General features: G+C 43.7%; 1 protein-coding gene across 1 annotated transcript; it reads right to left on the bottom strand.

Moving 5' to 3' along the window:
- Positions 1-41,423: 41,423 nt before the first annotated feature.
- Positions 41,424-64,383, bottom strand: AQP8 (aquaporin 8). The gene is made up of 7 exons (XM_018561052.1): positions 64,345-64,383; positions 64,101-64,260; positions 50,832-51,084; positions 45,613-45,739; positions 44,351-44,565; positions 43,465-43,599; positions 41,424-41,466 (listed from the first exon to the last, which is right to left on the bottom strand). Exons 1-7 carry the CDS (start codon positions 64,381-64,383, stop codon positions 41,424-41,426), a joined length of 972 nt encoding a protein of 323 aa, XP_018416554.1.
- Between the last annotated feature and the right edge of the window lie 7,706 nt (positions 64,384-72,089).

The raw sequence follows: 72,089 nt of genomic DNA, 5'->3' as shown, positions 1-72,089 counted from the left end.
AGAGTTTCTGTCTGGCCCAGCCAGTGCCTCATCTTATGTGAAACACCCGGTACCGGGTGTTCGCATTGGACGGGTCTTTTCTGCCCGTGCGTGCCCGCTAGGGGGCACGCGCGAGCAGAAAAAAAATGCCGTCTAGCGACGGCAACCCGCCAATGCAGCAGTGCCGTCCGTCCGTTTTTCTACTACGGGCGGACGGCAAGAAGTTAATGAGCAGCACTAGGTAGTCTGAGAGTCAGTTGGAAGTGGGCTGGAGAGTGGATAGGCCAGCAGCAGTAAGGCCCTGGTTCACACCTAGGAGTTTTTGAGCAGTTCGAAAAACGCTTTTAACTGCCCAACACAAGAAATCCCATGATTTTCAATGGCCCTGGTTCACACCTGAACAGAAAGACGCCAGCAGAAAAAAGGCCAAACACCCAAAGAGATACAGGAGCTTCTTTGGGCAGTTAAAAGCGCTTTTCTAACCCATAGACTTAATTGGAAATGCCCAAAAATGTGCAACAGAAGCATGCTGTACATTTTCGTGAGTGTTTTTACGCGTTTATGCTTATTTTTGACTGTTGTGCCAGACCTATTAATGAAAAGGCAAATAACATAATTTTGAACAATATTGCATCATTGTGTGGTGTTTCCAACTGTGAAGACTGTGTGGTCAAAGATCCCAGGTCACAACCTTCATGGAGGTAAGACATCGGGAATGATGTGTTGAGATTAAGAATTAATATCTTCATTGTATTTATGACTTTGATTTTTTTAATGTTTTGCCAGGCCCCCAGGATATGTTTTAGTATTTTAGTTTTGCTAATTGGGGTGCCTTCAGATTTTTGCTAAAGAGGTGGTTCTCATGTGAAAAGGGGACTCTGATGTGAAAGGAGGGTGACTCTGATGTGAAAGGAGAGTGACTCTGATGTGAAAGGAGAGTGACTCTGATGTGAAAGGAGAGTGACTCTGATGTGAAAGGAGGGTGACTCTGATGTGAAAGGAGGGTGACTCTGATGTGAAAGGAGGGTGACTCTGATGTGAAAGGAGGGAGACTCTGATGTGAAAGGAGGGAGACTCTGATGTGAAAGGAGGGAAACTCTGATGTGAAAGGAGGGAGACTCTGATGTGAAAGGAGGGTGACTCTGATGTGAAAGGAGAGTGACTCTGATGTGAAAGGAGAGTGACTCTGATGTGAAAGGAGAGTGACTCTGATGTGAAAGGAGAGTGACTCTGATGTGAAAGGAGGGTGACTCTGATGTGAAAGGAGGGTGACTCTGATGTGAAAGGAGGGTGACTCTGATGTGAAAGGAGGGTGACTCTGATGTGAAAGGAGGGTGACTCTGATGTGAAGGTGGAAACTCCACATCATACATTACTTTGTTTCTTTGCCTGAGGTCTCCCCTTAAAACCAATACTTAGACCCCCTGTCTAGGATAAGGGTCTGGTATAGATTTTGGGGAGGGACTACAAGTCACTTTTTATTCTTTACATTTACATGTTTTACATTTTAAACTGGGGTGCCTTGAGGGTTTGCATACTTTAAAAAGGTGCCGCAACTGAAAAAAATGTGAGAAACGCTGGGTTAGGGTACCTCAATCAATTTAATTGACTTATTCACATTCAGATACATATGCCGGACTTTCATGGTACCGCACTACTACATCGTAACTTTATTTTACACATAAATTGAAACTATATTAGACTTAGTAATACTACATAATCTCTTCTTTCGATTCCCTCTCTGAGGGGTATCCTCCAAGCTAACACTGAACCAGCTAGAGCTAGTGGTGTATACAAAAATCACCCTGTTAAAGATATACATTACAATCCTTTAGTTATATCGATTGCTGTCGGGTTCAGCGATCCGAGGACTTCTCAACGCGTTTCCCTGCTTCCTCAGGTGAACATAGAAAGGTATAAAAACTCATAGTAAAGGAAGGTGTCCTGAGCGAGGACCAAAAAAAGAACATGTGTAGGGTGAAGGGGGGGAAATTATACTCTAGAAAGGGGTGGTCCTGTGGGTGTCTGGGGGCGACGTTAACCCATTGGTATGCTGACATGAGGTGAGCCAGGCTGCAACATAAATGACAGACTTTTAGCTTCGCTCGGTAGCTTTCCACAGCTTCAAGACACTCACGCTGCTCACCCCTCGTGAGGCCTCACTCTGCTCTCTTAGCAGTCTGTACCACAGGTCCCTTGGGTCACCGACCTTCCTGACCTCTCCCAGCCACCCCTGGCTGTTCCTTGTGCGTCCAGCACGCACTCGAGTTTGTCTGTGTCCGTGTGCTCCCTGCACACACACAACTCCAACACTCCTCTCTAAACTCTGGTCCAGAATCCCAATAAGGCAGCTCTCAGCCACCTGATCCAGCTACACTGGTCAATGGTAACACCTGGCCCCAGGACTGGAGATCTCATCCCACACAGAGCTCTAAAGCTGGCCATACACTTTACAACCATCGCAAGACCTTAGTCTTGCGATGGTTGTAAAGTAATTAAAAAAACATACGATCTGCCCATCTTGGACAGGCAGATCGTACTTGCGATCACCGCAAGCCCGCCCCCCTGAGGGGCGGGCTTCCGATGACCGCAATGCTGAATGGGCAGTGTGCGCGTGCGCACACCGGCCCATGCGGCATTGATCTTACGATCATGCTAAAAAACAGCCGAAAATCGTACGATTCTCGGCTGGTTTTCTAGCATGCGCCTTAGACAAAAGACGTGCGACCGTACAGTAAAAACGGTTGCACGCCTTCCATACACTTTGCGATTATCGTACGATCGCAGGATTTCCACAATGTATGGGCACTTTAAGGCCTTGTTCACACCAAGCGCAGAGCAGGTGCAGAGCAGAGCAGAGCAGTTGCAGACCGAATCAAAACTGCGTCCAATGTATTCCAATGGTATTTTTTGCTCCAGTTCACATCGCAGCGTGCAGTTCCAGAGCAGGTGAAAAAACGGCAGCAAGCCCTATTTGACCTGCTCTGGACCTGCTCTGGAACGCATGCTAACGCATCAAAAACGCATCAAAAACGCATGCAAATGCCTGGAACACACTGAAAGCCCATGTTAAACTAAAAAAAACAAAAAAACCGCGGCACAACCCACTGCACTGCGTGTCCTGAAACCTTAGTGGGTCTGCTCTGCATTTGGTGTGAACAAGGCCTAAGGCTGGGTTGACACCTAGGCGTATCGAATATGCGCGTTTGTCGCACGTTTCGTGCCATGCGTTTTTACCGCGATTCACTGTAAAAAAAAAGCGCGACAAACACGCATTTCCGAGGGCTACCTGGCTGTATCCCAATGGATACACGCGGCAAATACGCCCCAAAGAAGCTCCTGTACTTCTTTGGGCGTTTTGCAGCGCATTCCTACGCGCTGTAAAGCGCCCAGGTGGGAACCATGCCCATAGGCAATCATTGGTTTTCACATGTTGAGCGTTTTACAGAGCATAGAAACGCGCTGGCTCTTCCTTATATCATAGTTTACATTCTGGACCCTCTCAGCCCCTTTGGCTGAGAGTCCTGGGTGCCAATGTTGCCATGCTACGCCGCGGCATTGCCATGCACTGCCATAATATGTATGTATATATATATATATATATATATATATATATATATATATATATATATATATATATATAATTTATATATATTTTTTAAAAAGGATCGAAATCTAGGAAACTAGATCAGTGGGATTGAGTAGATCTGGTGAATTCCCAGCATATTGGATATCAGGCCCGGTTCACACCGGTTCACACTGAATCCATCCATTAGCATCCAATATTAAACCAGAAGGTAACCTGAAAAATGTATGGGTGTGAATGGGACCAGTTTACACTGCTGTGTTGCATTGCAGTGCGCTGAAACAAAAGTAGAGCATGCACCCCGGGGTGGGCAGCTGTGCATTTCGCCCCATTCTGAAACCACCACCCAATAGCAGCAATAGTAGAATATGTCTGATACTATTTCTGCATTACTTCCCAAAGCTCTTTTATAAAAAGTTTATGCTTAAGTTTCAGTTCAACAGTTGATACAGTGATTCCCAAAAATGAAGCTTTAAATAGACTTGAATCATTTTTGTCATTGTTTCTATTTAAATTACAGGAACTTGTTGCTCCCTTTTTAATATGTTTCTAATATATATTTTGCATTCTTATACAGTTATTGTATGAGTGTAATTTTATTTATTTTTGTCTTTTGGAGCAATGAAGGTTTTGGAAGAAGCTACCGTGGTCTCAATAAGATTGAGCACCACTGGTAAATAGGATAATGGACGTCTAGTCTCTTGCTTTGGTTGTGCCTGTTCTCTATGGCTTTGCGCCATGCATTTCTGTCCCCCTGAGGGTTGCTTATCTGAATCTTACGTCTCTATATTAATTGGTAAATTCAATTTGAGGGGAGGCCAGGTGCAAAATAAATGGACCATTTAGAATTGACGTTGCATTAGTAAATCAGGCCCTGGCCCTGACATTCTGCAAAGCTCCTCTTTGTAAAGCTGATTAGTAATAGTGATCTCTCTCTCTCTCTCTCTCACTCTCTGTCTTTTTCTCTTTCACTTCTGCTTTGTGTGCAGGAAGCTTTGGACCTCTGTATGAGGATCTAAAAGCTCATCTACAGGATGTGGCAACATCAACCGCAAACAGCTGTCGGCAACACCAAGCAACTGTACTTGTTCTGAATGTTTTCTGTTGCGGCCTACTGAGCAATGTATATATAATGTATACACCCTCTCCGTCCTGTACAGGACAGGGAAATATTATCAACCATATAGACCAAACAGGCATACTAGGCCTGAGCTGGAGCCAATGGGCCAGCTTTTCCTGCACAGTTAGCATGGCGCTATAAATAAATGCATGCCATCAGTGCTGGGACAAGGTCCACTGGCACCAGCGGTGATGATGCCACCTGAAGTGACCACCCTCCCTTCCCTGAGCCATTGTATTTTGGTTTTCTGCTGCCCCGGGCAAGACAAAACTCAGGCACGGCCCCCAATCTAGATTTTCCCCGCCCCTGTTTAAGACATTGCATAATCTGTCAGTTGCTGGGTACAGTGCGCACACTGTATCCAGCTTCTGACAGGTTGCGCTATTAGCAATGCCGAATCTCACCATCTATAGAGGACTACACATACCAGCAATACATTATACAGCAATGCAGAATAATATAAAGCTACATACTCTGTGTTGCTCCAGGTTGGCGGCCTGATGCCTCCAGGGCCTCAAGTGGGCTTTTTGTTTAAGTTACTTGGTGGACCTTTTAAAAAGATATAACTCAGTGTTTGGCTTTAATAAAGGGGCCCATGAAATCTTTTATAAGTCAGTCTGCTCATATATAAAAATGAAAGACTGAATAATCAAATGACTTGGTCTCTATACAAATTAATATTCTAATATATATATACTCTGCTTCCCTATTTATAATGGTCTGGCCCTCTAGCAACTTCAGCGCCAAATTATAGCTAATTTGCCTACAAACGTCAGGTGGTCATAATAATCTTTGCTTCATCCGCCATGGAAGAGAAGCCTATGGCGGACAGGCGAGCCAGAGACGCCGCCGAGGCTGCATATCGACGCCGATGGAGCAGGCTGACACATTGAAGGCACACAAGGGAGCTTTGCAACCCTGAGCGACTGGTCCCAGCACTGACAACGGGACTCCCCGTGGCATGCCTTGTTTAAAGGATGAAGAGCGGGGACTTCAACACAGGGAGGCTTAACCCTATGTGGAAACACCGCAGGAAACGGTCGGTAAGGGTAAAAAAGATAAAAATAAGTCCATCCCGAGAGCTTGCATGGCGAGGACAGAAAAAAGAATGGGGTCCAAGCCACAGGGGGCAAAACTTATAGAGGGCTTGTCCTATGGGGTTAAGGGGCGGAGCGTTAACCCATTGTGTGCTGCCATGATGTGCCAGGAAATATATATATATATATATAACATATACTGCAAATGTAAATAATTAATTAATATGATGTATATCAATATTTTAATATAATGAATTAAAGGAAAAGTTGCAGTTGATTTCTCTGTACATCTCCAGGGCTGAGTGGTTTATGTAGGGCGCTGCGTGACATACCTGCTGCTCAGAGACTCAGTTCTATGGCGGATATCAGAATTCTGATAACTTTTATTTCTAAAATAAATCAGAAGGCAGCGACAGACTGGCACTCTGAGACAGAATACTGATACCTTGACAGACACGAGGGAGTCTCAGACTTGCCAGGCTATTTTTATTGGCAAGCGGTCTCAGAGTTTGACAGAAAACAAAAAACTTTAAAGGTATACCCTGGTACATTTTGAAATCCTTGTCTGGGCAAGAATTACATAGGGACGCCCCAATACCACGTGGGTTTGCCATGTTACATCCCAGGAGGCAGTGTATTACCCAGGCTGTAAGATTGCGTGTGTGAGCAGATGGACTGCAGGTCTCTACTAGGTGTTCAGGACCTGGCAGATACCTGCTGGACATCTGTGCATGCGTGGGAGATTCCAGCACATGCACATAGATGTGCAGGTTCCTGTCAGGTCCTAAACACCCAGTAAAAAACCTCCTGCGCATGCACAGATATACCACAGGGGAAGGGTCTGTGACACCCTACACAGCTACTATGTCCTCAGTCTTCCAAGTAAAATGGACATCATTCAGCCCAGAAGACTGAGGACATCTTGTTGCAGTAAACGGGTATTGCAAGCACACTGCCAGACAGGAGAGTTTGAAAGCCAGAGCCGCAGTTTCCATTTAAGCTGCTGCATGCGCAGATGTGCTGTAGGTATCGGCTTCAGGAGATTTTAGCCCATGGGCATAGATGCTGCAGGTATCTACCAGGTCCTGAATGCCTAGTAGAGAACTTCCCACGCATGCGCAAATGGTCTGCAGGGGGAGGGTTTAAGGCCCCCCCCCCCCCATACACTCTCAGTGTGTTCTCAGTCTTCCAAATATAATGAGCGCCATTCAGCCCGGAAGTTCTCTGCAAGGGGTTCAGGACCTGACAAAGACTTGTCGCAGATCTGCACATGTGTGGGAGATTCCAGCGCATGTGTGTAGATGGCACTGCTATCTGCCAGGTCCTGAACACCTTGCAGAGAAACGTACACGCATAGATGGGCTGCAGGTCTACTTGGTCCCGAATACCTATCGGAGACCTGCAGCACATCTGTACACGTGCGTGCGGGATGTTTAAAGGTCCAGTTGATATATGAAGCTGCATTCCTGAAGATACTAAACCTTTAAATAATAGAAGGGTGCTCGAAGTCAAAGCCTTGGATGGCACCACACAAATCCAAATCAAGGCATGCAAAGTCACCAGCACCCCCAGACATGTAGTTGGATCTCACATATTTATTGTGAAGAACAGCATCACAGACATATATACCAACTTGTCAGGGCCTCAGAGGGTCTCAAGGAAACATAGAGTGACTCTAAGTTGCCTTGAGAAAGGGACCCGGCTGGGCCCCGAAAAATCGGTATATTTGGCTGTGATTCTGTTCTCACAAGACACAATTACATGTCTGGAGTGCTGGTGACTTCACATCCCTTGGATGTCTAAGGACAGGAATGCAGTGGTGGGAGACAATTATTGCCAGGATGAAGTTCCTCTTTAACAATTCGTCTGGATTTGGATTCCCACCGCCAGGTGCATTATCTCACACGTCAATATGCATTACGTTAAGGTGAGCCGAGCCATGAATTTCAAATGGGCTGTCAATGCACTGCAGAGCAGGTTATGGAGCACCCTAAACATTGTGCACCACAATGCACAGAGGGGCACATGTATAAAGCAAATTACCAACACAATTGGTCAAAATGCGGACTGCCTCTCGTTCAGCTCTCTGAGACAGGTTTATAGTGTTTTTGTGACCAGCGCGCCTGAGTTCCTGGGCTTCCAAAGTTGTGAGCAAGTCAGGGACTAATGAGATAGCATTATAGAAGGATACATGGGGCTCAGCAACCCAGATGCTGAAAGACCATTTAGCCAGGACCCAGAGTCCTTTGAGTCCTTGTACAAGCGACAATATTTGTTGCACATACACAGCCAGAGCAGCCGATGAACATGGAACTAAAATACAAATCCTGTTGGTTCTCAATTCCAAGTCTATGTCAATATGTCAACGTGTTTTTTAAAAAATATATACCGTATATACCTAACCAGTTCCCTTTTAATAGATTAGCATTGCGGTCAAGGTATAACAAACTCCCTTGGCCAGAAGAACCTAGAAGACAATTGTTTTGTGCTGCCCTGGAACGCGTACAGATGGGAAGTGGGAACGTTTTTGATAAGTGTTGTGTCTGCAGCACGCGGTTCACAAAAAAAAGAGCTGTGAGATTTCATTCAAAGCTTGAGTGGAGCTATGGAAACAAAGCAGGACACTGCGCCAAACCCAAACAATTTCCAGAGGAAAGCTGCAGTATCCACTGCCAAATTTCTTGTCAGGAGTAAACTCCTTTACAGCCAGCCAACATAAACTGCAGTGCCAGAACGCTTATTACATATCTGATTGTTTGTTTGCATCATAGGCGATGACTGCTTTATTGTGTCTTTATGCTGCTTCTTCCTCTGTATTTAGAAAAAATAGGTGCACCTTGATGACAGTGACACCAAGCTCTGAAGGGTCTGATATAATGTCCACCATGTGCTATAAGCTCTGCACCTACACTGGACCCCTTTAATATATGTTTGTGGCTGTATGGCTGTATTTTTTATCTGACACTCAGTTGACCCCAAGTCGTATGCAATAAATTTGAAAGAGACCCTATCACCAAATTAAAAAATGAAGGTAAAGAACAAAAAAGTCAAGCACTTAAAATGCTTTCTTGCAGGTTTTTCTTTGCAAAAACATTTGTTTTACTTGTAATGGGTCATTGAACACCTTAATGATTTTGACCTTTGATCACCCCCTTTCCTGCAGCTTTGTGTTTTTGTAGAACTTTCAGGGCATTCGTCCATGCACTTCAGTTACAGGGGGTTGGAGACCCCACCAAAAAAAACCATGAGTCATGGCTAGACATGTGCACCGGCAAAACATTTGTTTCGTTTTGATTCGGATTTTGCGTTATTTCGTTTTTCAGGATTCGGGTTCGAAATTCAATTCGTTTTCGGGATTTGGATTCGGACGAAATTCGTTAGCGGTAGTCTGGACGAAATGTTAATTTCGTTAGTTGCAGCAAAGTGACATTGGGGGAAAAAAACGTGTTTTTTTTTTACAGTTTGCAGAAGAGGAAAAAAAGAAAGCGTGAGGTTACCCCCCAATTCATACCAGACCCTTTAGGTCTGGTAGGAATGTTAGGAGGGACCCCCCAAGTTAAAACAAAAAAAGTGCATGGGGATCGCCCCAAAATCCATACCAAGCCCTTTAGGTCTTTTAGCAACAGAATTGGTAGTCCTTGACAGGCCAACTACCCCTTTCACAAACATAGATGGTTCACATAATCTGTACCTCAAGTATAGTCTTAACTGCTAACTCCAGAAGAAGATGGAGAAACTCAGTACGAAGCAGTTGCTTGCATAAAACTTTTATGTAACTTCAGAATTTTGCACAAACATTTTTGTCACATTTTTTCTGCCCGGTTAATGAACCAGATAGAACAGACCCATTGCTCAAGGAACAGTATAGGGGAAACACTACCCTTCTCTCTTTCCAGCTCAAAGTTCCAGTTCTCCTGGCAAAACTCCACAAGGGAGAATAGTCGGCCTCCCCTACGAGGGGAAAGCATGGCTCTTGTCGTTGAATGGCTCTTGAAGATAGGTCAAATTCAAAGTCCTCTTGCTACATGCTTTTTTTTATCCTCCCAGGACACAGGGTTTGAGTGACATAGTCAGCTCCCGGCAATAATAGGGTAGGACCTTCCCTAATGGGGCCTTACGGACCACTACAGGAAGAGATGATTCTCTAGCACAGCCACAGTTTCCCCTCCCTCCTGCCATGTCATAGCCCTGTCCTCGACTGAGAGTGTATAATTACTGGCTAAGCAGGTCCAGCTCCTCTACCCTTACCCTTACCTACTTACATCATATTTAATGTAGCAAAGGGGAATACCACAGAATGTCAGTTGAGAGTCAGCTCTGAGTCAGCAGCAGTCTCAGGCCTGTTGGACATTGTCTACTCAGGGAAGGCTTTTACAGATAAATAACATGGATAAAATAGGCCATATGCGAATATAATCTTATGCAAAGCTTGTTGTTTTAATGAATGATCTGGGGACAGGGTCTCTTTCAGATCAACATGAACATTTCAGCTCAAGTTCAATCCAAGGTCAATCGACCAAGTATCACACCGCAATGGAAACAGGTTCAGATGTCAAACCGAAAGATAAGGCAAAGATGGTTGTAAAAAAGGCAAGCTGCAAGGATCAACGGTCAAGAACATCTCAAGGTTAAACAAATAGTGCATCTGCAGAGCAATGATAATATACAAAGCACAGCAATCCATAGCTACCATTCAGGTTCTATCTACCTAAAACCAGGTGGATTTATTAATTTCAGACATTGAAGAGAACTAGATGAACATACACTAAGGCTAGCTGTAAGCCCCTTGGAGGTAACTAACCTAATAAAGAAGAAGAAACTATCAGTGAAGTGTGCATGGATAACTGCAGGTAAAGAATCCACAGATCAACATGTGCTCTTGAGGTCAATGTCCACAGGTCAACGTGTACTCTTTTGGTCAATGTCCACAGGTCAACATGTACTCTTTTGGTCAATGTCCACAGGTCAACGTGTACTCTTTTGGTCAATGTCCACAGATCCACATGTGATCTTGAGGTCAGTGTCCACATGCACTCTTGAGGTCAATGTCCACAGATCAACATGCACTCTTGACGTCAATGTCCACAAATGAACATTTACTCTTGAGGTCAATGTCCACAAATGAATATGTACTCTTGAGGTCAATGTTAACAAAGGAACATGTACTCTTGAGGTCAATGACCACAAATGAACATGTACTCTTGACATCAGTGTCCACAGATGAACATGTACTCTTGAGGTCAATGTCTTTAGATTGTCTTCCAAAGAGGGTAGACGCTAGATTTGCACACAAGGTTTTTAAAATTGCTCCTGAGCTGCCTGTGCCGGCCGGATTTTTTTGCCTGTGTAAGTTACTACTTGTAATAAATGTATATGTTTTTAATCGCTACACTATGAGGGCTCTCTCCTTTTTTCATTTTTAAAATATTGCGGGACCACGGCAAGGAGTTTCGCTAACACTACATCTGAGAGGATCCAGCTTCGCTTCTGGGACACAGCTAGCGTTACAAGGGAGAAAACCAAACACTCACCTTGCTGGGTCTTAGAGTGGAAACGACTGGGTCCAAGTTTGAAAGCGTGATTGCAAGCCCCAAGTGATTGCAAGTGCCACTAACCAAAAGCCTTCGATTTAACTCCATTTGGTGAGTACCCACCCAAGAGGGGCTGTTGGACCACCGCTAAGAAATATATACCATCAACAATTATTTTTCCTCTGCACACTTTTTCTACGGTTTTTTCTCACTGAACACTGTACTCCGATGTTTTTATAATAATTTTTTTGTGTGGATCGTTCATATATCGTTATATATTAGATGGTTTTTACACAGTGGTTAAATTCCTTTACTGTTTTAATCACTATCTTTTTTTTCACAGTATAATTGAATTATTAATATTTTTTCTTTTGTTTTATGATCCCATGTAAGATTTCTTTCGAATTGTTCAGTATTGGGATTTAGGCCAGATCGATTAAACCCTAATTTCACTTTATTACCTGGTTGCACCAAGTTTCATACCACCTATACCTTTAGCGCTTTGATATATATTTCTTGAATGTCTTTAGATTAACATGCACTCTTGAGGTCAATGTCCACAGATCAACATTTATTCTTGAGGTCGATGTCTTTGTATGATGCCCTCTATCAGCAGCCTCTCTGCAAAAGCTGGATGTGAATCAAAGACTATTTGTATTGGTTATGCAATACAAATAGCACAAGGAGTCAAATGTATTAGACAGGAAATTAAACATGCAGATTTGGCAACTGGCCACCAAATTGCCATTTTCATAAATTACCTCTCCATTGTAGAAGGGAACCTCACTCTTTGTGCCATATTTTCCATAGTATAAAAAATTAAAAGGAGGAGTGAGATTTCATCAATGAGGGGAATAGCTAGACATCTTCTGCAGAGAACACACCACCAGTCCTCCACTCCAGAGATATAAGACACTAGCGGGCGATTTAAACCATGAGTGTCTTCCGAAGTCAGAGCCAACATGAAATCTACTTTCCTCCCATACAGTCTAATTTTACCTGGAAGCGTTCCTGGGAATTATAATGAAATTATATTATATAATCAAACACACAGAGATGGAGCTTGACTGAATCTGACCTGATCTCAGCCACTTGCAGTCTCTATACAGCAGGACTGGAGTGTGATGGGAAGTAGCAGTGCAAGGAACCAATAAGGTCATGTGCTGACAAGAAGCATACTGATAGGAGGAGAAAGTAGAGTGACAAAGCGATGAGCTCCTCACTGCAATGCTCCACTGTCCACTCACAGGCTAGGGGTGGGTTCAGGACGACCTGGGATCAGAGAAAGTGAGTTGAACGATGCTGACCATCAGAGAGATGAGCTCATCACTGTGCTGCTTTCTACATTCACTGTTCACAGGGTGGGGTGGGCCCAGCACATCCTGAGCTCAGAGGAGGTACCACTGATTCTTCAACGTGCGTTGGTCATCAGATTGGGGACATCCAGTGGCAGCAAAAAAGTACAGCGGGGGAAATCTCTGGATTGAATCTGAATATTGCAGCAAAAGCTGGTTTTGTTGTTTTATCTTTTAATGAGATAATCATTTTTATCTTGTTATTTTTGGCTGGACTTCTGCTTTCATCTGCTGAATCTGTCTATTGTTAACAGTCAAAGTAGCCTAACATTTGCATTGGGTTTCAAAGGCACGTATCAGATGGTGTGTCTGTGGCTTCAGACACTTTTTGTTACTCTCAGTGTAAGCCAGTATCCACTATGCCATATTGTTGCTTTTCACAGCACTTCTGAAGACTGTGTCCATCTCTCTCATGCTGCAAGCAGAAAATCTGGGCTGCCTAAACCCTGCCTCCATCAACTGGCCCTTTAAAGAGTACCTGTAAGAGATTCTTGCACTGTATGTTAGTGGTAGATCTTTTCGCCCGGGGCCCGCGCCCCTGCTGCCCCCCCCGGTTGTTACGCCACTGCTGGTAAGTATATATAATTTATACCTGGTGGGTCATGGGATCTTGTAAAGCACTGTAGTAGCCGGAGCTATTACAGTGCTTTACAGCAATCTTCTATGTCCTTTATGGTGCTGTGCTGAAGGACTTTTGCTCTGTACAGCGGCCATTCGGTGAACACCTAGTATTTTAATTAGTGAATACTAGGTGTTCTCTGATTGGACATGGGGTGGTGCCGTGATGTGGCCCTTATATATTCTTACATTGGGCCAAGCTGGACCAACGTAAGTACATATAAATATTTATGCCTGGAGTTCAGCTTTAGCAAATTCAGTTTTTCAGCTTTGCTGACAAAAAGCCTGATGTTTACAGGACTCAGTAGCTCAGTCTAAATGAGTCAGAGTGATGTACTTTATCAGGCTTAGTCTGAGGTTTTTGTCAAGGACTGGAATTAGGCAGCCCCTGCTGTGCTACCTCTTTAGCTAACTCAAAAACTGGTGTATCTGATTAAGGTTTTCTGTCTGTTAGGATCAGGGCTGCCATTAGAGGGGTACAGACAGTACTCCTGTACTGGGTCCCAGCCAGTCAGCAGAAGACCCAGAGTTCAGCTTGGAAGCAGGATGAATCCAGGGGGAGGTCTGGGAGTTGCAGTCCTATTCCCACCGTATTGTTGACAGGTGAGGAGTAGGCAGATCAAGGGCACTGAGGGCTGCTGAGAGCGCGAGGAGGACCCATTTAGGATCTGATGAGGGATTCACGCCTCAGTATATCCTATCTAAATGTAATGGTGCTGGTAATTCTTTTCCTTTTCCGTTCAGTGCAGAAAAGTGAGTGGGTCTGCACTTCCACCCTCCGCTGATCCTCATGACTGTATAGCTAAAGAGTGTTGGGGCCTCTCGGGTAGGCAGTAAGGGGGCCTATTATTTCTTATGGCGGCCCTGGTTGGCATTGTTGGTCTCATCTGTCACCTCTGTCTGGACCAATATAAGTATGCATAAAAATGTACACCTGGAGTTCAGCTTGGTATGGGTTAGGGTGCCAGATGTGCTCTTTGCTGTCATTCCACTCAAATGTAGTCTTTCAAAAATGCAATGCATTAACATATAACAACACAACTCAAGGCGGCACATGGTGCCGCATGTATATGGAGGTAATTGTGCCCTAAACCTTTGTTGATTGTTGAGATAAGCAATGCTGATAGCATCTGACTGTACCTCCTACCCCAGACTTCAGAGCTGGCCATGTCCTTGAGGGCAGCCTTAGTTTTTCTAAATGGTTTTACATTCTGCTAAAAAACAACAAAAGAATTTCAAATAATGCAAAAAAAAGTTCATCACTTTTTCTTTTGTTATCTATAAAAATGATTTTCCTTTTATTCTTCATTTTTCTACTTTCACAATCTGGTGACTTTTTCTCTGTCCCTGTGCAATACCCACTTTAAAAGAACCTCGCTATTGTTCTGCCAAGTACTGTCACAAAACCTTTCTCGAGCTACAAGAGAGATATAAAATGAACCTTTTAGGTATAAGTAGAGTTTCATGATATCACATTAAATAAGTCATAGATACAAGTACATAAGTACAACACAAGTATGTTAGAGGACATCATTGCTATATCAGATAGAGCCATTTACCCGCCAGACACCATAATCTGGAAACTGAAGGAAGGATCTTCTAGGAAAACTTTCATACCTAGTACTGGTTGGCTATATATCGTTGGCTATTGTTACATTCATTACATGGGCATTTTAATCTTTTGTTTATTTATCATATGAGGGGATATCCCTCATCTCCTTCTTTTCCCTTGTCACTGTTCACTTCTTCCATTATATATTAATGTTTATTTATTATTATGGTAAATTATATTTCCCTTAGTCAAATATAGGGCTGTCTCTATAATGAGACAGCCTGAGGTCATAACTCTTAGGAGCAGCGCTGGATCTCAGGTCATAGCTCTTAGGAGCAGCGCTGGACCTCCATTCATGACTCTTAGGAACAGCGCTGGATCTCTGGTCATATCTCTTAGGAGCAGCGCTGGATCCCCGGTCATATCTCTTAGGAGCAGCGCTGGATCCCCGGTCATATCTCTTAGGAGCAGTGCTGGATCCCCGGTCATATCTCTTAGGAGCAGTGCTGGATCTCCAGTCATAACTCTTAGGAGCAGAGCTGGATCTCCAGTCATAACTCTTAGGCGCAGCACTGGATCCCCAGTCATAACTCTTAGGAGCAGCATTGGATCCCCGTCATAACTCTTAGGAGTAGCACTGGATCCCCAGTCATAACTCTTAGGAGCAGCACTGGATCCCCGGTCATATCTCTTAGGAGCAGTGCTGGATCTCCAGTCATAACTCTTAGGAGCAGAGCTGGATCTCCAGTCATAACTCTTAGGCGCAGCCCTGGATCCTCAGTCATAAATCTTAGGCGCAGCACTGGATCCTCAGTCATAACTCTTAGGCGCAGCACTGGATCCTCAGTCATAACTCTCAGGCGCAGCACTGGATCTCCAGTCATAACTCTTAGGCGCAGCACTGGATCCCCGTCATAACTCTTAGGCGCAGCACTGGATCCCCGGTCATAACTTTTAGGAGCAGCACTGGATCCCCAGTCATAACTCCTAGAAGCAGCACTGGATCGCCGGTCATAACTTTTAGGCACAGCACTGGATCCCCGGTCCTAACTCTTAGGAGCAGCACTGGATCCCCGGTCATAACTCTTAGGAGCAGCACTGGATCCCCGGTCATAACTCTTAGGCGCAGCACTGGATCCCCAGTCATAACTCTTAGGCGCAGCACTGGATCCCCGGTCATAACTCTTAGGCACAGCACTGGATCCCCGGTCCTAACTCTTAGGAGCAGCACTGGATCCCCGGTCATAACTCTTAGGCGCAGCACTGGATCCCCGGTCATAACTCTTAGGAGTAGCACTGGATCCTTGGTCATAACTCTTAGGAATAGCACTGGATCCCCAGTCATAACTCTTAGGAGTAGCACTGGATCCCCAGTCGTAACTCTTAGGAGTAGCACTGGATCCTCGGTCATAACTCCTAGGAGCAGCACTGGATCCCGGTCATAACTTTTAGGCGCAGCACTGGATCCCCGGTCATAACTCTTAGGAATAGCACTGGATCCTCGGTCATAACTCTTAGGAGCAGCACTGGATCCCCAGTCATAACTCTTAGGAGCAGCACTGGATCCCCGGTCATCTCAGTAGCACTGGTGAGGGACACAAGTGGCGCATTTAGGTGAGTTTTATAAAGGTTTCAGAAGGTTATTTTTTTATTTACAACCGCTGAATGGCTCAGATGGGGTGGGAGCACGGGATGGAAGGGGGGACTGTCATTTCTGGAGATGAGCTTTCAATGCAACTTTAACTAAATATGACATGCCCATAAATCCCCATCTGAACACATGCATGAAACTGACTGTAGGGGTCACAGCACGTCTTCTATAAAAACTGTCATTTACCAACTGTTATTTCGAGGGCAGGTCAGTAAATAAAAAGCTTCCATCCCAAGCGCATCCCAGCCTTCAGCTTTCCCTTTCCACTAATAGTCACAGCCACGGATAGCCGTGGAAAATACGCAGTTAAATCCGCTTGCTCACTACTAGTCTCCAGAGTGCTAAATTTGTCTCCCTCCTTCTCGGAGAGTCATTGTCTCACTTTGCGGTGCCGATACCGCCCAGATTTCTAAGTAATCAACTACTGGGACTCACAACATGCTAATTATTCTTTAAAAATAGATCCTGCTCTTTCTTCACACATTTTCGAGGGGAGAAAGAAAGCTGAAGATGATCTGCATTCCGTAGACACGGCAGGAGGAAAGACAATTAACCCCGTCTGTCTCCATAACCAGCGCATTATCCCGCATGAACAATTCAATATTTTAAAGGGTCACTCCGCATTCGGTAGAAGATGTGACAGTTTGTAATTGCTGCGCCGCCCATTTTGCATATTTATCATTCTTATAAACGACACCATTTGCATCATCTGAGGACAGCAGAGTTTTTTTTCATAAATTGTCAAGAAATTATTATTTTTTTCTTTCAACAGTAATCAGTACACCTATCTGCCTCCTTATGTTATTATCTCAATGCTTTCCCCAGACGCCTGCACAAAGCTTGAGGTCAAATTATAAGCATCCCCTGCAGTTACACCTTTGGTGAGATACATTCCGTCTGGGATACATGTATTAAAGGGATGCCTGGAATGTTTCTCTTCTTTTTGTGACTGATTATGACTGAGCTTGAGATGATTATGACTATAGCTGATCATGGGATGATTGTAAAGGTAAAACAGTTAGTTTTACAGCCCATTCACACCAGAACGTTGTGCTAATCGCATATTACCATGTATTTATCGCATGCTATCGCACAACGCACCTAGTGAACTGTGCTTCCGGTGAATTGCATTGCCATTCATTTAAATGGCACCCCAACACACCTCCCGGTGGTTGTGCATTGCAGCACACCACTACTTTTCCCCACCGCACTGCAACGTTGCAACACACGGTGCCAGGACGTGCATTGAGTTGCTATTCAAGTGAATGGCAATGCAATGCACAGTTGCCATACACTAGGTGAGTAGTGTATGCTAAATGCACGGTAACATGCGATTAGTGCAACGCTCCAGTGTGAATGGGCCCTTAGGAAGGTACTAGCAAAGGACGCACATACAAGTAAAGCGGACAGCACAGTGGCTGGTTAGCACTTCTGCCTTGTAGCACTGTGGGTCCCCGGTTCAAATCCTGGTCAGGACACTATCTGCAAGGAGTTTGCATGTGCTCCCTGTGCTTGTGTGGTGTGTAGGTTACTCCAGTTTCCTCCCACACTCCAAAAGGTATGCTGGAAGGTTAAGGGCAGGTTCACACCATTCTCCCGGACCAGATCTGGTCTGGAAAATCGTGTGTACCTGCCACAGATCCAGTGCATTCCAGACCAGACAAAATAAGACGAGCAGTATTTTTCTGGTCTAGAACGGACTGCGCTGGTGTGAACAGAGGCCAGAAATAGCATAGGGATACATTAGGATGCATTTTGAGTCCGGAAACAAGCTGGTCTAGACTCTGGAGGTGATCTGGATGTGGTGTGAATGGGCCCTAACAGGGGCGGACTGGGCCGGGTTTGCCAAGTTGCTGCACCATGGGCCTCTAGGTTGTACTTGCCCCCTGGGCTAAAAGTTGCCAGTCAGCCCCTGGGCCCTAATAGGATCCTATCTAAATTGGCCTTCATATGTACAGTATGAATGTGCGGTAGGGACCTTAGATTGTAAGCTTCTTGAGGGCAGGGACTCAAGGAGGTTACAAGCACTATGTAAAGCGCTCAGTTGATTGTCAGTGCTATATAAATACTAATAATAAATAAATAATGAAGAAGCAGGTAGGAATGTACAGTAAAGCTTGCAATTTATATAGATGTATGAACGGCATTCACCCAGCTATGCGTTGGATGGAAGATTTATAAATCAGCCCCTTTGTGTCATTGAATGAAACTGAATTGTGTCAATGAATGGCAACACAACACACCTAGCGTTTAGTACCAAATACTAGGTGTGCTGTCCGATAGTGTGTGCTAAACGCACGGTATTGTGTGCTTAACGCAATGTTATGGTGGGAAGAGGCCCTTATAGGCTGGCTTCATATTTCCATGTTGTAGTAACATGTATGAACATGCAACACATAGTAATGCACTAAGTCCAGTGTGCTGCCGTTCCATTGATTTTGACTGGCACCTCAATGCATTACAATGAATGTGAATCCATAGGGTTTATTTCTGCTTTTAGTCCTTACGCCAGCGATTATATTTATAGCCACTACAGCTTCCTTTTTATTTATTTCCTCATCTCTTTCTTTTTATTTGGTTTAACTAAAGTTTACATAAGAAGAGGAAACAAAGCGTTCTTCTATTGTATTACAGATTAGCTCACCGTCTTGCGGATATATATTGTACATTCACATATATCAATATTCCTGACATTTCTCTACGGCCTGTGACTGTGAATATTTCTCAAGTCGCAATTTACTTAATAAACTTTTATTGAAGAATTTCATTGTATGTTTTGGGGATTTTTTGTGCATTGTTATATACAAGGAACATATCCTCGTATAGCGCGATGCAGAGTGTTATAAGACCAGGCCATAGGAGGGGAAGGTCTCCGTATCAGAGGTGGTGGGGTGGGAAAGAAATAGTAGACCTGATCACAAATTCATTCTGCATGCTAAAAACGGCCATGTTACCGCAACTCGTGGGAGCCCACATACGTTCTTTAGTGCATAGCGGTGCCATTCATTGCGGTGGCTGCTTTAGTTTCCTTTTAGACTTTATTCTGTTTTCACCAGGCGATCCTGCCAATGAAACACTTCCTGTCCCAGGGATTTTCTCATGCTCCTCAGCGCCATCTAGTGGGGGCAGTGCTGTCCGAATGACATTCACCCAGCTATACTTTGGACCAAAGACTTATAAATGAGCCCCTAAGGCAGTGGTTCTCAACCTTTCTAGGGCCGGGACCCCTTGGTAACATTTGCCAAGTTGTGGTGACTACCAACGGTAAAATTTAGTGTTGACATGGCTGCTGCAGCGACATCTGGTGGCGTGGCGGGAGAACTGACACTGCTGCGCTAGGAGAGGGCTGAGGAGGACTCTCACCGAGCACAGCAGAAATCACACAGCGACCCACAGGTTGAGAACCACTGTTGTAACAGCTAAAATGGCAAACCATATAACACAAGCCGAGGGTGTCAGCTTTTATTATTAATAATAATGATGATAATCTAATAGCTATCTAATAGTGGGAGACTCCCGGCGACCCCTGGCAAATTGTCATTTGACCCCCGAAGGGGTCCCGACCCACAGGTTGAGAACCGCTGCCCTAAGGGTTAGTCCACCCAAAATAAATATTTTAGTGTTTTTGGTAGGTTTTTGGAGATATTTAGCTACCCAACAGTTTGAATCTATATGTATTTAAATTGTTTTTATTCAGGTTTTGACATAGATACAGGGATATAAAACAAAATAATGTAATTAAATTAAACGATAATATAATCCAAAGATAAGGGGAAGGAAAGGAGGAGAAAAAAAAATCTTATCTCGTACTCATGCTCATGGGAAATGAAGAACATCAGGAGGCTTGGCATCGCTCCTAGTTCTCTCGAATATTTGCCAGGGGGACCACACCTTATCAAATTCAGGAATAGCATTATGCAATCGAGCTGTTTGATATTCCAAATTATGGATATCATGAATCCTTCGCAATAATTCTTCATAAGACGGAGGGATAGGTTGTCGCCATTTTAAGGCTATAAGGCATCTTGCTGCAGTAAGGACATGGTTGATAGATTTAGTGGTAAATTTCAAAAAATGTGGAATAGGAAGGCCTAGAAGCAAATATACAGGGTCGTCTGGTATAGTCTCATCGATTAGTGTTTGGAGCATAATCATTGTAGACTTCCAGAAGGGATGTATCTTGGGAGATTCCCAAAATATGTGGAGTAAGCTGCCCTAACTGGCGTTAGTCCAGATATCCTCCCATTCATCCATATCCAGTGTCCGGCCTAAAGCCCTCTCCCATCTACACATATAGTTATGCTTTGGGAAAGGAACAACACGGATAAAGTTAAGTAATTTATAAATGTCTGTTATCAAGTGTCTACGAGTAGGACCTTCTAAGCACAATTTTTCAAATAGTGTTAATGGTGAAAAAATAAGTGAAGAGGAAACTGTGTATGCAAAGTGTTTGATCTGAAGAAATGTAAAGAGAGATCTGTTTGGTAGATTAAACTGAGTTTGTAAAATCGGAAATGGCAGTAGGGTCCTGTCTACTTTGTCAATTATGTCTTTAAAGCGTAGGAGAGATTGATCTGACCAAGGACAAGCAATATGTCGATTGAGTGTAGCCGGGAGAAGGGGCGTATGTAAAAATGATCTCATTGGTGTAGTGGTTGAAGCGAGATTAAATTTAAAGCCTGCAGAATGCCAAATATCTTTAGTATGTTGCATGGTAAATAAAAGTGGGGGAACATGTGTAGGCTGGAGGTCAGGCCATAAAAGAGACTTTAAATGTAGTGGTGAAATCCAGAGACTTTCTATTTCTGCCCATCTACTGGGCGGATTTAAAGATGACCAGGAAGCCAAGTGGCGTAGGTAAACAGCTAAATCATATTTGTGTATATCCGGAAACGCCAGTCCGCCCTGCGTTCTAGAAGCTGTTAACACTGTCCTAGCGACCCTTTGAGCAGCATTATCCCATGTAAATTGAAGCAATAGACATTGTATTATTTTAAGATCCTGTATAACAGTTGAATCAACAGTTTGAATCTATATCTCTTGGGGAAGATACACAGTACAGTTCCTGCTGAATCCCAATAATCCTAAAGCAGGATGACCATTAAGTATCTGATGTTCTGTATCACTATACAATATCAAACGTGCAAGAAAGGTCATTTCCAACAGTTGAAATAAATAATTATTGATCCTTGGTTTGCCCCATTGACCTTTCCCCAAGTGTCAGATTGGGGGCAGGATCGGGCTATAGATTGACCCATAGATTTGCACTTTACTATTCCCCTGGAGCTGACCATTCTCTGTAGGTAGATGTCTTTCTTTTTGCATTACTACATGTCCCTTATGGTAGTGCCCGGCTTTTCTTGTCTTGATTTGCATTATAACTGTAATGTCTTCCTTATATTGTAAAGTGCTGCACAAACTGTTGGTGCTATATAAATCCTGTAGAATAATAATAGAAAGTGTTGGCAACCAAAAGGCCCCATCAATTCCAAGACCACCATCTATTCCTACTCGACCAGAACCCGAAGCCACGTCACTGCGCCACCCCTTGATTGCTGGCCTAGGGTGACTGTACGAGCACTCAGGGTCTCATAAGCAAGGATTACACCAGGGTGAGCAAATGATTCATTACGTGTTTTGGAACCAGAAATCTCTCCGTGATCTGGTGCCTCACCCAGTGCTTTGCATGTGATGTTTATCTCCAGCATCTTCCAGTTTTCATCCTGCGCGGTTTCTGCGGTGCATCTCGTCAGCACTTTGCTCGCCGTTCACAAAACACATTAACTGGATTGCTTTGCTTCTCACATTTGGCGGAATTGAATTCTTTTATGAGAGTCTGTATTCAGGAGGCGGAGGCCGCATGCACTGCACTTAAGAGTAATATGCCGGCAGCTTTATGAAGCGGTGAACGGAGCCAGAGGCGAGGAGGGCAGATGGAGGCATGATAGCTGCATGCACAAGGCACTTCTAGTGCACTCATCTAGCCTTATACAATGGCAGCCATTTATTGGAGCCCAGAGAATGTACTGTATATTCCTCTATGTATATGAGGTTTATAGTTATACTATAGACGAGGCCCAGATTTGTGAAGAGGCCACACGGAACAGAAAGCATGTCTGCGCTCAAATCCAACCACCACAAGTATATATAATATATGAGGTGCTAGAGAAGTGCCGCCAGATGATATTCTCACCTTCCGCACACTGCTACACGCTCCTACATGCTGCTAGAAAAGGTGTGCATAGACTCAGGGGTTCTTGGATCGCATATATTATAATAGATCAGGGGTGGGCAAACTCCGGCCCTCCAGCTGTGGTGCAACTACAAATCCCAATAGGGCACTACAAGCCACAGGAATGTCAGGACTCTGACAGCCACAGGAATGACTCCTAGAGGCAGATACATGATGGGATTTGTAGTCCAGAGTATGCCTAGCCCTGCAATAGATGTTTAAGCTGGCCAAAGTGATCCCTCTCTGACCGGGTCAGGATGGACTGTAGCCTATGGTAGCAAAGGAGGAAAACCACACATACCCTCTGGTTCACTAGCTTTAGGTTTCACTTCTATGGAAACATTAAAACTGAATTGAACTTACAGAAAAATATTCAGTTAGCTAGACGTTGCACTAACAACCTCTTCTTTGCTGTTACAGCAGTTGCACGGGCTGTTTAAATATATGCAGGCAATAGACACCAAAATAATTAGACCCAGTGTTCTCTGTAATCAGCACTCGGTAACAGACCTGGCCAGATTTCTCTACAATACAAGTCATTGAGGGGTGTGGCTGTTACTGAACTATACAAGCACAGACCACTGTGAGGGCCCAAAGCAGTTTTTCTTACTGGGCAGGATTGGACTGGGAGGAGATAATGGTGGGTTGTGGGTAGCAGGGAGCTAAAATGAATAATGGAACACATGCATAAGGGTGCGAGTTTTGGATGTAGTATGAAAGGGTTAGATCAGACTTGGACATTTTATGGCCCGGGGGCCACATCCGACCCCTTGGCTGTCCTTGTCCAGACATGGACCGATCGCTGACGCGCATATAGTTATGGCTGGCTAACAGTAGATGCGCCATTCTCCAAGGCCGACACATTCACTGCAAGCCATAGACCAACGCAGGCTCCATCCTCTTCAGTGGTTGGTTGCTAGGACCACTGGTGTCCTAGCAACCCATGACATAAGGTGTCCACCACCTCTGCCCGATGGCATCCTAGCAACCAATAATTAGTTGTGCCCAATAGAATACCCCCTTACATGGGTTGTCCCCATCAGAGTGCCCCTTTACATGGGTTGTCCCCATCAGAGTGCCCCCTTACATGGGTTGTCCCCATCGGAGTGCCCCCTTACATGGGTTGTCCCCATCGGAGTGCCCCCTTACATGGGTTGTCCCCATCGGAGTGCCCCCTTACATGGGTTGTCCCCATCGGAGTGCCCCCTTACATTGGTTGTCCCCATCGGAGTGCCCCTTTACATTGGTTGCCCCTATCAGAATGCCCCCTTACATGGGTTGTCCCATCAGAGTGCCCCCTTACATTGGTTGTCCCCATCAGAGTGCCCCCTTACATTGGTTGTCCCCATCAGAGTGCCCCCTTACATTGGTTGTCCTCATCAGAGCCCCCTTACATTGGTTATCCCCATCAGAGTGCCCCCTTATAATGGTTGTCCCCATCAGAGTGCCCCCTTACATTGGTTGTCCCCATCAGAGTGCCCCCTTACATTGGTTGCACCCATCAGAGTGCCCCCTTATATTAACTACAAAAATAAAAGAGCACTCTGATGGGGACAGTCAATTTAAGGGCCGTCAGTAACGTGTAATCCACAGCACTCCTGACTAGATAGAACATCAGGCATCAGGCCTTCATCAGGCGATGATTGATTGATTGTTGTCACTGTGTTCGCCTGATGAAGGGACCATGTTCTGCCCTGAAACGTTGCTTTTACATTGTGCCATCATGTGTTGCGGCCGCACGGCTCGCACACCCCTAAGGCCGGCCCTGCCCACTGATGTGGACAACTAATTATCAGCTGAATCCATTAGAGTGCCCCTTACATTAGTTCCCCCGATATGATTTTTTATCAATTTACATATGTGCATGTGTGTGCAGTAATGTATTGGCCCTCCACAACAGTCCCAGTTTCTCATGTGGCCCCTTGAGAAAATTAATTGCCCAGCCCTGGGTTAAATCCCATGTTAGGTTTATATTGCTGCCTGTGTCCCCATTGGGAAATGCGCCCCCCAATATAATTGGGGCAGGAAATGCAAACCTTGTGGTTGTCTGGAACAGCAGGAAGACACCCATTTCTAGGACAACTGTCTAAGATAAGGTCTCCTCTCACTTCCTCTTGTGTCTTTAGTGCAGTAACAAAATAAGGCAATACCGTAGCTACATCATTGGCCATGCACACATTTAATACAGCAGTGGTCATTGATGACCACAGGTCCAACCACTGCTGGGAGACACCTGCTGGTCACATTGGGAATTACAAGTTTTAATAAAGATAAACTATTCTGAATTTAGTGTAGATACATATTTTATAATATCTGAAAGTAACTTCTGAAATAAATTTAACATACTTGCTGAACTATTTATCCATTATTGCAATAAATTACCGGTGGGAAAACTCCAGCCCTTCCGCTGCGGTGAAACTACAAATCCCCAAAGGCATTGCAAGACTCTGACAGCTACAGGCAGGGATTTGTAGTTTCACCACAGCTGGATGAGAGAAGTTTGGCTACCCCTGCATTAAATATAAAAATGAGTAGGTTAGCCACTAGAAGAAGGTCTGTGATTCACTGCAAACCTCCATGATGACTAACTGCTGAGGTCAGACCTCAGCCTTAGTATGCACCGGTGAATGATGACATACAAGCACTGTCAAGTGGAGCCTATAAATATAATGATAAAGATGGCTGCCTCCATGTATATCTGTTATATACTGCATGCTGCTGATAAGATTATTTAACCCTTTAGGAGTACAATCTGTAGATTACAGTGAGCTCCCTGTGCTGGGGGTTACCATTGTTCATTAAAAACAGCTCTGCATTCTTCTACGCAGGATGCGGCCATCGCTGACAGTCTCAGGCCCTGTATTGGGTTCTGGGTTCTGAGTACCAGAGTTGTCACCACGCACTAATCACAGAAAAGTGTGTTAGCAAAGCTCTGCAGAGCCGATCACACTGTAGCCTGATTTTGTAATATACAGTACGTCATGATCTACATTATAAAACACATGGCGGAACGCACAGTAATGCTCTGTAGTATGCACAGTTAGCTGCACCACAATGCACATATACATTGTGCTGCAACACGCCTGTGTTATAATGCACCTACACATTGTGTTATCCTGCACTGAATAAAAACATGCAGGACCTATTTTTGCATGTGTTGAGGTACGTGGACAGCCCAGTTATCTTAAAGGAGAACAATGGGGTCAGGGCTTTTCCCCATAGTTTTCCTTAGGGTAACGGGAGGACACAAACTACCGGTAGCATCCTCCCGTCACCCTAGGCTCAGTATACCGCGAGCTACAGGTCGCGGTATACTGAGACGCCGCAGCCGGAGCTGATCCCAACATCGATGTCGAGATCCGCCCAGCTGCGTGAGTGACAGCTGGCTCTGCCTATCTAGAGGCAGAGCCAGCTGTACCCGCCCCCTCCCCCGTCCGTTCCACCAGTCAGCGCTGGAGGATCGGAGCGGGGAGAGTGGAATCCAGCCCCTACCCTGTCACGGCAGAGAGCTGTGACAGGATCGAGAGGTGAACGAACGCCGGTGTGTGTTCGCTCACCTCCCGATCTACTGAGCCGACCTGTGACAGTCTCATTGTCACAGGTCGGCTAAAACTATGAGGTGGTGAAAATCACTCATACTTGGACTATCACCTTAGTAGACTCCTTAACAACATCCCTTTTATTTGTGCAAACACAAAGGGGTCTATTTATAAACAATTCACAGAGCCCTTCATCCTGAGAATATCTTGAGAACAATGCCAAAAACAAACATTCTAAGATATTTATTTTCTAGTTGTATTGGCATGTAATACCGCTATTTGGCCACTAGATAGAGTTGCGGAACATAGGAAATAAGTATTTATTGGTCAGAATGCCGCTATATGTAAGGAGTTTGCAAGTTCTCCCTGTGTTTGCATGAGTTTCCTCCGGGTACTCCGGTTTCCTCCCACACTCCAAAGACATGCTGGTAGGTTAATTGGCCCTGTATGTATGCATGTGAGATAGGAGCCTTAGATTGTAAGCTCCTCGAGGGCAGGGACTGATGTGGATGTGCATTGTAAAGTGTTGTGAAAATTGTTGGCGCTATATAAATACCTGTAATAAATAAATTATTTATTTACTCTGCTCCATCTAGTGCCCATTTTGCAGCATTACATGAAAATACATTCATACTAGGAAAAATATATTAGGAACATTTCCTTTTGGTATTATTCATCCAAAAGGAACTTTCACAGCTATTCGCAGGGCAAATTGTTCATAAATAGACTATGTACTGTTTTAATTGTTTCCAGGAACCACCCGCACTCCTTACGGTCTGCAACCTTGTTACTGTTTCAGACTCCACATGGCTCTAAAAGTCTCTGTAGAAATATTTAGGTGGGATGCACACTGTTCCTGTTCCATATGAGTGCAGCTTGCGTGGTAACACATAGGCATAAATGGGAATGGACCCATATAATTTCCATATCCTTTTCACCCTACACTGCAGCACATAAATGTGAACCAGCCACATAGGAAAGAATGGGATTGTAAATGTAATGCATTTTTATGTAGTACAAAACTTATGCATTTTGCTGCATGAGAATGCATATCAAATACATATCCCATTCTATTGAAGATGTGTGTTCACATCCATGCACTGAATTCAGCTTAGTGTGAAAAGAAAAGGAAAACTATATGGGCTCATTCACACTTACGCATGTGTGTTACTCTGTGACCTGCGACGTTCACTGAACATTGCACATTTGGCCTTAAAAGAGGACTATGGGGTAACCTTTTTATCCCATAGTTTTCTTAAGGGTAACCTCCTCCCGTGACCCAAAGCTCAGTATATCGCAAGCTATTGCCTGCTATATACTGAGAGCGCTGCAGCCAGGACGGATCCCAACAATACTGTTGAGATCCGCCCAGCTGTGTGACTGACAGCTGGCTCTGCCTTAATAGAGGCAGACCCAGCTGTGCCCGCCCCCTCCCCTTCCGTTCCTTCTCTCACCACTTGAGGATCGGAGCTGAGTGGAGAGTCACCACTCTCTGTAGGGAGATGATCGGAAAGTGAGCGAGCGACAGTATGTGTTCGCTCACTTCCCCATCAATAGAGCCAACCTGTGACAGTCTCATTGTCACAGGTCGGCTCGAACTATGAGGACGAGTGGAAATCACTCACCTCATAGCTCTCCTTTAAACATACCTGTGAGGCTTCTCTTCCTGCATGTGATTGCTTTCAGGCTGGGCCATGCACATTCAGATGAAAACTGGTATCCCCTGATTCCCTAAGCACATCAGTACTCCCTTCAGCCACTAGATGGTACAACAAATGTATCAATAAATCAATAAAAGAACAATGAAAGGAATTGTTCAAAACTGGAGCAGACAAAATCTGGAGCAGCTGTGCATGGCAACCAATCAGCTTCTCTCTTTGATTTTCAAATCTGAACTGAACAAACTAAAGACAGAAGCTGATTGGTTTCCATGGGCAACTGCTCTAGATTTTATCTGCTCCAATTTTGATAAATTCCCCCCAGTGTGTTCTAGAGAGGAAAAGGTTGCTGAGAGGTAGATAGCGCCATTAATTCCTCTCTCCAAAGAAAGCCATGGATCTTGGGTTAATGTGAGCGATTATGTTGCGCTTGGTAGTGAGCAATATTCTTTACTGTGTTACCTTTCAGTGTTTCTATCCCAATGGAAATGTTTGTTCTATTAAGTGAAAAATAAATGAATAAATGGAAAAAACAAAAAATTAGTAAATGGTGTAAAGTATATATAATAATAAAATTTAATATTAATAAATTATAAACTGCACCTGTGTATTGTTCAGTATTTCGTTAGTTAAACCTGTATGTGATGTGACAATTAATAAACAATATTCTGTGATTAGGCTCTCAACCACAATGCCTATATAAGTTGCATGTGCATTCAAATTCAAAAGGTTGATCTCATCACTCGATTGGGTAATTCCAGTTAGACATCTATTTGACTCAGAGTGACCAATGGTGATGGTAGCTTACATAAATAAAACATTTATCGTCGCCCCAAAACGAAAAAACACAAGGTCAGAACGAACAGAAGAAAGAAGCAAACAGATTGGGCCAATCCTAGAACATTTTCAATCCTTCAAATAAAGATTGTTATATGCTGGCCTCAATCATCAATTTTCAGTGTCTTTGTACTAGGCGTGGATTAGAGTTACATCAAAAGTTCTTTCAATCGAAGAGGCATTTGACTCCTTCACTCATAGAAGGAAAAAGATAATAAAAATCGGAAAAACAAAAGACAAAATGTCTATTACTTTATCTTCAATCCGTGAGTCCCCGAGATCTTTATTTCCTCTCTCTCCTCCAATCGGTCAGCACACGGTCTTGGTGCCGGTGTCGAACGCCCTCCAGGTGCAGTCCAACCGAGGGAGGAAGACGGGGAAAAGGACACAAGAGAGAAGGCAGATCTAAGTGTAGTCACGAAAAATCCTTTATTCCAAATAAAATGATTACACTTACGAGAAAAGTTGAATAAAAATTTGCATATGGGTATAAGCGGCGCCCAGCCTTTGAAGGTTTGTCCAGTATGTCAGAAAGGAAACAGCGGGTCCCCTTGATGCGTTTCGTCAATTTCAGACTTTTTCAAATGGCTCTTGGGTTGACATTGAATTACTCTGCTATTGTCAGGTTTATCAAGAGAGCTCATTTGCATATTGATGATTTGGTCAGCGCTCATTTACATATTGAGGATTGGAGCAGATTTCAGCAGGAACAAAAATATACAAAAATATGTTTGCACATGTATAATACGACCTTGCTTTCATTGATGGCTGCGGCCGCCCTTCTTTCTTTCCTCCCCTCGCTGCACTTCCAGCTGCATGTTAGATTAGGTTAATTAATGAATCATTTACAGCGCTGGATTAGGTTTATTTGTAAATAATTTACAATCAGGCTAATTAATCTTGTAGGGATTAGGAAAAACAGCGCTTTGAAAACAAGAATCTTCTTTCACCTTTCAAAAGGAAACATTTGTCATGAAGCCCTACACCCTATGAAGGGGATCAGACGCTGGTAGTTTGGGGTAAAGATGACAATAATGCTGATCAATAGAAGAAAAGGATTTTGTGCAAAACAGAATTGTGCATTTTTTAATCAGTTTTGGCAATTTGGCCATTTAAACGAAAGTCCATTTGACATCTTGGCACAGAGCACAATGTGTTATGTGTAATGTTATGATACAAGGGTTGCTGCCTGTGCAGATCTGTTTCCATACATCAAAAAATGCGCATGCGCTAAAAGCAGAGCATGTGTTTACAGACGTATGCATGTGTATAGAGCAGCGTTTCCTAACCCTCTTCCACAGTCTTAGGACCATTTTAAAGTATGCAAAATCCCGGCACCCCAGTGTAGAGGGCAAAAAATCTAAATGTAAAAAACTAGGGGTTGTTCCTCCAAAATCTATACCAGACCCTTTTCCTAGATAGGGGTCTGGTATGAATTCTCTGGGGGTAACCCCACACAAAGAAACAATGTGGGGTTCCTCCTTTAAGTCAGGGTCCCCCCTTAAAATCAGAGTCCCCCCTTTCATATCAGAGTCCCCCCTTTCATATCAGAGCCCCCCTTTCATATCAGAGTCCCCCTTTCATATCAGAGTCCCCCTTCACATCAGAGTCCCCCTTCACATCAGAGTCCCCCCTTCACATTAGAGTCCCCCATCACATCAGAGTCCTATCATCACATCAGAGTCCTATCATCACATCAGAGTCCTATCATCACATCAGAGTCCCATCATCACATCAAAGTCCTATCATCACATCAGTGTCCTACCATCACATCAGTGCCCTACCATCACATCCGAGTCCTATCATCACATCCGAGTCCTATCATCACATCCGAGTCCTATCATCACATCAGTGTCCTACCATCACATCAGAGTCCTATCATCACATCCGAGTCCTATCATCACATCAGAGTCCCCCATTCCATCAGAGTCCCCCATTCCATCAGAGTCCCCATTAACATCAGAGTCCCCCCATTAACATCAGAGTCCCCCCATTAACATCAGAGTCCCCCACCATGGAGAATGGGAGACCTGTAGGCTGCATACAATGTCGCCGGGATCACTTGTACAAAACAAGCGGCGGCTTCCCCCGCTGTACATTTAGCTCTGCTTGGCCAAAGCAGGGCTAAATGTAGAAAACAACTACCTGTCCGGGCTTTAGGAAGTATCAGTTCCACACCCCTGCTGCCCCTCTACTCCCTGCTGCCCCAAGCCCGGGCCTCGGTTGGCCTTGTGGGAAATGCGGCCCTGGCCTCAAGCGCGGACCCTGACACCACCAGCACATAATATTCAGTCAATGCGATGCTGCAAGGAGCTGTCAGTGACCCCAGACAGAGAACAGGAGATCTGTAATGAAAATGGAAAGGTTTAATTTAAATAGATGAGGGGGGGAGGGGAGGAACCAGGGAAGGCAAAATATAAGCAGATTAAACTTCTGCTTAAAGGGCAGGGTCATCTTTTGGTGCGTGGATAGGAAACAGATCCGCACAGCCAGCATGCAACAACGGCATATGCCCATTGCAGTTCATTGCCAATGGCACCATGAGGTATATAGAGGCTCGCTGGTGACCGGGCAGGAAATCACCATCGCTGCGTTTTTGGGGACTGGTCCCCTCATCGCCCCCGTTTAGTTCCCACACCTCTGTCGCTGAACAACTCTAAATCTTTGCCCTGCGTGACAGAATGTCTAGCTTCCTCACTGACCCTAGGTACCAGCCACATGTAAAGCTGAGCCTCCCTGATTGAAATTAATGTGAATCTGACATCAGCTTTCCTACACTGGAGACTTTACAGGGGATTAGGGTTGTCATCAACCACACCAGCCCTTAACGACACAGAACTGCGCTATCTTCACATGTTCTAAGTTTATTTTTTCCTCAACAACCTAATGGGGCCCCCTTCCACCCCCAGTCCCCATAGCTGCCGCCTGGGCTGAAATGGGTATAGTTACATCACTGGCAGGGGCGTAGTCATTTTCTCCTTTCCTTACATCAGTCTTTCTGGGTGTGAGTGACAGCCAGGAGTCTGAAGTGGGTGGGGAGACCGGGTGACACCCTACGTGATGTCATCGCGCATGCGCGTGATGTTGCCCCACGCGTGCGGGATGAGGTCATCGTGCATGCGCGACCGTCTTATTGACACCTGCCGGCATGCGAGTCAGCGCTGGTCCGATGGGAGGAGCTCCAGGTGGGGTCCTAATTTAGCTAGCCAGCGACTGCCAGAGGATCCCGACACGTGCGGCACCTCTGGCAGTCGCTGACCAGCTAAATTAGGACCCCACCGGGAGCTCCTCCCACCGGACCAGCGCTGACCCGCCGCTGCTCTCCCTCCCCGAAAGTAAGTGAAGAAAAAAAAACATGCTGATAGGGAGCAAAAATGCAACTTTGCCTGTGTAGGTGAAAATCCTATCACCGGCCCTGCTACTAACACTGTCAGTCATTTTGGTGTCACCCCTCCAATGGTGGCACCCGGGTGCGGGCCACACCCCCCCTTGTGACGGCACTGGTCTCCCACATCACAAACAGAAGTTCCCAGATCCTCAGATGACCAACAAATGGGACTGCGGTGGACTGGTGCACTACTGCAAGGCCTGAATACTGAGCAGGTAGGCTGTGTTTGCTGTGTGCATTGCACCCCGTCATCTTCCTTTCTTGCAGCCGTGTAGACTGAAACAGCTTCAAAAGCGTTTTCTTCAAAGAGCTCGGTTTATGCTCCGGGCAAACTCTCCTTGTGCCTCTCGGCAAAAACAACGTTATCTTCTGGCACGGCCTGTGCAGTATCAGCAGATTACAAAGGTGGGTCAGATCGGGGCACAGAAACGGAACCTACGGGTGCAAAGAGTGCGCTCACCTCAAGCTTAAAGGTGAACCCCGGGCACATAAACTCTCACTGAAATATATTCCTCAACAGACACAAAGGATAGAGATGAATGTTTTCTTGCCTGGTAACGAGCTTTCTACTGTGTCAAATGATTCTGCAGGGGCAAAGTCGCCTACTGCTTCTTAAAGAAGAACTCCAGAATGTGCAAACATTAACCCTTGTAGTGAAGCTACCCTGGCATTGCAAGGGTTACCTCTTTGTTTTGGCCTAGGGGCTAGAATAAAGCAGATATACTTACCTGATCCTCAATCCTGCCTGGCTCCTAGACCGGTCCCTGCCGCCTCTTTTTCCCTGGTGGTCTTATCCCCGCTGATGTTATCACGTCTTATGCTGGTTCATTGACTTGTATTATACCGGAGGATGCCAAGGAACATTCCACAGCCAGAGCTGAGAAGGAGAGATCTGAGTGCTGAACGGCGCAGCACAGAGGTTTAGGTGAGTATATCTGCTGAATGTTAGCCCTAGAACAAAACATGGCGTTAGCCCTTGCAGTGCACTGATAGCCCCACTGCAAGGGCAATGTTAACTTTTTACATACCTGGAGTTCAGCTTTAAAGGCTAATTCCATCTTTTGGACCATGTTTCATGTTGCATCCCTATTGAGGGTCTAACATGAAACATGGTCACTGTCCACAGTGGCGTTACAGGGGGGTGCAGGGGATGCGGCCTGCACCGGGTGACGCCATCAAAGGGGTGACACCATGACTGACGGTCGTCACCCCCTCTGAAAAGTCGGGCACTCGGTCATGGACCGAGAGCCCGATAGTGTCAGGAGAGAGAGGAGGGGATCCGGCGGCATACCTTATCCTGCAGGATGAACGGGATGTCCAAGATGGCCACCAGCAGTGAAGTGCATGTGATGTCATTATGTGCATAATGACATGCGCACCGGGTGACACCTGGTCTGGTGACACAGCTGGCGGTCCGCAGCCGAATCAAAAACGACAAAATCACTGCACTAGGAGTATACAATAATGGTAGACCAGCTGCAACAATGTGAGGTATTGGACCCGTGCGTATTTAGTGATACTATTGTGTCTGTCCACAGCCACTTCTCCCCACAGGATCTTGTCATTCATTCACAGGACCTTGTCACAGGATTTGTGAATGAAAAGACTACCACAGCAGCAGAGGGACTCGTAGATCTCAATGGACTGGTGTAATCACCGCACTTGAAGTCCATTGATAAAGGTGGCCACACACCTTACGATAGGAAATCCCGCGATTGTATGATTATCATAAGGTGTGTGGGAGCCGTGCGGGTGTGTAGCATGTTCGTAAGATAAAAGCCGGACGGGCCGGTGTGCGCAAGCAAGCGCTCACTGCCTGTCGGCATTGCGGTCATCGGAAGCCCGCCCCTCAGCTGGGCGGGCCTGCGATCATCGCAAGTTGTATTACCTTACAACCATCGCAAGACAAATGTTTTGCGATGGTTGTAAGGTGTGTGCCCAGCCTAACTTTCCTGTGCACTGAAAGTCTTTGGTACAGACAGCAGCAGGAGGAATAGTCTGCAGGAACCTGGGCATTGCACCACTGACCCCTGTCACGGTTGCTGCAATGCTTTGCCGGCTCCATTGCAAAAAATGAATAAAAGCTCTTTTTCTTTATCGATGTGGGTACATTAATTCATTCTTTGTAAAAGGTGGCATCAGCCTTTAAGGGTTAGGTGACCCCCTTCCCCAAGTCATCATCATAGACTTGCCATATGCAGGAACATCAGCATGGACTGTGTATGGCTAGATCATGTCAGTGCACTATAAAAGCAGCTGTCCAGGCATGCTGAAACTTGTAGTCCCTCAATAACCTAAGATGGTCATGCACGGCCTGCCTGCTGGAAGCCGGTCATGACGAGGCCGTCTGGGACTCGCACTGTTCATGGATCCAGGAGGGAGATTTTCTATTTAACTTCCTGCCCAATTTTTCCATTAAGGTAATGAGCTGCAGAGATCAGAGAGGCCTGGCGGAGCGCTGATAGGATTATAGAGCTGCAGAGCTGTGTCCTCCTCTGTGTTCTCTGGACTCTCGGGATGCCAGTGAGTTCCTAAGCAAGAAGAGGTGGCTGACTGTCATTGGAAAAGTCCAGTTCCGAAAACTACCAAAATGATCATCGCTGCAATCTGATTGGCTGTTTCGGGCATCACCTTTGCATGCAATTTCTCTGATGTATAGCAGGTTAGTGTAGGTGTGGATGATGCGATGTCACAGAAGGGCAGATGTGTCAACTGGCCTGTGAAGGCGCCTACTAAAAGGGACGAGAGAGAGGGTGGCGCTTCCCGTAATAAAGACCTGTCACTGGTAGGGATGCACCGATACCGGTATTTCGGCATCGAGTACGAGTACCGATATTTTTTTTGTGGTACTCGCCGTTACCGAATACCAATACTGGAAGTCCCATTAAGGAAGCCAGGTGGCGTGTAATGACTCGCCACCTGGCTTCCTGATTAGCTGGGGAGCCGTCTCCATGCTTCTCGTCACTATGCGACGAGAAAGCATGGAGCTGGCTTTATGGCCAATCAGGAAGCCGGGCGCAGTGTAATGACGCGGCACCCGGCTCCATTCTCCCTCGTCATGAGGTGACGATAGAGCATGAAGCCGGCTTCCCGGCCAATCAGTCATCATTAAATGGCGCCCGGCTTCCAGGTTGGCCAGTCTCCTGACCAATCGGGAAGCGCGTCATTACACGTCACAAGTGACGAGGGAGCCAGCTTCCCAGCCAATCAGGAAGCCGTCATGATACCGAGTATCGGTGCATCCCTAGTCACTGCTGCTCTCTCTACTTGTGCAGCGGGTGACTCGTCTTGTCCTCGCCCCCTCCCATAGTGGGTGTGGCCTGCTTGGTCCCTCCCACAGCTCTGCTCTCTGCACAGGCTATGTACAGCACAGTGATGATGTCACTGCTACATGCACATTGAATGCACATAAAGTGGTATTATATCCTTTGTGGCTATTGAGATATACATGTAAATGAATTGCATTAGATGATTGTTGTTTGTTCTGTGGATGGTCAATGTCACTGGTGGTGGAGAAGGACATAAATAACATCAATATAATACAGAAAGGTAAAAACAAGGAGATTTTATTACAAATGAATATATTCAGGTTTGTAAAATACGGTGTGTACTAACACAACACATTCACAGTCACTGCCGCCTATTCCTATCGTTTTACCAGGTCTCCCTCTGCTGGCAGCCCTGTGATAGTAATCAGACCTGGGATCTTTTCACTGCTCGCCCTGCGATTCTGGGGAAAGCTTTATTACGTTGACGGGAACAAAAATATGGAGCTGCAATCGCTCTATAGAAGCAAGCTGCTATCCGAATTCTACTCACACTCCCCAGTGAGATCAGACTTCACTGGCTGCATGCTTATTCCAGGTCAGCCACTGACTACAAAGTCAAACAAGGATCAAGATGACAGACTCAGAGGCTCCAACAGCGCCAGCTGCCATATTTGTATTCTTAATTTAAGAGACCGCTAACGCTTTTCAGCTGCTGGTAATTTAAAGAGAACCAATCAAAATTGGCCTTTGTCCGAATCTAAATCTCCACCCTCAAAGTGAACCTGTGCTCTGCCTACATCTCTCTGTCTTTCAGTACCTGGGAGAGAAGTGACATACCCAGTACTTCCATGCATAGGGGGACATGTGACTTATCCTCCTTCCTCCCACATGACAGCATTGGGGTTTGCTGGTTGGCTGCTCAGACGCTCAATGTTGTCACATGGGGGCAAGGAGAAAATCATGACTTGGAGCTTACACAGGCTTCCTCTTTTTGTAAAGATAAGCACAAGTGGCATGGGAAGGGGGGGGGGGGATTTAATTAAAATGAGCATCCTGGCATTCCTGGAGCCTTAGCTCTCAGGGATTGGTGTGTGCATTTTTTTCACTTGTATTCTCTCCCTGTTAGACCAGAAATGTCAGCCCACTAATAGGTTTTTGGGGCCCCCATGGAGGCTCCCCTTCTACTCTCTGAGCTCAGTGCTGATAGCTGCTGGAGGATGGTAAAACCGTCAGCAAGCAAATATGTTTATTTCATATGATTTGAAAGCGCCTTTGTTGTATGAGGTTTTTTTTTAGTATCTGTTATCAGCACTGAGCTCAGGCAAGAGAAAGGATGGCCTTACATCCTGACAGTTTGTGGCTGATATAGAAATTCTTACCTCTTGAGGATTACTTCATTTTTTTAAAAATTATTATTTACTTGTATTTTCTTCCCACTGGCCATCCTTTTAATGAGGCAGCCTGAGGCTCTTGCCTCAGGCGGCATCTCTTTGGGTCACGTGGGGGGGTAGTGGCAGGCAGGGCGGTATGGCCACTCTGCTGCACAATGTTTGCAAGGTTCCTGCCTTTCCAGCCAGAGCATCCCAGGTTGCTAAGAGCCAGGCAGGGAGATGTGCAAGGGCCATTCACATCTCCCTGCCCAGCTCTTAGCAACCTGGGATGCTCTGGCCAGTGTCCTGCCCAGCTCCTGACAACCAGCGACGTCAGAGCTGGACGGGACATCGATCAGAGCCGAAGCTAGAGCTGGGCAGGGAGATGATGCAGAGCCCCCCTCTCCAGTTACCATGCACCCCCCTACCCAGTTACCATGCACCACCAGCACCCCTCAGCCGCCTCGGGCGGCGAAAAGTCTAGGGACACCCCTGTGAAAGCCAAATGGCTTGATTCATAAATGCTCCACCCAGCGTGTAGCTGTTGGCACAACACTAGCACCACTAAATGGCGCTTCAAAGCATAGGAATTTATTAAGCTTCTCTGTGCCACCTTAGCACTAGTGCCACGTGAACAGTATCCCCTAAACCCCCCCCCCCCCCGCCGCTATACTGTGGGTGGAGCATTTATAAATGAGCCCCTTTGGTCTTCAAAGGGAGAGAATACAAGTAAAAAATAGTTGATAACCTCCCATGGCTTCCAATACCATCTCTATGCCGACGACACCCAAATATATTGTACCTCTCTACCCTTCAGCTCACCCCTTCTATCTCCTCACGCGTCACTAATCTACTCACTAACATATCTACATGGATGTCACATCACTTCCTCAAACTAAATCTGTCCAAAACTGAGCTGATAATATTTCCTCCTCTCTGTTTTCTTTCCCCGGACTTCCCCATCACAATCAACAACACTACGATCAACCCTCCCCATCAAGCCAAGGTACTTGATTCTGAGCTCTCCTTTCAGCCCCACATCCAATGACTATCCAAATCTTACAGACTCAACCTACGGAACATTTCCAAAATTTGACCCTTTTTAACAAACGACACCGTAAAGCTTCTAATTCACTCCCTTGTAATCTCTCGCTTTTACTCTTATAACTCCCTTCTTGTAGGCCCACCACTAAGCAGGCTATCCCCACTTCAGTCTATCATGAATACTGCTGCCAGACTCATCCATCTTACCAACCGATCAGTGTCCACCGGCCCGCTCTGCCCGTCCCTCCACTGGCTCCCACTTCCCCGAAGTATAACATTCAAAATACCAACAATAACCTACAATGCCATCTACAAGTCCGCCCAACCTACATCACCCACCTCGTCTCACAATGTCACCCAAACCGTCCTCTTCGCACCTCCCAAGACCTCCTGCTCTCCAGCTCTCTTCTCACCTGCTCGCATGCTCACCTCTAGGACTTCCCCAGAGTGTCTCCCATCATCTGGAACTCCCTACCCCAATCTGTCCGCCTATCTTTTACTCTGCCCACCTTTAGGCGATCCTTGAAAACTCATCTCTTCAGAGAAGCCTATCCCACCTCAACATAATAACCGTCCTTTCACTTCTTCCATTAACTCATCCTATGCAATTATTACTTTTTGTATCACTTGCCCCTCTTACTAGATTGTAAGCCCTCATGAGCAGGGCCCTCCTAACACTCCTGTATTGAAATGTAATTAAAGGAGAACTATGGGGTCAGGGCTTTTCCCCATAGTTCTCCTTAGGGTAACGGGAGGACACAAACTAGCCTCCTCCCGTTACCCTAAGCTCAGTATACCACGAGCTACTGAGACGCCGCAGCCGGAGCGGATCCCGACATCGATGTCTAGATCTATCCAGCTGCGTGAGTGACAGCTGGCTCTGCCTATCTAGAGGCAGAGACAGCTGTACCCGCCCCCTCCCCCGTCCGTTCCGCCAGTCAGCGCTAGCGGATCGGAGCGGGGAGGGGGAATCCAGTTCCTCCCCTGTCACTGCAGAGAGCCGTGACAGGATCGAGAGGTGAGCGAACGCCGGTATGTGTTCGCTCACCTCCCGATCTACTGAGCCGACCTGTGACAGTCTCATTGTCACAGGTCGGCTAGAACTATGAGGTGAGTGAAAAGCACTCACCTCATAGTTCTCCTTTAACTGTATTGTCTCCCTCCATGTTGTAAAACACTGCGCAAACTGTTAGCGCTATATATCCTGTATAATAATTAGGGATGCCCCGATACCGGTAATTCGGTCTCGGGTACGAGTACCAATATTTTTTTTTCCGTACTCACCGATACCGGAAGTCCCATTAAGGAACCCAAGAGGTGTGTAATGACTCGCCACCTGGCTTCCCGATTAGCAGGGAAGTCGTCCCCATGCTTCTCGTCACTAGGTGACGAGAAAGCATGGAGCCGGCTTTCTGGCCAATCAGGAAGCTGGGTGCCGTGTCATGATGCGGCACGCTCAGCTTCCTGATTGGCCGGGTAGCTGGCCCATGCTCCCTCGTCATGAGGTGAGGTCACCTAATTATTATTACACTCTGCCCGGCTTCCTGATACTGGAAGTATTGGGCTAGGCATTGGAGCATTTGGGTGAGTAGGAGTACTCGCCCAAATACTCGTGCATCCCTAATAACAATAATAATAATAAAAATCAAGTAATCCCCAAGACGTAAAGTTGCACTTTTTTTTTATCGGTTCAGGGGTGGAGATTTACATTGTTCCAGGTGGCCACTGCTGGCAGATTGGCTTTAACCCTTGCCTTGCCAACTTTGGCTAAACGTCTGCAAAATTAACAACGTTTTAACAAACTCGAGTAAATACGTCAGGCGATTTTCCAATGATTTTATAAGCAATTGCAGATAATTTTAGAATTTTGATCTTTTTTCAGTTTTTGCTGACCCCCAGGGGTAAAACACAAAACCATATGTACCTGACTTATAGATCTCCCCATTCTGCATCCTTTGCTGGCTAGCGTTCTGTAATCTGAATACCTAATGACCGGCTTGCAATCTACTTGCTTATATGATTTCTTATATTGAGTCTTGTATCCAATCATTGGGGGAGATTTTTAATAATATAAATATAGTTTACATGAAACAACTGATTTGGTGTAGATCACCATTTTAGCTTTTTGCTCTTATCTCGCCATCCCAGCTACTGTATCATATGTCATAAAGTTCCACAATGGCTGAGATGCTGAACTCCTCTAATAAGGGAAGGTTAGAACATCTGCCAGGTTTTATTTCTGTCCCCACTCACACTCACTTCCTGTCCTGATGACTACTGACACCTGTACAGGAAGTGAGGGGAAATCTAAACTTTTGCAGCCGTCGCAAGAACAGGAAGTGAGGGGAAATCTTACAATGAGTATACTTCCAATGATCTCCCCTCATCTTGGGGAGATCTTCTCACACTTCCTGTTTTATAGGACAGAAAGTGAGGGGAAAGCTACCTAATGGGGACACAGCAGCAGTTCTAACCTTTCTTGTCTTTATGCGAAATGAAAACGTTTTGGCTAATGTTCTAATTTAATAAGCAATGTCATTTCATATAGAACTTCTGAGTAACTTGTATGAACTTATCCAGATCTCACTGTGTGAATAGACAGTTTTATCTTGTGACTGGCTCTGTGATAGTACTGTGGTAATATAATTTAAAGGGGCTGATGTAGAAGAGCTTCGCCTAGTGTCTAGCTGGGCAAACGCCGTTCACATAGCCATACAGCCACTAGGTGGGGCTAGAGGAACATAGGAATTTCCTATGCTCTTCGGCTCCACCTAGTGGCACTAATGATATGTGAAGGGTGTTCGTCCAGCCATATGCTGGGCGAAGCTTTTATAAATGAGCTCCAAGCTGTATGTACAGCAATTTTGTTAAAAATATAGTAGGTAATGGTTAAAAAAAAACACCATCTTATTTTTTGCTGCCTGTGTTCCTTTGAGGACATTTCCCTTTCACTTCTTGTCCTAGATATGGATATGCAACAGAAAGTGACATGAAATCCCTACAGAAAGAAAAGAATGCCCCCTCTTGGACAGTTGTCCCCACTGGAAGATTTACCTTCGCCTCTTATTCTGGTGACAACTCTAGTCCATTACCTTCAGTGTTGGTGCCAATGGTCACCAGGATGAAGAGTGAGGGAGGACACAGAGGTTGTGCATTATGAAGTTGAGGGTAGATAAGGAAAGAAAACCACACAGTGGTCAAGTGAGTTGGAGAAACAGTGGTATGTGTTCCACTAAATGGTTGTTTGTTCCTACCAAGCCAAGTGCTCCACAATCTAGTGCTTTGCAGTACGGGCTCAGTAGGTGTGGAGGTTTAGTAATCCCGGAATCCCCTGGGATAGACAGAGACTTTGATCAGAGTACTCGAATTGGGCATTTCATGCAAGAGCCTTCCACAGTCCTGTTACTAGCTATGTGTTAAGAGAGCTATCGCTTCTTCCCTATCATTGCTTAGCTCCTGGCATTGACCTGATGGTGAATGAGGTGGGTTCACGGAGCAATTTACAGGGTCCTCCCTCCACGTTTGCGTGCTCAGCTGGGAAAGTTCATGAGTTTGATTCCTGGCCTGGAGTTTCGTTGTGGCAATAAGTGAAACAGTTCCGTCTGCTGTAGGTCTGGCACGAGCGCCGTGGTCAGGGGGAAGGCTCTTTGTATGACGTCATTTCAGGAAAATACGGATTTTGGAGTCTCCCAGCAGCAACCTTCAGGAAAGAAAAGAGTGACAGTTGTATTGTTTGTTTTACATAAAAAGACATTTAATGCATGACAAAGGATTATCAGAGCACTATGGGTTTTCAAAAAGAGGTCACACAGTAGTATTCTGCTTTCAGGCTTCTCTTCTCTGATTGAAACCTTGGAAGGAGTTTGGGAGTGACTGATCTGTCTCATTGGGGATGATTTACTAAAGGAGAATAGACTGTTTACTTTGCAAAGGAATTTTCGTGGGGGAATTTACTATTACAGAGCAGAGAGGATGTGGAGCAAGAGTGACCAATCAGTGTCTACCTTCAACTTGTTCACTTAAGCTTTGAAAATGAAAGCTAGAAGCTGATTGGTACAGCTGCTACTAGACATGTGCATTCGGATTCGGACGAACTTGCAAATCAACTAAATTCAGTTGATTCGGCAGTTCGTCCGAATCTGAAATACCAAATGTATTATGTGTTCGAATATACTAAAACTATATTCAGGCATACATAAATTTGTTTGTAGAACACGTGGCGACCATATTGTTCTGCGCATGCCCACCACCCTGTTGGAGACGAAGCGATTGACGTCACATGGTGGTGACGTCACAAGCAGAAGGAGCGGTGGCCATATCGGCCGCCTGCGTGTTCTGCGCAGGCGCGCCGCCATCTTTGAGTATATCTTGGTATACATCAAGATGGCAGTGCCCAAACATACGGGCGCCGCCATCTTGGTGTATACTATGACACACTCAAAGATGGCGGAGCGCAATGTGCATAATGCACCAGCGGCCGATATGCAGTTTCAATGTGCAGTTGTGGATTCGGAGGCCCGAAACAGCATAAAAATGTGTTTTCTTTGACAAAACAAGGGAAAATGTTTTTCATTTTCATTTGTTTTGTCAGAAAGCGAATTTGTTTGCCGTGCACATGTCTAGCTGCTACAGATTTTAATAGCCTCTCTTAGTTAGGAAGGGAATTTTGCTTAGCTTAGTATGAGGTGAAACCACTGACCTCCATCATCCAATCATATGCATGCAAAATTACTGTCTTTTTTTATTTTTTATTTTCCTTGCAGATAATTGGGTATTGATTGCAATGTGAATTTTTAACCCCATTCACTAAGCTAAGGGAAAGTGAACAGCTCATTTGCCTTTAGTAAATTCAGCCCATTGACTTGTGTGCGACATTTTATATTTGCCTCTCTAAAACATAATTTTAAAAATCGTTTTTAGTCCTGAACATAATAAATTAAAAAAAATATGTACAAGCCCCGTATACAGTATATTCCCTTTTAACTACAGTGTAGTCTTCGAGGGCCCATTCATACTTGTGAGTGCAATTCTGCATGCAAGTTGACACACGTTATTTTGGGGCATCAATGTGCATTGTGTAGTCCGTTTTATTTTCAGTTGGTCCTCAATGCACGTCCATGAGTCAATAAATCAACCTAAGTCATTTATTTGCCACACCACAGGGCAATGTATGTGTTCCTAATTACATAAAAGGCAGATACATTTCTTTTTTTTTCAAGGCTTGAAGGGTCGGGTCCACCTCAAAACCAGCATTCATCTTTATTACGGTAGAAGGCCGCAGAGGTGAATCATGTGGTTATATCCCTGCATTTGACTTCTTTAGTCTGAATACCTACCACACCCATTACCAGGATGGATTTTTCCTTTTCTTTATTCTAAAAGATTCTAAAAGGAAGCCATCTGGGGCACCTCAGTGTTAGCAGGAGGAGACACAATCCAAGGTAGATGGGAGGTGTGTTGAGGTGCCATCCAAAGTGAGTGGCAATGCAATGCACCAGCTCACCTAGAGTGCAGTACCATAGCAAGGCATGAGGGCCCATTCAAACCATAGCACAAAGGCAATGGTTTGAATGGGCCCTCAATCCTCCAAATTCTATCAACATCTTAGATATCACTTTCGGGTGGACAGACCCTTTAAATCTTGCAGTCCTGTAGATATGTTAATATAAACATGCAAAGAATAAAACTGTATTCTTACCTTATAATACCGCCAACTAACAGACCTCCAATCATAGGTCCCACCCAGTAGATCCAGTGATAGGCCCAGTAATTTGCAGCTACGGCGGGACCGAAGGCTCTGGCAGGGTTCATGCATGCTCCAGAGATGCTTCCTCTGTAAATGTGCAACAAGAGAGTGTAAAGCAGTGGTTGATAACTTGTGAGGTATGGGGGGCTCAACGGCCGCCCCTGAAAGTGCCAAAGGGCATATATTATTCAAAAACTGAAGACATGCTAGACAAGGTGGTGAAAGACTACAGACATGCTACCAGTGATGTTGGAGGCTGTAAACCTGCCGCAGAAGACAATCAGAAACTGGGGACCTGTTATATGAGACTGATAGGGAGCACCATCATTACAGCTCCTTTGCAGACCACTTGGACGTTTAAAGGGCCACATAGCATGTACCAAAGATTTGCATGAGGTGGAGGGCCGGAGTTTGCCCGCCGCTGGTTTACAGGTTAAGGTTTAGGATTGGATTGACATTTCAGTTTTGTTGAGGTTATGGGTAGGGGTTAGGATGAGGATTAGAGATTAGGAGATAAATTGAGATTGATGGGTAGGGATTAGAGTTAGGGCCATGTTCTGCTTTAAAGCTTTAAGTACTTATGAACATATCAAAGGGTAATGGCTAAATACCCCTTTATGACTTAAAGCTGAACTCCAGTCAAATAGTTAAATACATATATGGGAGCTGTTTTGCCTGCCAAAGCATTTGTATTTGTCCATCCAGTCCTGAAATGTGCACAGCCCAGCCACACAGCATAGCCCGACAGTGCAGAAAAACTGTTTTCTGCTGAAGTAACACTTACAGACCCCAATCCTCCCCCAGCCATAGTTTCTAAATGAACTTATGTTTCTCTTACCCTGCCAAGATGTCCGTTGCCACAGTGAAGCCAATACAGAAGGGAGCCAGGGGAGTAGCGGTCTTCTTATTAATAGCCCCCATGCAGACAGCCAAGACCAAGAAGAACGTCATGACTATTTCAGCTCCAATGGCTCGGGCGACCTCGGAATCTTTGGTCACCACGTTGAAAGCTGCTCCAGCACTTATATCATAAACATTTTCTACAGTCAGGGCCTGAAAATGATGAAGATTGGTGAGTATCTTACAGTTTATGGAAGTACAAGAAATAGTGACTACATTCACAACTATGGATATTAAACAGCCGACACAGCAGCCCATTTCTGTGTGTTAGGCTGGATGAGATTACTGGGACATAAAACACAACTCCACTTAAAGGTGAAGTCCAGGTATGCATTATTTTGCATACTTACATTGGTCCAGCTTGACCTGATCTAAATATGTCAAACCTAGTCGGCCCATTTGGCTAACCTGGACTGGCCAAACTTGGTCCGATCTAGGTATGCATATGTCATACCTGGTTGGCCCATTGGGCTAACCTAGAGTGGTCCAGCTTGGTCCGATCTAAGTATATATATGTCATACCTGGTCGGCCCACTGGGCTAACCTGGAGTGGTCCAGCTTGGTCCGATCTAAGTATGTATATGCCATACCTTTTCGGCCCATTGGGCTAATTTGGAGTGATCCAGCTTGGCCGGATACAAGTATGCATATGCCATACCTGGTTGTCCCTGGGGCTAACCTGGAGTGGTCCAGGTTGGCCCAGTGTAAATATGTATATGTCATACCTGGTTGGCCCATTGGGCTAACTTGGAGTGATCCAACTCGGCCCGATGTAAGTATGCATATGCCATACGTGGTTGGCCCTTGGGCTAACCTGGAGTGGTCCAGCTTGGCCCGATATAAGTATGCATATGTCATACCTGGTCGGCCCATTGGGCTAACCTGGAGTTGTCCAGCTTGGCCCGATGTAAGTATGGATTTGCCATTCCTGGTTGGTGCATGGAGATCCTGTAAAGCTCTTTAGTAGCCCGGAGATCCTGTATGTGCTGAGCGGCTTCCCCTCTGCTCTGAAAACTCAGAGGGTCGCTCACTTGGCACAGCAGCCACTCCTTTATCAATTAATACAAGGCATTCACTAATTGGACAAGGGATGGGCCATGATATCCCTGAAACTGGTCTCTTCTGACTCTTCTTATTCTCATAATAATATTGACTTCACAGAAAGTCCGGTGTTCTTGAAGTTTTGGAATGGCCCCTTACCTTGGCCAGTGCTGCTCCAACCATTCCACCACACAGCTGGCTGCACCAGTATGGCACTACCAGGGCAATGTTGAGTCCTCCAATCAGCCAGGCTCCCAGAGATACCGCTGGATTGAAGTGTCCGCCACTAAAACAATAAAGAATAGATGAATACGGTCTCATAAATCTATTATAGATAAGATCGATAGACCATTTTTACTGGGCTACCTCCATGTTTGGAGATATTTGGGTTCCATACACCTTGTGGTGTCAAATAAAAATCATTCTCAAAGCCCAACGCCAGCCAAAGATTTTTAATGTTAGTATTGGATAGAAAGGCGAAGGGTTAAAGTCCAGCCAAAAAAACAAGATAAAAATGAATAGCCCATTAAACACAATATACAATGTAACAGAACAATCCCTGAAAATGGGGCACAAACCGCATATAAACCCTGACAGAGGTTCTCACCCTTCCTCACGCTATCCTAAACTAAAAAGAAAAACATTTTGGTTGGAGTTCAGATTTAAAATAATGGGCAATAAATTATTCAATAGAATAAACCAACGGCCGGTCTTCCATCCATAAATCGCACTCAAATTATTTTAACTAGGGGCCAAGGGGTAATTTGCCTCAAACCCACCAATTAGGAGGGTCCACCAAGAGACTTGGACATCAAATGTTTAGGTAATGATGTTGTGAAGGAGCGGATACTTCATTCACTTGCTGGAAGACAAGAGGCTGCTTGTACAGAAGAATCTCGTCTCCCATTTTAGGAGATAAATGTGATTCTAAGTTTTCCTGGTTCAATTAACCACTTCAGCCCTTACCAGTACCAGAAGTACCAGTACCAGTACAACCCTTATGGACTAGAGCAATTTTTACATTTCCACTATGGGCCCGGTTATATGCCAATGACAAAGTAATACATATATTGGTTTGTTTTTTTGGGGGGGGATTAGACTTTTTTTGTGGCAATACTGTGTTATTTAGCAAAAATTATTTTATTGGAATCTATACACAAAAACTTGGTTTTTAATACACAAGTGTTAGGTTTTTTTTTGTTTTTTTTACTTTTTAATTGACCAGTGTTAGTTTAAAAAAATTAATAAATAAATGTGTACACTAAATGAAAAATATACATTTATTTCTAGATTTCTTTTCTGTTTAAAATGACACTCAGATGATGTTTATGGTACAAAGCTTGGCAAAGTTATTCGCAAATGAAGAAAAAAGCTGTATTTCAGATTTGCATATTTTCGTGATATATGACAGCGAGGAAAGTAACAAACAAGACGAATAAAAACAGGGGAAAAAATCATAGTAAAAGAAATAGAAATACCGTAAAAAAGCAGAAAAATAATAGCTAAGGAGATGAAAGATTTGATTGGGGCTGATTAGTGTTAACTAAAGGTTGAGAAAAGGTTACATATAAATACATTTATTTATTTTTTAAACTTTAAATTAAACGTAAAAAATTACTTTTAAATGAAACTTAAAAAAATTACTTTTCAATTAAATGTAACTTAAAAAAATTACTTTTCAATAAAACTTAACTTAAAAAATGTACTTTTAAGGCTTTTTTCCACCAGCCCGTGCATCTACCACAATGTCCCATGCCCGGAATGCAAGGGATCGCATACATAAAGTCTCCTGGCATTCTGGGGTCGGCAGGGGGCGTGGCAGTGCCATTCAAGTCAATGGTACTGCAGACAGGCCCCCCGCCCGGAGTGCGATTGGCTGCACAGGAATGCGTGGTAATAAAAAGCCCTGCGTTTGAGTGTGTTGCGATTTGGAAAAAATAGTGTATGCCGCCCCAGAACGCAAGGAGACTTTATGTATGCGATCCCTTGCGTTCCGGGCACGGGACATTGCGGTAGACGCACGGCTGGTGGAAACAAGCCCTTAAACTAAAATGAAACTAGGGTTCCTTTTAGATGGTGTAAATGTATTTACTATTTGATGTTTGATTTACACATGAAATGGAATAATAAATACAATGCATTGGTTCATTGTATTTACTCTCTGACACATGCAGACTATTGGCAAGTGTCATTTTATACACAGTTTGTAGGTGGACAGAGGTCCTACTTTCATACTCTTCCTGAGCCCCATGGAGCCCCCAAGCATGAGCCACTCATTATAAAAATATAATTATAAGCTCTGATTGGAGGGTTGTGGATGGTGCAGGGCGGTGTTTTGAAGCTGTAGCTGGGAGTAACCAATTTCAGACAGAATGCCTCGGGTATGAGGGACCCTGAGGCACCCTAGAAGACATGTGTAGGTAATGACTGATGAACTCTTATTTTTAGGTCATCAATGCCAGTACGGACTTACTTTAAAAACATTATCTAAGACCTTCACTACAAAATTGTCATCCCAGGTTCAGGTCCTTGTTGTCTGACCACTTGGTGGCCCATCCCATGGGATGACTAAACCCAAAGGTCAGCCTACATTTCGGATTATGTGGATAGAGTAGGCATGCAGTGAATCCATCCCTTTGCATCTTAACCTAATCCACACCTAAGGGTGAATTGCCTTGCCTTTTGCCATGACATTTGCTAGAGACACACCCTGTAATCCTTCTAGCCTCCGATACTCTGTCAAGCTTAGTCAGGTGTATGTGTTTGTATACATTGAGTAAATGACTAGATAGCAGGTTTTGACAGTGGAAAAGCAATATTTTCACTTCTTATCTAAGGCATGGCTCACCGGCATAACTATTTGTTTTTCTGTCCTTAAATGCCAGTTAATAGTTACAGCAAATGTATGCCAGTTAATGGTTACAGCATGGACACATCCCAAGCATGGAGGACGCAATTAACATGAAGAGCTTGCACAGATAGGTGCCATATAAGCACGATATCAAAGCAATTCTGCAGGAATATGGCACTAAAAGACACTTAAAGGGGTAAGGTGCAAAGTGCAGCAATGTAGCTAGTCAGCATTTACCTTTTCCAGTTTTAAAGTGACTGGTGGAAATGTGATTAGCTGTTACTGCCCCCATATCATCATTTGTGCTGGCACTGCTGTGTATAACAGAAGCCATTGCTGCACGGCCAATTTTTCTCTATGGCCATTTTCATTTTATTAATTCCTTGGAGCGTTATGAATTATCATGAATGAGCTGTGATATACAGTCAAGAGTTCCACTGCCAATGTAGGAGAATAGATAGTGCTCTTTCCATACATCCTTGGGTTCACTTCCTACCATAGGCCCTACGTGGAGTTGGTATGTTATCCCTGTGTGGGTTGTCTTCAACAACAAGGTAGGTTAATTCATTCCAGCTGGGCCGAGACAGAGTCGGGATTTATAGAAGGAGATCTCCTAAGGCATATAAGAAGCCAGGCGCCAATACAGCCCACCAACATAGCTCCCAACTGATGAGAATGTCCCTATATGTGAGTCAAATCTCCCGGTCACTTTTCTCTCCTCACTTGTCCCTCTTCTTGGTCTGAAGTGTAACTTTCTATTTAAAAAAGATTTACTATTTAACTACATTTTATCCAACCTAATTGGTAAGTTTGATCAACAAGTATAAAGGAGAAGTCATGGTGAAAATAAAGCACTTGAGGCTTTTGAGGCTTGGGGTTTTACCCAAGCCTCATCTGAATCCTTTATGGCCCTCATAACTAGGAGCATGGCAGGGTGTCCTCTGCATATATACTTTGCACTAACAGGTCTCTAACAGGTCTTTTTCCCATTTCAAAGATTTGGGTGGTATGCTCCAAGCTTTTCCTCTTCCTAAGAGAAACAAACCATATTGTTGGACTGACCCTTTACATTTTAACCGAATATAATTATGGAAACTTACTTTATCACATAGATTTATTGGAATCTTGGATAAATGACTCACTCTGGTGCACAGTAGCAGCATTATGTCAACATTTGGGGTCTAAGAATGTTAGCCCATTGATGCTTGGAGAATGCTTGGGGGGTATATAGCTCTATTGAGACAGAAGGGCTTAACTAAACCACCACAAAGTGAATGGTGAAGGGCAAAGTTTATACTCTCTTAGAAACCAATTTTGACTTTTCTAAGCTGAATCAACAAAAGTTACATTCTGATAGGACCACATAAGGCAGCGAATAAGCCTTCTTCTGCTAAGGAATAGGGCACTTGGAACATTTCCGATGAAACTGATTATCCTATTTATTCAAATAAAAGCACTTCCACATCTTAAAGGTTACCTTCATTTGCTAAATTGTTTTGGCAGCGTTCTGCCTTCAATACACCTTGCCAAATTGCATGGAAAAATGATAAGCTTTCAGTAATAGAAGCATTTTTTGTTCTAATCTTGTGACCATTGTACAGGGTTATCAGCCTTGCAGCTTCTCTCAGGAGCTCACATCAACAGATAGACAGACGGATCACTCTACCCAAGTCACATCTGAATAAGGATCCTTTTACATACAGACTATCTTTCCATTTATCACCATTTACATCAGTTCAGCATTACCGCTACTATAGAGGCAACATGTAATATAAAGAACCTGTACATTCCACCAGTCAAGAGCCTGCAGAAAAAACCAGATGGCTATATCTTACCATAGCCACAAAGAGCATTGTGACCCCTCTTTGTAGGGTCTGCACCCTTACTGCTGTCAGTTATACTGCTAAATATATCCCAAATTATCTTAAAATTGTTATATCGGTCAAAAAAATAAATAAACTCACTGGATTTGGTAAGTATTGTTGGGTGTTTTTTTTAAATTTCCCTTACTTTGGAGAAATTTCCTCTCACATCCTGCTGTGTCTACAGGTCTACAGGCCAGAAATTGCAGGAAAATCTCCCTGATGGGACACAGATGCCAAAAATGACCTGACAGGAGTTTATCCTATTCCATAAATATCTGGAAAAAAAATAGTGTAGATACTACATATATCGGACGTATTTACACACCCCTAAGTGTCTATATCACTACTCAGACGAGGAGAGGGATGACAACAGTGTGAGCCAATAAAGGCTATTTTGCACAATGCTCTCAATCTAACACTGTCAGCCTGACTGACAGGAGGGTATATTAGCATGATGACCTCATCAGTGTGGTAAGGCTTCATCCAATCATCAGGCAGGGGGCAGGTTAGTATTCAATCTGCATTCCTAAACTACAGTGTAGAAAAGTGACTTGGTTCTGACATCTGGCAGGGAATAGGGTATTCAGATTTATACCATTGAGTAATTAGACTTTTTGTTATAATCTTGGAAAGAAAGTGTTTATAGGAAGAAAGAAATGTACCTGATTCCCCCCAATATGGCAATAGTCAGCCCCAGGGCCAGTCCATGGGCTATAGCTGGTTGCAGGCTTCCAGTGGAGAATGCGTTCCAAATGACAGACATGCAGCCAATGAAAACAAAGAGCATGGTGCCTATGAACTCCGCTATGCATGGTTGCATGTACACCTCGTACCAGTGAAGCTTTGGCTGCTTCTTGGGGTTCTCCTCTTCAAAGTCTTTGAAGGATATCTGGCCCAGTTCTGTGTCCCCCATATCTACAAAGAAAATACCAATCTGTTAAACTTTGATCCTCAGTAAGCCTCCTAAGCCCCCTATATATGTTCTACGTAAGTTTACAATCTCCTGTAATAAACAGATAGATAGAAGCCTGTTGATGAACTTCCTGCAGCCATTTTACAGGTTCATTTATCAACTATAGAACAACATTATATGTGTAAAATTAACTTTTATGGCTATATACATAACCTGGTTTATGGCTGTCTGCAGTACAATAACATATGCTTTGTTCATCAGCCGGGGGAACGCAGCTCATACTGTCAAACTATAGAAAAAAAAAATCTGTGCTCGTTTTAAATGATTCGTGACATATTAGGAGTTTCGGATAGGTAGGCTTTGAAAGTATACCAGTAGATGTAAACCTTAACAACTTGCTGTCCGAGCAATTTCTTAATATTTGCACACACATGATAAAATATGAATTTATGGCTACAAAACAGCTTAAAACCCCCAACAAATATATATATGAATGACATTGGTTTACTAAAGTTTTGTGTATCATAACCAATGACCATTTTTAAAAATAAAAAAATACATGTTCCACCTTTTAATCATTATTGCGTGCCGATGCTGGTAACCTCCTGCGGCCACTTCCTGTCTACATGCACCCCAGCAATGGCTGCATGGCATTTCTCATGGCAGGGATCCTGGTGGTGACAACAGTGGACCATGACTGCTTAAAGTGACAATAAACTCAGGATTCAAATCTTAAAAATAGATTCAAATACTTTAACTATTAACAAAACTTTATCTTATTTGTGTATCACTCGGCTGTAGCTCCTCAAATCATCTCTGAATTTGTACGGACACTGTCCTTCCTTCTGGAGGGTGGCTACTTTTGTTCCCCATGGTTCCTATATGTGCTGTAAAGTAGTCAACGCCCCAAGCTCACTCCCGTGATGGACTACAATCTCAATACAAATTAGTAAACTAAATGTGAGATTGTAGTTCAACACGGGAGTGATCTTGGAGCGGTGACTACTTTACAAATCACACACAGGTACCATGGGGAACAAAAGTTGCCACCCTCCAGAAGGAAGGACAGTGTCAGCACCAATTCAGAGATGATTTGAGGATCTACAGCCGAGTGATACACAAATAAGATACATTTTTGTTAAAAGGATACTTGAATGCATTTTTAAGATTTAACACCTGAGCTTAATGTCACTTTAATGAGGGTTGAATTGTCACTTGTAGTCTGAATCAGAAGCCCTTGTGGCAAGGTGAAGAAGCTTTAATGGTAGACAATGACACTATTGTCACCCTATAACAGGCAATGCCCAAACAATGACTTCCATGACAGAATCACCAGGTGAAAGACTTTTGAACTTACATTAAAATGTTAAAGCTTATACGAGATTTTAGTGATTGGGTTTACATGTTCTTTCATTTTTTACCTGGTCAAGCTTACACTTTAATTCCAATTTTCCGTTACCCTTTACAACGGCAATCATTAAAAGCAGTGCTGGAATCAGATGCGACACTTCATAAAATGACATGTGCTTGCCACCTTAAACTTGCACAACCTGAACCTGATGGGACATTGTGGGAAATTTTCCAACTAAACTTTTATTGCACGTGGCCAACCTTAGCTATCAGGAGAATCCTAGTTCTAAATATTGAATGTTGCTGCTTCGCGGCTATGATCTGAGCATGTGGCAGCACTTATTGAACCTACGAAAAGATAAGCAACATTCCAAAACTCACTTTACCAACTCACCAGTTTTCAACTCAAAAAGTCTCATCGTATTAAGTGACGCAGTGATTACCTAACCCAATCTTCAAGGATACTGCCAAGCATGACACGATGGAACAAAGATTAATTTAATAGCCTTTTGGTCGGACTCTGAGATTATCTTATCGGTATTCTTCGCTTTGCATTTCTTGAAGAACCCTGGTCCATTTTATATTCTGGCTGAGCACTTAAAAAATTCTCAGTGATTAATACTCCCATGACTGACTCTTCAGATTCTCCATCTCTTAAGAACAAACCAGACAGGTCCCCTTCGGTTTAGTGAACGTAAGGACACTGTGTTACTAGCTTGATATGAATATAACACAGGTTGTATAGTTATCTAATATTGTTGGTGCAGTTGGATTTTGGATGCCTGTCTTTTTGGTAAAACACATCAACAGCATATATAATACAATATTCAGGGCTTTTGGGTTTATTTTTATTTTTTTTGGGGGGGGAGTCAAGCCTTCAATTGTTTAAGATCATGGTTTTTATAAAACAGTAGATTGTTCTAATCTAACAGTCAAACTCCAGTCAATGCGTATTTTCTCATTTGGATAGAGTAGGGATAGGTTCATACCTCAGTTGGGTGAGATTTCCTCTCACTGTCTGTATGGGAGACACAACAGGAATTGACAACAAATCTTTTCAAAGTGAGAGGAAATCCCAACTTTGAAAGCTGTCACTGGAAACTAAATGGCCCTATTGGGAGCTTTCCCCACTGACAACTGTAAAAAATTTGATTTCCCTTCTACACATATAATGTACCTCAATCTGATGGCTGATCTTCTCAGACAACGATCACATCATGTTGTTTGGTCTAAAGTTATGTATTTACTCATAGATTTTTTATTTTTTTCCATTTAAATTTGTATTGTTTTTTTGTGCATAGCGAACAGATAAAAGACAAAAAGCATACATTGTGATCATACATATCACATATAGCATAACTCTTTACCACTTACAGTGAGGTGTCACATTAATGTTAATATTAACATCGGGCCGCTGGGATAGGCCATCACACGCTACAGTGAGGACCTCGTTTTTGGATATCTTGGTGAGTACGATCTCAATGTAACATATGAAGAATCTCATGTAAATTACATATTGCAATTGAGAGATCATGTATGCATATCGAACCGTCCGGCCAGCGGTCTAGGTCCAGCCGGAACTAAACTTGGCCGTACTGCCCATCCTGTCCTCAGGTAGGTAAAAGCAGGATATGAGGCAACCTAAACAACATAGATAAGAACAACTAGGGTAAGTATAGTTGCAGTAAAGGAGAAAAACAGGAAAGAGGGGGTTCCCTGTGGTAAAACTACCGAGCACTCCAAATCTGGCTAGAGAATGCGTTGTTGTGGGTGGAGGACAAGGGTTGTCCTGATTGGAGCACCCACCCATGGGACACACAGTCCGTATTTACTCATAGATGACAGTGACCCAATCTGCCTACTCTCATGGCTGTGGGTGCCATGAGCCACCATGAGGATGAAGAGTTGTTGGGTAGATTAGAAGACCTGTCCCCATCGTTACTGCCTTCCATAGTCTGGAGGGTTCTCTACCTTGCCTCCCACTTATCCCCTCCTTCTATCACTATTGAAATAAGCTTGTTAGCTTGGCAGATCTGAGCATGCAAGTTTAGTGAGCGTTCCTCAACCCTCAAAAGACTGTCACCCTGAGGGTGATCGGACTGCACCAGCACAACCCTCTAAAGTCTATGGAAAGCCTTAGCTTGTAAGGCTTTATACTTAAGTATATGTAAAGCCAAAGCCTTCTTTGTTTTGGATAGAGTAAGGAAGGTTTAAAACCCCTATCAGGTTATTTGTTGCTGACTCTGTTCCACTTGGAATATTTCCTTCACTTTCTGCCTGAAGACAGAGGAAGGAAGAAAATAATAAGAAATCTCCCCAAACTGAAGGGAACTCCCATCTTTAACATTTGTCCCGAGATCATCACCTTTTGCTTTGGTGACAAGTCTAAATGTTTGGATTTTCTCTCACTTTCTGCCTTGATGACATTGGTTACCAGGACAAACAAAGGCATAGATCTAACTAATGGGACCCAGACACCAAAAAAAAAAAGATAGTTAAATCCTTAAAGCCCAACTCCCGGAAGGATTACCTTCACAGGTTTCAAGCAGGGCAACCTTCTCTTTCTTTGGGAGGACCATGCAAGCATACTTCTATGTCCTGCAAATCATTTAGCTTATATGGAGGATGTCCAACACCCACTGTACTTATTGGCTGGTCGAGCTGTAAGTGCTGCAGGTCTCATAGACCCCAGCACTATGATCGAATCTCCACCACCCTCTCCTGGCCATTCACATACAGAACTTGGGACTGGGAATGGCCTGGAGGAGAGTGGGGCCTGCATCAGCAGTGCTTAGAATCGGAGCAGCCAGGAAGTACAGCGGGAGCTGGACTTCTTCCACCATATAAACTAAATTGCAGGACTTAGAAGTTTGCCTGCATGGGAGCAAGGTCCTCCCATGTAAGGAGACTATTTGCCTGCTTGAAACCTGCCTGTGAAGGTACTCCTGCCCGGAGTTGGACTTTAACCACTAGATCCGAAATGTTAAAAAAAAAGTTTTGCCTTTACATACTTTAAATAAGTGAAACAGACTGCATCTGGATTAATATTGCATAATAGCTGAACAGACCCCCCTCCTCCAGGATTCTGCCCCCTCCTTTAATATAAGGATGCATACAATTATCTATATTACATTAAACCATGACTGTAAGCTTCCACTATACTTTCCAAATGGCCACAATTATCTCCCTCAGTCTAATGACTCCTGTTTAAACACAATCACTAGGTAAAACTTCAAAGACTCAGAGATGATTCTGCGGCAGTCTGGAATGCAGTGCTTTATCACTGTATATATAGAAATATCAGTGAATGATTAGAGGTAGGACTTTAATCTTAATGCAAAATTATTTAATGCCAAAGAGTTCATGTCAACTTCTTGAAATACAATGAGGTCACATTTAAATCTATCTGCTTTAAAGGTGCAAGTCCACCCAAAGCAGACAGCTTAGGGGGGATTCCAGTATGTCAGTTTACCCATTGGGACATTGGGATAGATAGATAGATAGATAGATAGATAGATAGATAGATAGATAGATAGATAGATAGATAGATAGATAGATAGACAGTATCCATAGATTGGTAGATCGATCTCTGTAGTTAAGATCCCAGCACCCCAATCTGATAAGCCTGTTATCAGAGGACCTTATAATGGCCATACGCAAGGCAATTTTTGGGCAATTTAGATGCTCATCTGCCTCTTGCTCTGCAATGGTCAATAATCAAAATACAATAATGTTATGCAAGGTTCAGTATCCCAAAGCAACCTGAGTTCACTAGAGGGCAGTCAGAATATAATGCTTTTGAGTGGTTGCTTTGGGTTACTGCACATTGGCAAAATATCCATTTCACCCCTCCAGGCCAGTAAAACACCAGCCAGGTGGCAACCATACTTATCCTCCCTCCTACTTAATTTCCTAAACTGAAATGGTCATGGGACTAAGTCCAGTTTAAGGCTGCCCATGAACCAAGAGATATGGTTGTATTATGCTATTGCCAGATTAAGTGTAAGCTTTGTTGTACAAGAATAAGTGAGGGAATAGAAAGGAGGGAATGAAGCAAGAAGGGAAAGAAGGAAGGGAGAACTAGTCACAAAGATATTCATAAAATGCTTCTTTTTTTAAATGTCAGTAAAACTGGCCATACACTGGTAGATTTTCATACGAACGTTCATATGAAAAATCTCATCAGAACATTCAATAAAGCCATCAGAGACTTGACAAATGTTATTTGAAATTCTATTTGGTTTTAACATTCGATTTTGGAAATGAATGGAGTTTCTCAAACATAAACCACATTCACTGTTAGAATTTCGTTCGTTCAAGAAAAGTTTTCCATCCTAATATTCTTCTGGTGAATGGCCAGCTTAACAGTTAGTTACTAACAACTAGTTATCATTTTATAATCACATTGATTGTACCTTTAAAATATATCACATTGACAGAGCTTGGGAGGCATGGGTGTCCCTAGAGGATCAATCAGATTGACTCATGCTGGTTTGGTGATTACATATAAAACTGGTTGCTTGAAGTCCTGGGTGAAAAGGTGATGAACGAAGCTCGTGCTGTTATGTTTACTGTTTCTTGTATTAGATTTTGTTCCTCTTTGGCGGATTTCAAGCAAGATCACTCCTAAGCTTCCCCCCTTCTCCCCTTTCCTTTTCTTTTTTGATCTTTTTTCTTATTTTTCCTTTTTCTCCTTTCTAAATGTATTTAACCAACTTTGTAGTCTATGCAACTGCTTGTAATTGCATCAATTTGTTACCTTGTTGAATTTATGCCTCCATGTATAGGACATTCCTTGTCTTTTATCTTTATGCTCTTTACACCTACTGTGCTTATATTTTGTATCTATACTTGGTGTAGGTTGATCTGTATTCCTGGACACCCTTCCTTGGAGATGTTTCTGTGATATTGCAATGTCATTGTACTTCATTTTGGTAATATTTTTGTCTTTTTTTTGCTCTGTTATGTTTTTTTTTTAAATAATAAGTTTTTATTACAGTTTTTCAATACAAAAAAAGTACATACCTGTAAACACAAAGAGTACAAAACGTACAGAAGTACCAAGTGCAATCACATCCAAATATTAATACAGAGTCTCGGGATGCATTAACATTTCCTCCACTGTTCAGCAGCATATAGCAGGTATATAAACAAGAGTGACTGCCATCCAGTAGTTGCGGTGGCAGCGGTGTTAAAAAGCAAGGCAGTAGTGCATTGTGAGGAACAGCAGCTATAATTCGGGTGCTATACATTCCCTACTGAAGGCATAGTATGAGATGATATGGTTGTGTTGCATCCTGTCGGACCGGACAACATCAAACGTAGGGAGGAGGGGGTAAAAGTGTACACACAACTCAAGACAGGGTAGGGGAGACATAAAGGGGTGAACAACAAGAGAGAAACAAAAGGGAGGAAAAGCTCCGCCGGATCCCACAACTCAGACAGTGTCACTGTGAAATGTAACTATTATATTATATTATATTAGCGGTAGTGCATCAGTTCTCCTCCCCCCCAGGAGAGACCCTAAGTCATTACAGGGCCAGGAAAGCTGCCATACCCATATACAAAATCCAGGGGGCCCATAAGGCTGTACATTTGTCCTGACGGTCAGCTCTGTTATGTTTTAACAATGAAAAACCTTTAAAATGGTGCCAGATAGTACTGAAACATTGCATCAAGTGAATACACATCCATAATATGCGTAATCGTTCCATCATCTTAAGATGGCAAGCAGACATGAGAAAAGATAGATTGTACAACAGAAAACAGCCAAAATGCCAAGTTCGCCGATCAATATTTCTGAAGGACTCGTTCTGTTGCAAGGATGGCTTTGCTAAAAGTCCAGACAATCCTTTTTAGATATATGAACAATCTTCTATAGATCTTTGTTTCTATAGGCCACTATCTGATGTTTGTTGGTACCTGAACAGTCATGAAGGTGAAACCATTACAAATCCACTATGTGTACATAAAGTAAAATTAAAAGATTAGAACTCACTCACTGTACTAAAAGAACCTTGTGCAACAAGTCATATATGAATTAAAATGACACAGCTTATAGTATGTAATAAATAAATTGCTGATGGACGTAATAAAAGAGGCGTAAAAAAGAAAAATTTTTGTAAAGGTTTGAGCTATCTTATGATTTTAAAGCTTGGTGTCAATTAACTACTAGCAGCATGGATGTTGTAATATTGAAAGATAAGTGTATTTTATAAGGTCCGTATACTCACTGTGATCCAGCAACTCTCACTGTAGCAGTCAGTGATAGTCTGTTACCCCTTCACCAATAGCTGGTGTCTCTGAGCCAAGTGGTAGAGAGAGCGAGAGAGACACTCCAAATCACAGCCTCCTCTCAAGTACTGTACTTTGCTTAAAGAAAAAACAATAAAAATGCAACAGTTGGATCTCATTGACCAATCACGTCTCTGGAAAAGTGCTCTTATCTCAATAATTCTCAAGTCAATAATCTTTGGCTGCCAAGCAGGTGGATGAAGTGCCCTCCCTCTGGTATCACTGATGACACGAGAGTAGCAATGGAGATGTTTCACTGAAGGCTGTGCAGACTTTGTCACACAGGGCAGATAAACATGCAGGTATTTTGAAATGATAAACATGTAATGAGAAAAACAGATATTTTTTTTTTTATGAAACACTGCCAGATACATTATGTGGTAAAGATAATAGACAACCTCAAGTGTTTCTTCTAAGTGATGCTGAGAGGCATAACTAAAAGCCACAGGGTGAATAATTTAAACTGGGTCACTTATACCCTTTGCAGAGATGTTTGACTTGAACATAAGCTTTTTATTACATTTGGGTAAAATTATTTAGACCTCATAGGCTTACAAGAAGCCAAACACGACAAAGAAGAAAAGGAGAAATGGTGCAAAGGCAACTACAAAACTATGAGCAATAATATGGAGTGTGTCCTCCTTTGCAGCTATAACAGCCTCCATTTGGGGGGGGGTGTTCCGGAAGGTTTTGGAGTGTGTCTGTGGGAACTTATGCCCATTCAGCCAAAAGTGCATTAGGGAGGTCAGGTATTGATGTTGTACAAGAAGACAGTACTTGGCTGTCATTATCATTCCAATTCATCCCAAAGGTGTTCAGTAGGGTTGAGGTCAGGGCTCTCTGCAGGCTGCTTTGGTTCCTCCACACCAAACTCATCGAGCTCATGAAGCTGACTTGTACACAGAAGTACAGTCATACTGGAACAGAAAAGCACCTTCACCAAACTGTTACCCCAAGGTTGGAAGTTCATAGTTGTCGAATATGTCTTTGCTGTTGTATCAGCAGAACCCTTCAATGGAAACTGAACTCAATCATTTGCAGGGCTGCCCACACACCTTTGCCCATATAGTGTATGTCTGATTCATTTGTGTTGTAAGTAAGGTTGCACAAATCACATACATGTTTTTGAGATATGTACAAGAAGCAGTCAAATAGGGAATCCCACCGCACTTCTTGCTGAGAAACCCCATATATTATGGGGAGGTGCTGAAGTGGCCGCGGATGGGACCACCAAGTACTCACAGAACAGAATAAATGGTCACCAGCGCTCCAAGTTTTCTTCAATACGAAATCCTTTTATTGATTTCATGTTCTGTGAGTACTTGGCGGCGCCATCGGCGGCCACTACTGCAACCCCCATAATATATGGGTTTCTCGGTCAGGAGTGCGGTGGGACTCCCTATTTGACTGTATCTGTCGGCAATACCCACATGTTTGCACCCCCGAGATATATCTTCACTAAGAGGCTCATCCATGGCAAACAAATTACTATCTCCAGAACAACAAGGAGGTAATAGAGATGTCCAAGAAGCAATCGCACTCCTCCAAGAAGCACTGACACAGTAGTTGATCCTGACTTGTAGCTCAGGGGATGGTGACATTTGCAACCCATACAATCAATCTATCTATTGACAAGGCTTGTTACGGTATCTACAGGAATATTACACCAAGGTCATAACTACCGGTCTGAACTGGTATTCACATCAGCCCTTCCTAACAACTGAAGTATTAGAGTGTAGATGGAAGAAAGCAGAAAAATCCCACAGACTTTATGAATTTTACATTTTACTGCTTACTTCAAAAAATGGAAACAACATCCATGTTTCCCCAACACTTTACAGAAGTGTATTAACCATATACAGGTTGTCTTAAAAGTTCAGCGTACCCAAAAGTGATATTCTAGTTATAGGTGGTGTCTAATGGGCTCAGACAGCCCCTTGGTGTCTTATATTTCTTGATATTCCAACAGCAAGATCTGTCTGCTCTAATTCTCTACTCTGTTACTATCAACCTGAGAAATGTGAGTGTTCATGCCCACCTGCTTGTGTCACAGCTCCTCCTATTGCATTTGCTATATTATAACCTAAATATAAATCCAGCATCAATTGTGGGAACCCCTCTTAAAGACCACAGCAGGTGTGCAACCTAAGAAATTAGCACAGAGATCTCACCAAAAGAGTCCTCAAGAGATATAAGAAAACTGTCTATGGGAATAAACTCACAAACATCTACTAAGAGCTGAAATAGCAAACTTGGTGGACTGACCTATAAGGACTATCCTACTTTGGGCACAACCTGCACACACAATTGGGTAACAATGACATGTACGTTTCAGAGGTAGATTGTCCTTAGTATAGTCACAGCCCTTGGTTGAGAAATAGGTAATAGTCCAAAGCAGAATAATTTTAACAGCCCTGGACTGGGTAACAGACCTCACAATTAGCCACAATAGTAATTATTTATGATTATGCTGAGACTTTTGTACACTCTCAGGTACTCTGTGTCTTCTTCACAGATATATTGGCAATAATTGGTAACTACATGGATGTTCTCATAAAGGCCAGCACACTTCTGGCACTCAATGCTTTGTCCAGAGAAGTTGGACCCTCTCTACAGGATTCCTGAGTCACACTGGCTGCCAGGGTGCTCATATGCTGTGCTGCTGCTGCTGCTCCCAGACATTTGCAGGCATCTACTCGATCCAACTGATTTGAAAACGTAACAGATGTATCTATTCCCCTTCCTTCTCTCCTCTAAGCCCCATGTATAGACCCAGGCTCCTTCCGCCGAGACATTAATGCAACTAATGTACTTATTAGTCACATGAACATGCAAAGAGGTCCTATGACCTCTATATACAACCAGCACAACAGCTGTACTACCTGTCCACGCTTTGTGGAGCTTGGTGGAGCAACAACATCTTTGCCATGCCAGCTTTGTTCTTTTTTAAAGCTGAACATCCAAAGGGGCTGACACAGCTTATATAACCAAACCCTCCTGTTAATCATTAGAGATGCTGTACATGAATGTTAGCCTACATAGTTACAGCATTACATAAAATGGAATAATAAAATGTTTGTTGACTTTTCATACTTGCACCTTTAAAAATCCCCAGTTGATCCAGTAGAAAGGAGCAAGTGATCTTTTGGCTTCAGCACAGGGGTGACTTCATCATGAGTGTACACTGATGTGCAAAGGCAATGTTGTCACACTGATCTGGCGATGACAGCATTGTTTTTGTACATGTGGATCCTGCGTACATTGTTCATTGCATTTGTATTCTTCTAACGAAAGCCTTTGTAAGCTCAGGCACAAACTGTGAATCCTATGGATAGCCAGAAGCTCAAATGGAGGTGGTCACAGTTGTAGTCTCATCCACTCTTGGCAACCTCTGAGGCTGAACTCTTATGGCCATAGCAATTCACTGATCTAGAAAAGTCTTTTTAACTACTTAAGGAATTCTCTCTATCACAGAAAATGTTGAATCAGAAGGGCTTGGTGGTCAGTTCATACCTCTTGTGGGTTGCCAATTTGTATCTTGTTGTCTGAAAACCCTAAATCTATTTTTCAGTATGTTTGGCATCATACCTCACTGGATACCATTTTCTTACTCAAATAATTTTTTCCCCATCTGTTTTAAAGGTACTTAACTGGAGATCATGGCAGTTACAGAACTTTCTGTTGTAGGCTGACAACTTTAAGGCACTGCTTTACAATTAAGGACGGTTTTGTCAGCCTGCCATGCACTCTTCTTTAGTTGCAGGAGGCATTAGCAACCCCGATAGCAGCCCAATGGGCAATTGAAGGAGTGCTTATGGCAGGCTGACAACTCTGCTGCCAATTGTGAGGCAGTGGTAAATGAGATTTAGGGTTTACATACACTTTAATTTCTTACAGCCATTTTGCTCTACTAGCTACTAAAACAAGGAAGCCAGAAAACTGCAAACTTTTGACACTAGCACCTTTAGTAAATTCCCCCTGGTTGCCAGACTCCTTGTGTTCAAAATGGCCCTGAATCTGAGGTTCTTCAAAAGGTACGCCAAAAATGTCCTTATTCTCACCAGCGCCATTTGTAGTTCTCAGACTCATGTGCCAAAATTCTACAGCCCCAGACATGTACATCATTTTTTTGTTTTAGTAGCTCTTTAAAAGTCAGCCACAGAACAACATATCTCACATTCCGGATGGTTCAGCAGGAATCAGCCCAAATTCGAGTCATGTACGGCCAGCTTAACCCATACGTATCATATATTTTCTCAGAGAGAGACATCTAAAAATCAAGTAGCTAATGCTGGCCTTTCTTTTTAGAAAGCCCAGTATGTTTAGCTACCAAGGTGTCCCTTTATTAAATGTGTTAAATAAAGATGTCATACAAGTAATGAAAAATCATAAAATAAAGGATTCGTTTTTTAGCTTTTAAATATTTAATAAATAAGTAATTACTGGCCGAAAACCATTCTAGTTCTCCTTTAATATTATCATGCCTAGCTGAGTTTCCAGTTCAGCTGCCTCTAGCGCAGTAATGGGAATCTAGTCATTGGAGTTCTCGATTTATATAACCTCAAAGTGACCTGCTTGATAAATGTGTCTCCCGTAAAAGAAATCGCAGACTATGCAGCTTTTTACTCCGGGTTATTAAATTTACTATAAACATAAAATAAGGCTGATGAGTGCAGAATTTACATGTCATATATCTTGTATTATTAATCAGGTAGTTTACGTATCCCTCTGCCAATGCAGCAGTGCATGGTGGGAATGTTTTTCACCACGTGGCATGAAGTAAATGGGGTGAAGATAATGTATGGTGCAGTGCAGTATCACCACACAGGTTCACACTCCTTTGTGAAATTACCAAAAGCCTATCCAACCTCACTGGGTTTCTAATGTGTTTTTTGTGGACTGGAATACTCTAGGCCTGGTACATGGTAACGTTTAGTACACATGCTTGCTTAATGTCTATTTATATCTATTTAATTTAAAATATATGTCAAGCCAAGAACAAACTTGTTTTCTAGTTTCAGAATGAGTGAAAAAAACTCTCAAAACTGCTATCTATGCTTCCATTAACCTCCCTGGCGGTATAATTTTTTATTTTTTTCATGTCATTTTTCGGTCTATTTTTTTCCCCGAATTGTTTTCGTCTTTGTCTGTTTTTTTTTTAAATATGCCGCCGGTTCCGCCCCCCTGCGACACGTACGCTCGCAAGGGACGGAACCCAGAAGACGGCATCGGCCGCAGAACACAGCACGGCTTGAGGGACAAGGTAAGTAAATGCTATGCGGCATTCCCGAGTGTAGCTCGGGGTTACCGCTTATAGTATGGAAAAGTAACCCCGAGCTACACTCGTGAATACCGCCAGGGAGGTTACCCTTACTTCCTGTGCTGTTGGCAACAGTTTTAACTAGACAGGAACGGAAAATTGGGAGAAATGTCCCCTGATGCAGCACTAACACTAAGGTGAGGGTGTATGAGTGTGGATTAAAGTGCTTGGTGTGCGGCTCCTTAGAAATGCGGACCGTGGTGTCCGACATTTGCTATTAGGAAAAGAAACAAGGAGTACAGTAGTGCTACTACCACGTGGTGACTTGGCAAAACCAAATAAGGGAATTAAAACTTACCAAAGAATGGGTACTGGCGTTAGGTGTAACCAGGGTCATATGCGGTGTAGGTCTGCCTGTATGGATGGTGCTGGCCGCTGGATGAGGCCAGTTAATGTGAACCTGGACGCTGTGTGGATAAGGGGCGGAGCCTGTATCGCTCTGTACTCCTTGTTTCTTTTCCTATTAACTAGACAGGAAACCTGCAACAAGGACACAGATAGAAATAAAAATTTGGTTCACCCATTCGCATACTCTATTTAAGAAAAACACTTTTGTCTGTGTTGCTGTTGGAGAGTTCCCCTTACTGCATGTCTGGTATCTATGTGAAGCATAAGGGTAAGGCCAGCAGCCCTTGTAGCTGGAACGCACACCACTATCCCTGCAGCCTTCAAGTCTGCCTGGTTGTAGGTGGTCCAACATCGAAGAGCACAACCACTTTACATTGGTACTTACTACCAATGTGTATTGCTCATACACCAAGGTACCAGTTCTGGAGGATAGCACCACCTTTCCTCAAAACAACCTGCACAGTCCCTAGGATGTTTCACACAGTACCCTAGTGGTGGTCATAGCGTGCAAAGTGCAGTCCCTCACTCTTTTTATAGATCAGGCCAGGAGTGGAACATCCAAGGCTCTAACTTCCCATGGAAGGTCATGGGTGATTACCAGTTACTCCAGCCCTTGCTAGCAGCAGACTCTGCAAGGGTGCACCAGTCCTTAACATTTTATTGAAACTGCACTGTGCTGCAAATGGATCCCAGTTCACACTGGAATGTCCAGTCGGATATATCTTTTCATTACAATTTACTTGCATGAAGAATATACATAGTCCGTAGAATTGTGCAATTCTTCCATGAGGTATACTCATACTCAATTCCTCCATGAGGTATACTCATGTGCTGGCGATGGACTCTTTCCTTCCCTCGGGTTTAGGGTCCCGCTTGGACTTCTCACATACTGCAGCAGCACTGGAGGAACTTCCTATCTCCCATCTCCCTCCGGCCACTCCACCCTACTTAAAATATCAACCTAAAGGTGGGAGGGGCAGCCAACCCAGACTGGCATGAAAAAGGAGCGGGAGAAACCTTACAGGGAATACCGCCTCATTAAACATGCCTTGTGAGCCATGCCCATTCCACAACACTTAACGTCTGACCCAGACAGTGCTCAACTTTATCCAGCTTCTCTATTACTGCCACTCTATATTTAGGACTTTGTGGTCTGTTCAGGTGACCTTCTCCTGTTGGATCTTGATCGTTCCAGATTAGATCAAATTTTGTATGGAATCCTTGCAAATGCAATAGTACTCCAACATGCTTGACATTCCTCCCGATTTCACAACTGCCATCTTCACGTTCCTTTGGATTTCACAACCCCGGGTCTATAATGTTGTTATAATGGTGTTTTAATTATTTCTGAGGCCATAAAGGAAAGGTGCTAACACCTCGTATGATGTTTATGATCACTGTGAAAAGGTGGAAAATTACACAACAGGTATCAGAGTGTGTAGTAAACTAAGGGAACAAAAATTTAAAATAATGTGCATAACTTAAAAGTACATCCTACTCTCCTTTCATATCACAAGCCCCCTTCACATTAAATGCCCTCACTTTACGTCAGGAGCCCTCTTTATATCAGAAGCCCCCTTGTCACATCAGAGTCCCCCCCTTTCACATGAGATTTTTCTCTTCACATAAGAGTCCTACCATCACGTCAGGAGCCACAGCTGGGGCAGCTTGGCGGAGAGCTTGTGGTGGATCAGGTCTGAATGGAAGCGAACTTCCATCCTTCTCTGAATTGATCCCTCTCTCCCTGCACCATGGAAATGCATAATGCTGTGCAAAATTTCAAGGCACCCCTAAGGAAGCCAGAAGGCACCCCAAGTTGTCATGCCACCCTGACTGAGAAAGGCTGCTTTAAAGGGTAAATAGAACTGTGTGCAGACACTTATAGTCAAGTGACAGTTTATCTACTTTGTACCAGTACAGATAATATTAACTGGTTCTCCATCCAAATCTAATATCTAACCCCAGCCAGGACATTTTTTAGGTTGGAGACAGCAGAAGTGATAAAAAATAGCTTTCTACTACCTCTTTAAGGAAATTTCCCTAATTTCCTCCTTTATCTGACCTACTGTCACCTGCAGAGGAAGTATGTATCTCAACAACGGCAGCCATAAAACCTTATTCCTTGGATGTATGACAAAGCGTTGGAACTAGGAAAAAAATATTGATCTGGACTAAAAGTTGGCAGAGAGGGTTCCCTGTAGCTGATTGACTATTGAAGAGTCTGCTGAGTGGTTGGTCTCTCAATCATGTGGCAACTGTGGTGATCTGGGAGGAGATCCATGATTCCAAAACCTTCAACTTTTATTTGGATAGGAATTTTGATTTTATTGGTAAATGCATTTCAAGGTCTTCTCCTTTTTTCCAGAGTGTTGGCTACTTTATCAAGCATATTGTTAAAGTGTCTGGGAGATCTAAGCTCAATGTGGTGACAAGAACTCTGCTCTGGAGGTTGCCTGCCAAAACACTGACACTTCTGACTATTTGTAATTCATAGTGTAGCCCCATCACCTTTTGTAAGGTGGCTACTAGAAATTTAGAGATTGCCAGAGCTGTAGGCAGTCTGGCTGAATTTTATAGTTGGAATTTATCTGGTTAATTCCAGGTGTTCTGGCATTGATTATACTGCCTGAGTGGAGTGTGACTCTGCTACAGTGTGGGACAACCAATGGAGGACACTGTGAGTGTGTGTGCAGTCCACATGCCAATCACTGTGGCTCTGATAGCCAGTGTTGCATGCTGGGACGGGGCATATATACTCAAGGGAATTGCCAGTCTGGATCCAGCCATGTGTTAGTCCAGGTTGGGGTGCTCTCTAGCCTCCCCCTGGGCTAGGCCTGGGGGTGGGAACACCTGAGTGTGGAAAATGTTCCGTTTTGACTCAAGCCTGGAGGAGGCCTTTTCTACAGATTAAAGAGAAAAACCAGAGAAGTTGATGGCTGCTGGAAGTGCCTGGAATATAGAAGACCTCAGGAGCAGGTCTGGTGTCTCTCCTACTGAAGATTCCGTACCTACCCCTATTCAACTGTGCTGCAAATGGATCTGCACTGAATTACTGAAAGGGACTGGTGAGTCTGTCTGTTCTACTCTGGGCACTTACACCCTCTCTCCCAGAGTGAAAATTTTAATAAACAGCATCATACTTCTGGCCTGGATATCAGCTTTGTGGGTCACTAGAAGAGGGCAATCTATGTTAATGGGGCAGCTGGTTAACAAAACCCTAGACAGGTTAGTGATGACCCGGGATATTCTGGTGGCTCACTTGGGATGGGATGGTGGTCATGGGTTTGGTAGATGTGTGTCTTCTTGCTGAACATTTTGTCAGTAACAGATGTCTCTTCTTCCAGGTTGAGTGATTTGGGAGTGTGGTGTTCTTAGGTCTGTTGTTTTATAAGATGAGTCCCAGCTGTATTTACTATTAATATGAGCTCTTTTCAATTCTAATTTCAAGATTCTAGCCCTTATCATCTTCATCTGTACAAAATAGATATACTTGGGTGGTTTGTGCTAAATAGACCAGGATAATATTTGGTGCTAAGTGTAGAAAACACTGTATATGAGCACCTCAAAGTGCTCTTCTGCATAGTTGACATTCCAAGGACTATTGCTGGGGTTAGGCACCAACTCATGAAGACACTCGAGTTCCGTCATCGCCAAAGTAAAAAAAGGCCACATATAGAAAACCAAGAACATAGATCATAGATTTAAATACAATAACCTCTGCCTTGAGCAAACAGTCAGTTCCAGTTCATGGGCAAAGCCACTAAGGTGGGTATCTTAGGCCCCCAAGCTAATGAAGGCATCTTTAGTCTGTCCTACACACTCTCATCATGTTGTATCAAACATGCAATGTCCCATAATTGAGACCCCACATTAAATATTCACTTCAGTCGCTACATTTGATTAAAGCCTAAGTCTAGACATTTTTTGGATACAGTACGAAGGTGTCAACAATGCTGATAGGTTTATATTTCTGCGTGTGACCCCCTTTGGAAAGTTTTGTCTATATAGATATAATAGGTGGAGTATTACAAGAATGCACAGACAACAGTAAAAAAATACCTCAACCTTTATCACTCTTTTTAAAATTAGTTGTGGACCTTGCTTTACATCACATGGCCACCAGTCTGGTGTTGCTGTCCTCCTTCTCAAAATGCCATTTGACCAGGAAAGTGAAGTCAAAGCAAAATCACACCTCCTGATTTTTATACTTGTTCAGTGTCAGTGACCCAGAAAGTATTGAGGATCATCATGACAGCCAGGTAACAAGCACTTGCAGAATGAAGTTAGCAGTGGTGGTCTACTGGTAAAAGTGCAAAATCCCCCTTGCTAGAGGTAAATGAGCTGTAAGAACATCCAAGCAATGCATGCTGGTATTTTCAGCTCCCCAACAGTAGAATGGCTGTGAGCCTTGCCTATTGTGGCACAGGGGAGGTTAATCATTTCACAAGCCACTTTATTCTGCAGTTAAACGTGTCACTTTAATTGCTGTGAATCTTTTTGGGAACAATGGCAGCACTGTACTGCCGGGGACTGTATAACGAGGCTCAGTCTGCCTCCCCCTGCTTCGCGGAGAGAAGTGCAGCCCATTACATATAATAATGCACTGAGAATTGAAAAAGAATGTAATCTTCAGGTCATTGTGGATTCCAGCAATCAGCTAAAAGGCAGGTTCATTAGCCTGCCATTAAATCCTCACTTGTCATGTTAAATAATGTCAGGCACGCTTCCTTGGGCAAGATGTAACCCCTTCATTCCAATGAGTTGTTTCATCAGCTGAGGCCTTCTGCTGCACATATGATAAATAAACTCCATAGTGTGATAGGGGTGGGTGAACATACAGTACTAGGGTGCTTTATTGAGGATTAGCTGCAATGAAATGGAGGATGCTCATCACTCTGAGACAACAGTATATAATTATTATGAGTAACATTCAAATGACCAAGTGCAAAATCTCCATGTGCTGTGTATGCCATGAGCATCTTCCCACAAATCTACTCTAAAGAAGATGCAGCTTGTCCTATAACCACACTGTAGTTGGTTTCACTTGTCACAAGAACATGAACTAGATCATTTTAATATGTTATATTCCAAGTTATGATTAAGAGAATGACCTCTCTTACCTGCAATTATATGGAAGACACTCATCATTTTGAGGGAACATGGGTGTAACTGAAAGGAAGTTTCCACCAGAAACAAGTATCTAGGTTCCCCCTTCTACTAACTGTGCAACAAATGTTCTTGGAAATGTGTCCTCTCTCTAAGAATTATAGATTAGAGTGTTATCACTAATATAATCTTAGGGTTTTATTTTGGGGGTGCCTATTTTTACATATTTTACATATTAATTATTTGTGCATAACTGGGGGGTATGGCTGGACTGTGTCCTTTGCCCTTCAAGCTTTGGGCAAAAATGTGTCCCTCTTTCTCATCTCAAAAAGTTGGGGGGTATGGAAGACGTGTTCTGGTTTCCCATAAAAACCAAGCTTTCATGTGCCATCCAACTAAAAAGAAACAAATGTTCATGTGCCGCCCAACTAAAAAAAAAAAAACAAGCTTTCATGTTCCCCCCAATGCATGAGAACCAAGCTTTTATGTGCCATGTGCCACACAAGCTTTGAGCAAAAAGGCATCCCTCTTTCTCATTTCAGAAAGTTGGGGGGTATGGAGGAAGTGTTCTGGTTTTTCATTCAAACCAAGCTTTCATGTGCCACCCAACTAAAAAAAAAAAACAAATGTTCATGTTTCAACTAAAAAACCCCCACAAACTTTAATGTGCCACCCAACGCATTACAACCAAGCTTTCATGTGCCATCCAAAGGCTCGGTTTGCTGTGGGCAAGAGGAGCCCCTTTCATTTAGCAGGCCAAATGTTCTCCAAAACTGACCACACATGCTTTGAGCAAAAAGGCGTCCCTCTTTCTCATCTCAGAAAGCTGGAGGGTATGGAAAAAGTGCTCTGGTTATTTATAAAAAACAAGTTTTCATGTGCTACCCAATTTAAAAGAAACAAGCTTTCATGTGCCACCCAACTGAAAACACCAAGCTGCCATATGCCACCCAACTCATGAAAAACAAGTTTTCATGTGCCACCCAAAGACTTGGTATGCTGTGGGAAGGAGTTCCTTTCATTTAGGAGGGCTAATGTTTTCCAAAGCTGACCACACATGCTAAAACATGAAAGTAAGAGGATATCTTTCCAATGTGAAGGCATTGCCCTTTTAGACGGATGTCACTGGAGCAAGTGGCCACATTGGAAGATTCTCCCTCTATTCCTGTTCTGGTGGCTACTCAAAATTTTGGATAAGTCTCTGTTCATCCACAGAGTAGCCTTCCCCTGTTACACAAGACAGCTTGCAGCAGCAACATGACAGACAGTCATTTGTTCACGTAAAGGCCAACATTCTCGTAATAATCAGCCTACTTCAGCATATACAGTTCTTGTAGCATATACAGTCTTTAGTAGCTTTCCTCAGATCTAAGACTCTCAGCACACCTCTGTGTGATACTCACACTGCTCTCCCAGCAGTTGATCACAGACTCTCTCAGCTGTGTCCAACAGATCCCTTGGGTCACCGACCTTCCTGACCTCTCCCCTCGTGGGCACTCACACTGCTCTCCCAGCAGTGCGTCCAACAGGTCCCTTGGTTCACCGACCTTCCTGACCTCTCCCAGCCTCCCCCGGCTGTTCCACGTGCGTCCAGCACGCACATGGGTCTGCCTGTGTCCGTGTGCTTCCTGAACACACACAACTCCAACACCACTCTGAGCACTGGGCTGGCTTCTAATAAGGCTGCTCTCAGCCACTTGATCAGCCCAAGCTGGTCATTGGTAACACCTGGCCCCGGGACTAGAGATTTCATCCCACTATAGTCCGGAAAACCAGGAAGGAACAGAAAAGCCAGTTCCTCCTCTGCCAAGGTTTTCACATGATGGAACCTCTCAGCCTCTCTAACTGAGTGTTCTTGGGGACTGTTTTGCCAAATTACATTGTGGCATCGGCTTACACTGCCACAATATATATATTAAAATAATAAATAAATGAATCCGATATCAATCAAACATGTAACAAAAGTCCTGGGCTGTTATTATGCCATTAATCACTAGAGCTTCGAAGCCTGACGCTCATGCAGATAGAGGTCTGTATACTCGGGATATGATACTGCCTTTTAATAGGTATAGGTTGTATATAGTCAACTGATAAACATCACTGTGCAATCTGCTGATCTCTCCTTTCCTAGGGTGTGGGTGAGGGTCACTAGCCGTACTACCATTTACTTAAGCTGTACCACCCTGATTTATTATCTTAGTGTACTCAGCCAAAATTATTAACCAGCTACAAATACATTTCTGACGTAGGTTGTAAGTAAAGATTATACTTGATCTTTTAACACTTAACCGCATATCTCTAGTCAAATCATTTAATTTTAGTGTTCCTAGAGGAATGGTTAGAACATCTGTCTGGTTTATTTTGCTAATGTTGTCCCGTTGGAAAGATTCCCCTTCATTTCCTGCCCTAGAGAAGTGTAAATCTCTCCAAAGTGTGGGAACAGAAAGTTTGGGGTAGAGATATATTTTAATTGCAATATCAATGTTTAGTGGAAAAATCACTTAAAATATTGGTGGCGGGTGGCAGAAGGGCTGGCATCGCAAGGTGGCATTAAGGTTACATAGCTACAAATGCATGATCCAAGTAGAA

The sequence above is a fragment of the Nanorana parkeri genome, unplaced genomic scaffold, assembly GCF_000935625.1.
Source record: "Nanorana parkeri isolate BGI_ZX_2015 unplaced genomic scaffold, ASM93562v1 scaffold19, whole genome shotgun sequence".
In the NCBI taxonomy this organism is placed as follows: Eukaryota; Metazoa; Chordata; class Amphibia; order Anura; family Dicroglossidae; genus Nanorana; species Nanorana parkeri.
This window is presented reverse-complemented; position numbering and strand designations above follow the sequence as displayed.

Bases quoted from the DNA above. Each gene is read 5' to 3' on its own strand.
- AQP8 (XM_018561052.1), bottom strand. From the start codon at position 64,383: ATGACCCTGGTTACACCTAACGCCAGTACCCATTCTTTG. The intron at 64,261-64,344 runs GTAAGTTTTAAT...TTTTCCTAATAG, and splicing joins ACGCCAGTACCCATTCTTTG to CAAATGTCGGACACCACGGT. The intron at 41,467-43,464 runs GTAAGAATACAG...TCTTTCCTGAAG, and splicing joins TTAGTTGGCGGTATTATAAG to GTTGCTGCTGGGAGACTCCA.